Source organism: Ascaphus truei, chromosome 18 (assembly GCF_040206685.1).
Source record: "Ascaphus truei isolate aAscTru1 chromosome 18, aAscTru1.hap1, whole genome shotgun sequence".
Taxonomy (NCBI): domain Eukaryota; kingdom Metazoa; phylum Chordata; class Amphibia; order Anura; family Ascaphidae; genus Ascaphus; species Ascaphus truei.
In genome coordinates, this window is record NC_134500.1 from 29223219 (window position 1) to 29294575 (window position 71357).

A 71357-nucleotide genomic window follows, 5' to 3' on the forward strand; every position below is an offset into this window, starting at 1 on the left:
ATGCCAAATGGGCTTAATGCAGAATTTGAGATTATCCCATTTCTTATCTAATGCACGGTCTGCTCGGGCCCCTTATCTCTGTATATCCTTTCTGCGACCTCTCCCACTGACATTAGCTATATGTCAGGTGCCTTTTATTATCAATATTGGGTCACTTACTAAATGAACAAAGGTTTTTTTATATATTTATATATATTTTATGTATATTTATATTTGTATTACTTTTGATACATATAAGTGTATATTTTAATCAATCTTAATATGTTACTAATTCACTCTTATATTCTTCTCCCCTCTCTCTCCCTCTTTTTTGCTCTGTGAGTACATAAGAACCAATTAGTTATGGCTCCCTATAAATATCTAGAATATTATCATGATTAGATCCTGAATTTTATTTACTTATATATTTTATTTACTTAGATGTTGTTTTAAATGCCTATTTGTATTAACACTGCGCCGTTTTTGAACACTGAGTTATGTACCTATTTATTGGAGAACCAGTGTATCTTTTAAATTTTCAATTATATAATTGTTATATTAAATTGGTTAATTGCTTATTTGTTCAATTGTTTAGTATATATAAACCCACAACTCATTTGAGAATTATTCATTGCTCCTGAGGAAGTTGTCTAGTACGACGAAACGCGTAGAGCCACTTTCATTGCTGCAGCTGCTCTTTCTACTGAAGGCTTCAGAGTTGCTGAGTTCCCCCACCGTTTGCCTCCAAGACCGGATGCCGTCACCCCAACAGCGGATGTGACGTCAGACGCCATCTCCCACCCGGTCTGTTGTGAGTCTAAGGAGAAGATCCCCGGTGAGCTGCTCCACACTGAACCAGCACTCCATTTGCCTCAAGTAAAGCCTTATGTGAACTATGATTATGTACACAATGTGAGTACAATTCCTAAAATTTGTTGTTTGTTTATATAAATTTTATGCACGATCGACACTATGGTCTGCCTTTCTTTTGCATGTCTCTGATCCACTCACATCTACTGACGTCTGAGCTGAGGTGCTGATTTCTTATGCTGTAAACCTGGGCTGTTGTTCCTGAAGATCCTGACACCTTTCTACCTGCTGTGTAGATCAATGCTTTTTACCTTTTGACCTGCTGTAAGTAGGCATTGCTATAGAGCCAAGACATACATGTTTTATCCAGATTGAAAAGAACTTATTACACTATTGTATGCATTTATTTTTTATTTTTCATGGTGTATCCCTGCTATCTTCGCTCCCTTCCCATCCCGGACAAGCTACTATTGAAAGGAATCTGTACACATTCCTGGAAGGTTGAGAATTTGATCAGTGATCACCTTGACACATTTTATTTTGAATTTTAATTTTGTGCACTATTTTATCACAGATTGGGTGTGGTTAGCGCCGGTAACAAATCACTTTAAGTTCACAAAGTTCATGACAGTACATTTAGAAAAAGACTGAACAAGTATGGTTTGTTTGGAAGGGTTGCCAGGAGAAAGCCTCTTCTCTCTAAAAAGAACATGGCAGCATGGCTTAGGTTTGCAAAGTTGCATCTGAACAAACCACAAGACTTCTGGAACAATGTCCTTTTGACAGACGAGACCAAAGTGGAGATGTTTGGCCATAATGCACAGCGCCACGTTTGGCAAAAACCAAACACAGCATATCAGCATAAACACCTCATACCAACTATCAAGCACGGTGGTGGAGGGGTGATGATTTGGGCTTGTTTTGCAGCCACAGGACCTGGGAACTTTGCAGTCATTGAGTCGACCATGAACTCCTCTGTATACCATAGTATTCTAGAGTCAAATGTGAGGCCATCTGCCCGACAGCTAATGCTTGGCCGAAATTGGGTCATGCAACAGGACAATGATCCCAAGCACACCAGCAAATCTACAACAGAATGGCTGAAAAAGAAAAGAATCAAGGTGTTGCAATGGCCCAGTCAAAGTCCAGACCTCAACCCGATTGAAATGCTGTGGCTGGACCTTAAGAGAGCTGTGCATAAACAAATGCCCACAAACCTCAATGAACTGAAGCAACATTGTAAAGAAGAGTGGTCCAAAATTCCTCCACAACGATGTGAGAGACTGATAGTCATACAGAAAATGATTACATCAAGTTATTGCTGCTAAAGGTGGTTCTGAAAGCTATTGAATCATAAGGTGTACTTAGTTTTTCACACATGGCTTCTCCATTTTGGCTTTATTTTTGTTAAATAAATCATGACATGGTGTAATATGTCATGTGTTGTTGTTCATCTGAGGTTGTATTTACCTAATTTTAAGACCTGCTAAGGAACAGATGATTGTTATTATGTCCTGATATGTAAAACCATGAAATTCAAAGAGGGTGTACTTTCTTTTTTACACAACTGTGTGTGTGTGTATATATATACACCCTTATATACCATGCTGTATATACACCCCCTTATATATCATGCTGTATATACTGTACACATCCCCTTATATACCATGCTGTATAGTTACATAGTAGATGAGGTTGAAAAAAGACTTGGGTCCATCAAGTTCAACCTATGCTAAATTTAGACAACATACTTTATCCTATATCTATACTAACTTATTGATCCAGAGAAAGGAAAACAAAAAACCCCAGTGTCATATCATCCAATGATATCTCATAAGGGGAACATAAATGCCTTCCTGGCTCCAAGAATTGGCAATCTGATTAATCCCTGGATCAACATCCTTCCCATGTTACTTTTTTGGTATATCCCTGTATACCTTTCCCATCTAAAAAGATGTCCAACAGTCTCCATGGGTAATAAATTCCACATTTTAACTGCCCTTACTGTAAAGAAACCTTTCCTTTGTTGCTGGTGAAATCTCATTTCCTCCAACCTTAAGGGATGGCCCCGAGTCCTTTGTACTGCCCGTGGGATGAATAGTTCTTTTGAAAGCTCCCTGTACTGTCCCCGAATATATTTGTATATGGTTATCATATCCCCTCTTAGACGTCTCTTTTCTAATGTAAATAAATCTAATTTAGCTAGCCTCTCCTCATAAGTTAGATTGTTCATCCCCTTTATTAATTTGGTGGCTCTTCTCTGCACTCTCTCTAGTTCCATAATGTCTTTTCTTAGGATTGGTGCCCAAAATTGTACTCCATATTCAAGGTGTGGTCTTAGGGATACACATCCCTCTTATATACCATGCTATATATACATCCCCTTATATACCATTTTATATATATATACACACCTACATACCCTTATATACCATGCTGTATATCCACATCTCCATCTATGGATTCTATATGGACTTTTATGATTTTGGTAATTGCCATCACTTCATACTGACTCAGTCTTTTGGCAAGGTGCTACTTCATTCACTTGTTGAATTTATGAAGTCAATCGTTGCCTTTTGACTACATCTATCTAACAGTTATTATTATTAATCATCTGTGCAACCTGGTGTTGATTTAGTGTTTACTGCTACGAGGCATATACCGCATGCACCGATGGTATATTCACCGCTTCTAACAGCTTAGAGTTAATCGCTCTACTGATGACATCACCTACCCTCCACCTCATTTATAGGGGCTTCAGGCACACACCATACACTGGCATTGCAACTCAGCACACTTTGTTTCATTTTGCTGTATATCCACAAACCCTTATATACCATACTGTATGTATACAAATCACCTTATATAGTATGCTATATACACATCCCCTTATACTGTATACCATGCTGTATATGTATCCTTTTATATACCATGCTATATATCCACATCCCTTCACACACTCACACACACACACACACACACACACTTATATACCATTTATATACACACGTGTGTGTGTGTGTATATATATATATATATAAATTGTTAGTCCAAATAAAAAAGGTATCACCTAATACTGAAGAACTTATTTATTCTGCACTATCACAACTGGACTAAGACGGCTATTTCCGTTATATATATATATATATATATATATATATAACGGAAATAGCCGTCTTAGTCCAGTTGTGATAGTGCAGAATAAATAAGTTCTTCAGTATTAGGTGATACCTTTTTTATTTGGACTAACAATTTATGTCATAGGACAAGCTTTCCAGAGTTTTCCTCTCTTCCTCAGGTAGAGTATTGCTTGACCTGGGGAAGAGAGGAGAACTCTGGAAAGCTTGTCCTATGACATAAATTGTTAGTCCAAATAAAAAAGGTACCACCTAATACTGAAGAATTAATTTATTCTGCACAATATATATATATATATATAGTGCAGAATAAATATATATATATATATATATATATATATACAGTGTTCGACAAACCTATACATTTGCTCGCCCCGGGCGAGTGGATTTCACATCGTGGCGAGCTCCTATTGGCCCAAGCAGCACACGTTTGGTACTAGGTGGCGAGTAGATTTTTTGGTGATTTGTCGACCACTGTATAATATATATAAAAACAACATTACTATTCTCTCGTCCGGTAAAGAAAGACTGCACTCGGTTCAGTAATTATGAAAAACTGTATTGGGCATCTGAATAAAAAAGATAAGTCACCCAATCCGACGTTTCGGTCCTGGAATAGGACCTTTCTCAAGGGGGTGCATGTATATATATATATACATGTAAACCCCTTATATACTGTACAATTGCCGTGTTACTCCAGTGGCGATAGTGCAGAGTAAATGAGTACTTCAGTATTGGGGGGCAACTTTTTTTATTGGGACTAACAATAGATATTAGAACCAGACACGTTTCCCAGAGTCCTTCCCTCTCTTCCTCAGGTCATGAGATACTTATTTACTAAGATCCAGGGGTTTATAACAAAGGTGTAATAAAACAAGATAAGTATCCCAGGCAGGAGATGTGGGCAATACATGGATGGAAGGGATGCTGTGAAATGTAGGACCACCGTAGGACTTTACTACTGTGAAGCGCTATGTACATTTTATGGCGCTATACAAATAAAGACATACATACATACATACATACATACATACATATATCCATCTATCCAGCAGCAGTGTGTGTGTGTTAACTGAAAGCAAATTAGCTTAGTGATTAGTACTTGTTATTATATTAATGTGTATACCAAAGTACAGTTAAATATAATGAAAGGAAAAAAAATACTGATAATATTTATGGGTTAAAGGGTCAGTCCCACGTACGAGCAAAGTGACCTAATGACGGGGATGTGTTTAATGGGTTAAAGGGTCAGTCCCACGTAGGGGCAAAGTGACCTAATGACAGGGATGTGTTTAATGGGTTAATGGGTCAGTCCCACGTAGGCGCAAAGTGACCTAGTGACAGGGACGTGTTGAATGTGTACCTACCTTCACGTGACATTTGAAGACTTCTGTGTGCCATTCACATTTCCCCCTGCAGAGGGCACCTGGGGGCAGTTTGGGTTCTCACCCTCTCCCCTCCACGCCTCGGCTGATTCACCCCCCCCCCCCTGTTGTGACATCATGGAAAAAAAAAAAAAACTCCAGTGAAATAAATATGACAGGGGACAGTGTGTCTGGGGAACCTGGCGTGTGACACAGGAGATCGGGGACCCCAATCCAGCTCAGATCGGAAGGGCACCCTATTTCCATTCCCGTCCTTGTTACATGCACAAATATATTTCTATCCATAAATAATATGCGATTCCTTAAGATAAAATCTATAAATCAGTGAAGAAAAGGCAAATATGTAACCGTATAAATAGGTAATTTTTATGGAAATTAGAATAATATATCACTATTAAGAAAAGTTGTATGTATAATTTGAGAGACAGACAATTTGGGATGAAACTGCAATACTATATACCAGTGTTTTTCAACAAGGGATCCATCCAATGCATCTTATCTCAGACGCACTATTAGAGAGGGTTGGGGTTCCTTACAATGCATCTGATCTCAGACGCGCTATTAGAGAGGGTTGGGGTTCCTTACAATGCATCTGATCTCAGACGCGCTATTAGAGAGGGTTGGGGTTCCTTACAATGCATCTGATCTCAGACACGCTATTAGAGAGGGTTGGGGTTCCTTACAATGTATCTGATCTCAGACGCACTATTAGAGAGGGTTGGGGTTCCTTACAATGCATCTGATCTCAGACGCGCTATTAGAGAGGGTTGGGGTTCCTCTGTATTTAAAAGATCCCAAAATTAAAAAAAAGAAACAAAAAGTATTTTTTCCCCTTATGTATGGCTTTTGAACCTGATGCCCCCCTGCAAAAAGCCTTAATACTTTTGATCTTTTTTGCATTATTACTTTATTTGGGGCCAGACTGTTCCAAGTTTTAAACGACAGAGGAACAACAAACACCCCCCCCCCCCCTGATTTTACCCCATAACTGGAGGGGGGGGGGAATAACCCCGAACTGTTTAAACCCCACATTACAACACCTCCCTTTAACCCGTTCACCGCCGGCGCACTACAAAGGCAATGAAAAGTGGGTCTGCGGGGCGTCCCGGCGGTAATAGGGTCCCGCTATACTGATATAGGGTCCGAAGCACCAGTGTCGCGCCTACATAAAACAATTTGTGATGGTGTAAGTGCCGCCCCTAGGAAGGGAGGGATGATGTACAGGAGGGGTGTAGGATAACACCTTCCTGGGAAAGAGGGTTTTAGGAAAGAAAAGAAGGGGGGAAGCTTTGTGAATTGCCTAACAATAAAACCTAATCCTACAGAGATCCCCTCCTCCTCCTCATGTTGCTGCTGGGTGCTTTTAATTTGGGAGTGCTGTCCCTGTACACTGCACACTGGGGATTGTCACACCCCTGTGCTCAGCACCTCCAGGCTGTTTGCTAAAGGTAATACAGCTGCTGTGGATCAGATGTAGGAACTCAGCTGCTGTGGGAACTTTGTGTATGAGAGAGAGATAAAACCACCCTTTTCTCCCCCCCAGACTTCCACCAGCTCCCACCCTCAGGACCCCACAGGCGTGGAAACCCCACAGAGCAGTGCCTATCCTGCATGGGCTGTCCTCCTCTCTTGTATGGGATCAGCCTTGTTTTTTTTTTTTTTTCTTCCTCCAAACGGAAATAGGGGTTTTTTTTTGGGATTGAATTCCTGAAGCTGTGACTCTTTCCTCATCACAAGGGGAGTTTTTGCATCTTTTTTTCTGCAATCAGCAAAATTGTAGGGTTTTTTTTGTAGCCCCCCCCCCCCCCCCCCCCATTCCCAAAAATCCTTAGTTTCTTTTTGGTCGCAGGGTAAACAGACTGGGAATATTTACCCTAAAATTCCTCTTATTTTTGCAGCTGTGTTTTGTTTTTAGGATCATGGATATCTTGGCTGGAGATTTATATGGCATTGGCACTTTTTATATAGGATTTTAACCTGGTTTTTTTTCCTGTGTTCACACTGGACGGAGACATAATAAAGTGCATTTGTATGCACTTTCACAGTTTGGGATATCTGGACTGCGGACGGAGTCTGCTAGGCTTGGGGTGAGTATTACACATTGGGGTGTTACTTGGGGCTGTGTTTAGGGCCGTCCTGTAAACACAGACTGGGGGAGTTTCATCAGACATTCACTTTGTATCTGTTTGTGTAAATGACATTCTTTGGCAATGTATGTACTGTTAAACAGCATGTGAATATATCTAGCATGTGAATATATCTATTCTATAGTGTATGTATATCCTATATATATGTGTGTGTGTGTATATATATTTCTGCAGTGTGTGTGTCTCTGTATATACTATATTATATATACATTATATATACATTTTTTCTGAGGTGTATGTATATATATATATATATACATATATATATATATATATATACACATATATATATATATATATATATATATATATATATATATATATACATATACACACTACATTGTGTGTATATATAATATACTTTTTATCCACTTATAACACTATCTTTACACTTAAATAGTGTGTTTAAATGTACAGAAAAATATTTATTTATATTAATATTTCTATATGTAATGCACACACATATAGGATAAGTATCTGTTGCCTAAATGTAACATAGGTTGAACCTAATGGACGTATGCCGTTCCAACCTCCTGTACTATATATAATGTTTTCAGAAATTGTTGAACGGTGAAACTTCAGCGTAACGCTCCGCGGCGCTTAATCGGCCTCGCGGGCAGGGATGGGGTTAATAAAACGCGGGCGCTGGGAATTGATACCGTCAGGAATGAAGGGAGGGGGGGGGGGGTGAAATTAAAGCGACAGTGTGCTTCTAAATAACCCCCTCCCCCATATATCATCCTACTTCCTGTATCCGGAACACAGGGGCGAGGGTACGCAGGACGTTTAGGGGGGACCCCCAGAATGGGGGGGCGGGGGGGGCATGACAGTCTGCTGGGGGAGAGCCCTATAGTTCCCCACAGCTGGTTCTGGGGGCAAACACAGACACTCTATAAAGTGCGTGTGTATCTTTTATTATCCGGACGGACAATGGGTATTATAGGACGAGCTTTCGAGAAACAATATCTACTGTCCGTCCGGATAATACAGGTAACCCTTATTAGTGATGTGTATATGTAGCGCACTTTCCCCCACCCCGTGGGAGATTTGGGGCTGCGGTGTGTGTGGTGCGGTGCGATAGCTGAGCCTCCGCTGCTGGGAACCTGGGGTATACCCGAGTCGATTATCGGTGGCGCCTCCACCTGCGCGGGATCCCGCTACGTGGAATGACCCCGTTACCGGATCCCCATGCAACAAAACACACTGGTGTAAGTAGAACAGTTTTACTGCACAGAATAATGTCACACTCCAAAACATACAACCCTCGCGGGCCGTACCCCTTCACCGTGCTTCCCTTTGCACCGTGTCCTAACCTTCGCTGGGTTTACCCCCGCTCGCGCCCCCCCCCCCCCCAAAAGTACTAGGTGCCCCATGGCACTCAACCACCCTAGTGTCACTCACCCTCCCACATGTGGTACAGCGCTGCCCACTAAAGTGTTTGTTGGTGCACTTGTTGGTGTGGTACCTGCCGGGTGCGTCCACACCCGGGCGCGCAGTGATGAATATGGGATCCACGGGTCCGAAGCAATGATCCGCGACGCGTTGGGTGTGTCCCGCGTGGATTGTACCACCATGTACAGTGTCTCTTGGATTAGATGGGTGATCTGGTCCCAGATCACCTAAGGCCAGCGCAGCCGCGTCCTGGCTAGATCCCTATAACTATAGAAGCTAATGGGGCAGTGTCCCTGTCTAAGGGGCCTGTCCCTGCAGCAGCCACAATCTAGTGGATCTCAGGGCTTACCTTGGGCCTAAGGGGGTTAAGCTAGGCCTACCACAGCTCCCGTGGACACTACCTCTCTGCTTTAGCTCCCAACGTAGACTGGCATGTTCCTGAGCGCGTAAAAATATCTTCCTTCTTACAGGAGATCCTCCCAACCCTATTGGCTGTTGCACCCCACCTGACTATCAGCCCCATGGCATCATGGGGCTTGTAGTCCCTATGGAGCCCTCTCTGGCTATTGGCCGCTGCTATGCGCCATACTGCTCATGCGCTGATGCACACGGAATCGAAAACAAGATGGCGGCGCCCTTTACTGGGAGCCGACGAGAGCCTTTGGCGAGGCGTTCGCCTCTTCCAGTAGCTGTGCGCCGCCCGCATTTCCCACAGCAGCGACCGGCACCTGCCTGACACCCCCACATCACAATCGGGGTAAGAGGAGGGAAATACAGAGAACCTGGGGGATCAGAGGGGACAGGTTTACATCCTCCCCCTGGTGAAAACCCCAACGGCCCCGCTTGGGAACAACGTAAAACATACAGAAACTATATAATAAAAATGCAGTATCCTGGATACAAAGCTTACATATTGCAATGCTCTACATTAAATTGTACATCTCTGTGAACATTTACTATTAAGGATTTGATCTTGTTGTGAGACCACTGCTGAGCCTCATAGTGGGGTGCCCCAATTTGATCATAGGCCATCCGATTGGGAGGATGCCTAACTTTTTGGCTCTGTCGGAGTGGTTCTTCTGCTACTCCCTCTGGGGAGTAATACACACAGTCCTGAGGTCCAGCCTCTCCCATTGAGGGTATAAATGTCTCTGAATAGTCTCTCTGTGGTATGAAGCACGGGCTTCTAGGATCCAGAGGTTGGCTCATTGGAGCCACCCTAGGGGGCGTTGTTCGTTGGGGCCCTTTACCTGTAGCTCCTCCGGGAGGTGCTCTGTAACTTTGGAGTCCCCTTTGAGAGGGTCCCTCCATAGGATCCTCTACTGTCTGGGGGGCGGTTTCTTTACCGTCCTGGTGGTTTCATGGTCAACTTCTAACAGTTCCGGCTGACCGTCCAGAAGTGTCGCCGTTATCTCTGGCTCGTCGTCTCCCATCTGCGGGATGGGGAGAAGGTGGTTTCAGTGTCAGACCTTTACCCGGCCCTCCGCGTCTCTTATGCTGTAGACCGGGAGGCACGACATCTGTGACTCTACCTCAAACACACCGTCACGCCAACGGTTGGCTAGTTTTTGCTTCCCGGGGATTCCGAGGTTGCGGAGAAGCACAGCGTCTCCAGGGCAGATTTCCCGGTGTCGGACCTTGTGGTCGTACCTCCTCTTGTTATTGGCGTTTAAGTGGGCGGCAGCCTTCTCCGCTAGCTTGTAGGCTTGCTGCAGGTTCTCTTGAAGCCTTTGCACATAGCGAAAGTGCGTCATATTGGGTACCTCATCGGTTGATACCTTCAGACGCACATCTACTGGAAGCCAAGCTTCTCGCCCAAACATGAGGAAGTATGGCGTGTACCCTGTGGACTCCTGGCGGATGCAATTATATGCATGCAGCAGAGTCTCTACATGCTTACTCCACTCCGTCTTCTGCGCTCCTTTCAGAGTCCCAAGCATGTCCAGGAGGGTCCGATTGTACCGCTCCGGTAGTGCATCTCCCTCCGGGTGGTACGGTGTCATCCGGGTCTTGGTGATGTTGAGGATGTTGTGTAAGTCCAGGCCTTGATCTGAGTGGAGGCGGTTAGGCAGGCCATAATGCACGAAGTATCACTCCCATAGGATCTTCGCCACTGTCATAGCATTCTGGTCTTTGGTGGGGAAGTCTTGAGCGTACCGTGTATAATGGTCCGTGATGACCAACACGTTGCCGATTCCTCAAGCGTCTGGTACAATGCACAAGAAATCCATGCTCACCAAGTCCATGGGGCCCAAGCTCTTCAAGTGAGCCATGGGTGCGGCTCTGGTAGGAAGTGTCTTGCGCTGGATGCACCTTGAGCACCGACGACAGTGCTGCTCCACTAACTCACGCATCTTTGGCCAGAAGAATCGGTCTCGGACCAACTCAAAGGTCTTTTCCACACCTAGATGGCCATGGTCGTCATGCAGTGACTTCAGAACCATATATTGCAGGTTCCTGGGCAGGACCAATTGCCGTCTATCCGGGTGGTTATGGTACTGCACCACCCGATAGAGTAGACCATTGTCCAGTTCGAGTCAGTCTGCTTCTCGCATGAGAATCGCGACCATGTTGCTAGGGACACGCTTTAGAATTTCAGGCTTACGTTGCAGGACGGCTTTGCAGATGATGCCAGCCACTGGATCCCGAGTTTGATAGTTCACCATATCCCTCCCCGCAATGACCTTGTCGGGGGTGATGTTCATTCTCTCCGGGGCACAGTAGGCTGCAGGAATAGCCATGGATTGGCATCCCAAGGAATCCGCAACCCTCGGTTCCGAGAAGGCCACTTTATCGTCCACAATGGCGGCTGTGGCACACATGGCTCGCATCCCTGATCCAGGGATCTCCTCCCAGAGGTCATCTTCAGGAGTGGCATTCAGTCCCGGCCTTCGGGACAAGGCGTCAGCTCCAATGTTCAGGGGCCCCGGTTTGTACTTCAGGGTGACCTTGTAGTTCAATAGAGCCGCCAGCCATCTGTGGCCGGTGGCGTCCAGCTTGGCGGATGTTAATATGTATGTTAACGGATTTATGGTCTGTCCAAACCTCGAAGATTACACCATACAGGTAGTCATGGAATTTGTCCACGACTGCCCACTTGAGGGCAAGGAACTCCAACTTGTGTACGGGGTAATTCTGCTCACTGGGAGTCAGACTGCAGCTGACGTAAGCCACTGGTCGAAGCCCTTCCAGCTATTTATGGTGCAGGACTGCCCCATGGCCATTGAAACTCGCGTCCACATGAAGGATATATGGCTGTTCAGGATCGGCGTACACCAGAACAGGTGCCTCCGTTAAGCTCTTCTTCAATCCCCTGAAAGCCTTCTCACATTCGGGCGTCCATTTGTCACCGAACGGCTGTCTGGCAGAGGTGGCTTTCCGCCCTGTTTCCCCGGGGTATATTTTGAGGGGTTGTTGAGGGCTTTTGCCTTATGTGAATACCCCTCCACAAAGCGGCGATAGTAGCAACAGAAGCCGAGGAAGGAGCGTAGCTCCATGACGTTGTCAGGTGGTGGCCAGTTCACCACAGCTTCCACTTTGGCTTGGTCCGTAGCGATACCATCGGAAGACACAATGTGCCCCACGTAGGTCACCAAGGTGTGACAGAACCGGCACTTGTCCAGGGATAGTTTCAGGCCTTTTCGCCCCACACGGTCCAGCACCTTCAGCAGCCGTTCTTGATGTTCCTCCAAGGTCTTACCAAAGATGATGATATCGTCCAGGTAGACCAAGCATTCTCGAGGGTTCATGTCACCAAGGGTTTTCTTCATGAGGTGCTGAAAGGTAGCGGGAGCTCCACAAATGCCTTGGGGCATGCAAATAAATTGATAGAAGCCCAGGGGACAGATGAAGGCGGTCTTCTCCTTGTCTTCTGCACTCATCGGTACCTGGTAGTACCCTGATCGCAAATCTAGAACACTGAACCACTGGCTCCCATTCAGCGCGTTGAGTATTTCCTCTGTTCTTGGAAGAGTGTACTGATCGGGTGCGGTGTGGTTGTTCAGTGTCCGGTAGTCGACACAATCTTACCGACCTAATTTTCTTTCTCACCCCCACGATGGGCGAGGCGTAGGGACTCCGGTATTTGGTCACAATCCCCGCTGTTTCCATCTCTTGTAAGACGTCCCTTACATCGTCCACATCCCGAGGGGCGATGTGACGAGAACGTTCTCGGAAGGGGGTGGCGTCACTTAGTCGGATGGTGTGTTGGACGTTTCGGCTGCAGCCCACGTCCATCTTACTTGTGGAGAATACGGCCCGGCGCTCTTCCAGTTTGGCCATTAGTCGATCTTTCCACTTGGCCGGCAGGGCTGAGTCGCCGAAGTTGAAGGTCAGCCCGGCTGACTGCTCGGATGCCGCAGCTGCATTCACCTGAGCTTGTAGCCTCGCTGGGCGTCCTTCTCGGGCATACCCTCCAGGTAGAAGAGGTGATCGGCTTCATCTCGGTAGGGGTAGCAGCACATGCCTAGTCTCGTGCATGTGCAATTGAAAACAAGATGGCGACACCCTTTACCGGGAGCCGCCGGGATCCTGTGGCGAGGCGCTCGCCTCTTCAAGCAACCGTGCGCCGCCCGCATTTCCCACAGCAGCGACCGGCACCTGAGATATATATATATATATATATATATATATATATATATATATATATATATATAATATATATATATATCAACTGTAAATATTACTGTAGGTTCATTTGCATGTCTTAGGCAGGTCTGCAACCCTGTCTTTCCCCATTATCACCCAGCACACAGCACTTCCACTGCAGCAAGGGATCTATATATATATATAATATTTGTAATTTGATTTTGTATAATTTATGGAGCGTTTTGAGCTGTGGCCAGAAAAGCTAAAAGCAACAGCAGAAACCCCACAAGGTCACTACACATCCGAAATCCCGACAAACCCCAGATGTCATCATTTCGGACCCGGTTTCATTGCCGGTCCCACTGGGTCAGCGCCGGCATTTCTGTCACCTCTTCTAATTTTTTTATTTCCATAGTTTTATTTTTTTAGTTTTGCATGTTTTGGCCAAAGTATGGTCAGCATACCCACCATGCCTATATGTGTGTATGTATACCGTGCGCGAGTTAGGGGAGGAGTTATAGGAAAGGGTTAGGGGGAGGAGCTATAGGTTAGGGGGAGGAGTTATAGAGAGCAGTTAGCGGGAGGGGTTATCATTGGGAGCTGTTATGGGTGAGAGTTGTATTGTAGGAGCAGTTAGGGGGAGGGGCTGTAGGAGCAGTTGGGGGAGGGGCGGTAGGAGCAGTTAGTGGCGGTAGGAGCAGTTAGGGGGAGGGGCGGTAGGAGCAGTTGGGGGAGGGGCGGTAGGAGCAGTTAGGGGGAGGGGCGGTAGGAGCAGTTAGTGGCGGTAGGAGCAGTTGGGGGTAGAGGCGGTAGGAGCAGTTAGGGGGAGGGGCTGTAGGAGCAGTTGGGGGGAGGGGCTGTAGGAGCAGTTGGGGGGAGGGGCTGTAGGAGCAGTTAGTGGCGGTAGGAGCAGTTAGGGGGAGGGGCGGTAGGAGCAGTTAGTGGCGGTAGGAGCAGTTGGGGGGAGGGGCGGTAGGAGCAGTTAGTGGCGGTAGGAGCAGTTAGGGGGAGGGGCGGTAGGAGCAGTTAGGGGGAGGGGCGGTAGGAGCAGTTGGGGGAGGGGCGGTAGGAGCAGTTAGTGGCGGTAGGAGCAGTTAGGGGGAGGGGCGGTAGGAGCAGTTGGGGGAGGGGCTGTAGGGTGTCATTATAGGAACAGTTAGGGGGAGGGGCGGTAGGAATAGTTAGGGGGAGGGGCGGTAGGAGCAGTTAGTGGCGGTAGGAGCAGTTAGGGGGAGGGGCGGTAGGAGCAGTTAGTGGCGGTAGGAGCAGTTAGGGGGAGGGGCGGTAGGAGCAGTTAGTGGCGGTAGGAGCAGTTAGGGGGAGGGGCGGTAGGAGCAGTTAGTGGCGGTAGGAGCAGTTAGGGGGAGGGGCAGTAGGAGCAGTTAGGGGGAGGGGCGGTAGGAGCAGTTAGTGGCGGTAGGAGCAGTTAGGGGGAGGGGCGGTAGGAGCAGTTAGTGGCGGTAGGAGCAGTTAGGGGGAGGGGCAGTAGGAGCAGTTAGGGGGAGGGGCGGTAGGAGCAGTTAGTGGCGGTAGGAGCAGTTAAGGGGAGGGGCGGTAGGAGCAGTTGGGGGGAGGGGCTGTAGGGTGTCGTTATAGGAACAGTTAGGGGGAGGGGCGGTAGGAGCAGTTGGGGGGAGGGGCTGTAGGGTGTCGTTATAGGAACAGTTAGGGGGAGGGGCGGTAGGAGCAGTTGGGGGGAGGGGCTGTAGGGTGTCGTTATAGGAACAGTTAGGGGGAGGGGCGGTAGGAGCAGTTGGGGGGAGGGGCTGTAGGGTGTCGTTATAGGAACAGTTAGGGGGAGGGGTTCAATCCATCCAGCTCAGGGTCCCGGTTACCTGCTAACGTGTAATGATTGAGGCTGCCCCCATCGTGCAGGAGACGGCGCGAGCGAAAACAAACACGAGGACGCCAATGTATCTATGTATAGTGCACAAGCGCGACGGGGCGACCGGCGCTTCACGCGACCAGCAACTTTGAATTTCCCGCACGACGGCCGTTTCACGCGAGCGCCTCGCCCAATGAGGGCGAACCAGCTCCGTGACGTCACGGCCGCGCCCCCCCGACACGCCTCCCAGTCGCCTCTGTCTACATGACAGGAAATCTCTCCCGCTGCAGGCGAGTGTCGTGCGGCGCGGAATCAGGCGCTTCCAATATGGCCGAAGCCCAATACTCACAAGTGTAACAGAAGCATCAGGCACCAATTAAGGCAAAAAATGTGTTATGTTGGTAATGTTAGTCGCTAGTTTCCTTCCGCACGATACCTGGTAACTCGTACTATCCCCATGTACCTGCCGGGGGAGGAAAACAGCTGTGCCCGAAACGCATCGGGTTGCCTCGGTTACTGGGCGCTTGGTATCATCATCTCTGTGACATCACCAGGAAGTGAGAATGGCGGTAAGGGGGTGGGTTAGATGAGATATACATACTGTGTGTATATATATATATATATATATCTTGTTTTTGATATGTGATGTGTCTCCTCCTTGTTGTTTAAGCCTGTCGCTCTCGCGGCTCCCCCGCCATGGCGCTGAAAGGCCGCGCCCTGTACAGCTTCCAGAGCGAGAACAAGGAAGAGATTGACATCTTGGAGAACGAGACGTTGGATCTATTCAGCGACGTGTCCTTGGATGGGTGGTTACAGGGCAGGAACAGCCGGGGTCAAACCGGCCTCTTCCCGGCCTCCTACGTGGAGATCTTGCGCCCGTTTTCCGGCCTTGCTCACCACGCGGACTACCCCAGCCCCCCCGCCGGGCACCCGTCGTGCTACGCGGACCCAACGCAGCACGGCAGTGACGATGACGAGGACGATGATGACTGGGACGATTGGGACGATGTGTCGACGGTGGTGGACGAGCCAACTGGTTCCAACGGGGTCGCCAACAGCCAACCCCAGCACCATCATTACCCGAGGGCCGAGCACGGCTACAGGCCACGGCCGCCGTTGGAGCGCCAGGACAGCATGGCCAGTGGGAAGAGGGGGAGTGTGGTGGGCAGGAACCTGAACCGGTTCTCCAGCTTTGTGAGGTCGGGGGTGGAGGCTTTTATATTGGGGGACGTTCCCCAGATGGCCCGCGTTGCGGAGAAGCACGTTATAGAGATGGGGGCGAAGGGACCGCTGTGGCAGCAGAGCCCAGACCCCTTTATCTGCTCCGTGGAGGAGCCCACCAAGCAAACCAAGTTTAAAGGAATCAAAAGTTACATCTCGTACAGGTGAGTGGTCAGGGGGTCTCAGCCGGGTGTGTGTGTGTGATTAGAGCACTGTGTGTGTGTGTGTGTCTGTATGATCAGAGCACTGTGTGTGTGTGTGTGTGTGTGTGTGTGTGTGTGTGTGATCAGAGTACTGTGTGTGTGTGTGTGTGATCAGAGCACTGTGTGTGTGTGTGTGTGTCTGTATGATCAGAGCACTGTGTGTGTGTGTGTGTGTGTGTGTGTGTGATCAGAGTACTGTGTGTGTGTGTGATCAGAGCACTGTGTGTGTGTGTGATCAGAGCACTGTGTGTGTGTGTGTGTGATCAGAGCACTGTGTGTGTGTGTGTCTGTATGATCAGAGCACTGTGTGTGTGTGTGTCTGTATGATCAGAGCACTGTGTGTGTGTGTGTCTGTATGATCAGAGCACTGTGTGTGTGTGTGTGTCTGTATGATCAGAGCACTGTGTGTGTGTGTCTGTATGATCAGAGCACTGTGTGTGTGTGTGTGTGTCTGTATGATCAGAGCACTGTGTGTGTGTGTGTCTGTATGATCAGAGCACTATGTGTGTGTGTCAGTGTATGATCAGAGCACTATGTGTGTGTGTCAGTGTATGATCAGGGCAGTGTGTGTGTGTGTGTGTGTGTCTGTATGATCAGAGCACTATGTGTGTGTGTCAGTGTATGATCAGGGCAGTGTGTGTGTGTGTGTGTGTGTGTGTGTGTGTGTGTGTGCAGTGGCATGTGTGTGTGCAGAGCAGTGTGTATTGGCATGTGTGTGTGCAGAGCAGTGTGTGTGTGTGTGTGATCAGAGCACTGTGTGTGTGTGTGTGTGTCTGTATGATCAGAGCACTATGTGTGTGTGTGTCTGTATGATCAGAGCACTGTGTGTGTGTGTGTCTGTATGATCAGAGCACTATGTGTGTGTGTCAGTGTATGATCAGGGCAGTGTGTGTGTGTGTGTGTGTGTATTGTCATGTGTGTGTGCAGAGCAGTGTGTATTGGCATGCGTGTGTGCAGAGCAGTGTGTATTGGCCTGCGTGTGTGCAGAGCAGTGTGTATTGGCCTGCGTGTGTGCAGAGCAGTGTGTATTGGCATGTGTGTGTTCAGAGCAGTGTGTATTGGAATGTGTGTGTGCAGAGCAGTGTGTATTTGCCTGCGTGTGTGCAGAGCATTGTATGACTTCGTATGTAGCAGTGTGTGTGTCTGCGTGCCAGTGTTTACAGAGCGCTGTGTATAATGCGGATGTGTCACACACGGGGCAGTGTATGGCTGTGTGTAATGTGGGTGTGTCACACACAGGGCAGTGTATGGTTGTGTGTAATGTGGGTGTGTCACACACGGAAAAACGTAAACTGTGCACCAAATTGATCATTAAAAACCAGTGAAAATACAAATATATATATATTAAATATAATAAATAAACAGTGTACAACCACGTGAAAGCAGGAATCAGTGTAACTAATGGTAACAAAGTATAACAGGACCTGCGTTCTAGGTGAAAGTATAACAGGACCTGTGTTCTAGGTGAAAGTATAACAGGACCTGTGTTCTAGGTGAAAGTATAACAGGACCTGTGTTCTAGGTGAAAGTATAACAGGACCTGCGTTCTAGGTGAAAGTATAACAGGACCTGCGTTCTAGGTGAAAGTATAACAGGACCTGTGTTCTAGGTGAAAGTATAACAGGACCTGTGTTCTAGGTGAAAGTATAACAGGACCTGCGTTCTAGGTGAAAGTATAACAGGACCTGCGTTCTAGGTGAAAGTATAACAGGACCTGTGTTCTAGGTGAAAGTATAACAGGACCTGTGTTCTAGGTGAAAGTATAACAGGACCTGTGTTCTAGGTGAAAGTATATAGAGATGGCTCACGTCTCCATGAACCGGGAAACAGATAAAGAGGACAAGCGCACGACTCCCACGGCAGCAATTACAGTATAATGTGACAAACAATGGGAGGGCGAGTATCGAGCGCACAAGGCGTAGAGCTTTTAAGCTTTTCATGTAACGTTGTGTTACCGCAACGGATCTGCACACACTCCTGATGGATAACAATGGCGGCGGCGCCAGCCTGGGCCTCCGATGCTGTATGGCACCCGGGGGGATTAGTCCACGGCAGGAACCTGGTCTGGGCACCGCCGGCTGGTGTAGGTCTTGTACAGAGCCCGCGATGTGGCAGAGTCAAAATCCTCGGTGTCTGACGTCACGGATCCTAAGGCCTGGGTCCCGGGGCTTCCTACGGCCCGCACGGGCACGCGGCAGCGGACCACCAGCCCCTTTCCTCCAGTGTGGGGGTCCCCGCTGGCTCCTTCCAACTTGCTGTGACGCGTCAGCCGGCCGATGCTGCAAGCTCCTGGTGATTTGCAGCTCTGACGCGTCACGTGGTGCGGCAGTCAGCCAATGAGGGGAGGGAAGGAGCTACGGAAGGGAGGCGGCTTGGGAGGGGAGCAGGGAAGGCGCTGCGGGGAAAAATGTGTGAGTGTGTGTGTATGTGTGTGTGTATGTGTGTGTGTGTGTATGTGTGTGTGTGTATGTGTGTGTGTGTGTGTATGTGTGTGTGTGTATGTGTGTGTGTTGTGTGTGGGGGTGGTGGTGGGGGGGTGGACGGCACCACGATCTCAGACCTGGCAAAGTTTTACCACGCCCCCCGCCCCACTCCGGCTCCCTACAGACCGCATATCGCGGTCAATTGCCTGTCAACGCGCCGCCTGTCTGCAGTGCGGGCGCGCTGACTGAGGGGGGGGGCCTTAGCCTAATGGTGGTAACTCTATAATCGATACTAATTCCCTGATGAAGATGTATCTGCGAAACGCGTTGGATTAGTATTGATTAGAGTTACAAGACTCTCTCTGCTATACCGCTACGAACGGTTGCTGGTGGTGGTATTAAGGCTTCCGGACCCTTCACCACTAGGTTGCTATTGCGACACACTGGAGTCATCATTGGTCGTCGTCCATGGCGACTCAGCGCTGTTTTTCTTGCGAGAGGACTCTAATCCCTACATTGGTAGCGCGCCACCATAAGGATCCGTGACGTCAGACGCCGAGGATTTTGACTCTGCCACATCGCGGGCTCTGTACAAGACCTACACCAGCCGGCGGTGCCCATACCAGGTTCCTGCCGTGGACGAATCCCCCCCGGGTGCCATACAGCATCGGAGGCCCAGGCTGGCGCCGCCGCCATTGTTATCCATCAGGAGTGTGTGCAGATCCGTTGCGGTAACACAATGTTACATGAAAAGCTTAAAAGCTCTACGCCTTGTGCGCTCGATACTCGCCCTTCCATTGTTTGTCACATTATACGGTAATTGCTGCCGTGGGAGTCGTGCGCTTGTCCTCTTTATTTTTTATTTGTGTCACACACGGGGCAGTGTATGGCTGTGTGTAATGTGGGTGTGTCACACACAGGGCAGTGTATGGCTGTGTGTAATGTGGGTGTATCACACACGGGGCAGTGTATGGTTGTGTGTAATGTGGGTGTGTCACACACGGGGCAGTGTATGGCTGTATGTAATGTGGGTGTATCACACACGGGGCAGTGTATGGTTGTGTGTAATGTGGGTGTGTCACACACGGGGCAGTGTATGGTTGTGTGTAATGTAGGTGTGTCACACACGGGGCAGTGTATGGTTGTGCGTAATGTGGGTGTGTCACACACGAGGTAGTGTATGGTTGTGCGTAATGTATGTTTGTCACACACGGGGCAGTGTATGGCTGTGTGTAATGTGTGTGTGTGTCACACACGGGGCAGTGTATGGTTGTGTGTAATGTAGGTGTGTCACACACGGGGCAGTGTATGGCTGTGTGTAATGTGGGTGTGTCACACACGGGGCAGTGTATGGCTGTGTGTAATGTGGTTGTGTCACACACGGGGCAATGTATGGCTGTGTGTAATGTGGGTGTGTCACACACGGGGCAGTGTATGGTTGTGTGTAATGTGGGTGTGTCACACACAGGGCAGTGTATGGTTGTGTGTAATGTGGGTGTGTCACACACGGGGCAGTGTATGGCTGTGTGTAATGTGGGTGTGTCACACACAGGGCAGTGTATGGTTGTGTGTAATGTGGGTGTGTCACACACGGGGCAGTGTATGGTTGTGTGTAATGTGGGTGTGTCACACACGGGGCAGTGTATGGTTGTGCGTAATGTGGGTGTGTCACACACAGGGTAGTGTATGGTTGTGCGTAATGTATGTTTGTCACACACAGGGCAGTGTATGGATGTGTGTAATGTGGGTGTGTCACACACGGGGCAGTGTATGGCTGTGTGTAATGTGTGTGTGTGTCACACACGGGGCAGTGTATGGTTGTGTGTAATGTGGGTGTGTCACACACAGGGCAGTGTATGGCTGTGTGTAATGTGGGTGTGTCACACACGGGGCAGTGTATGGTTGTGTGTAATGTGGGTGTGTCACACACGGGGCAGTGTATGGTTGTGTGTAATGTAGGTGTGTCACACACGGGGCAGTGTATGGCTGTGTGTAATGTGGGTGTGTCACACACGGGGCAGTGTATGGCTGTGTGTAATGTGGGTGTGTCACACACGGGGCAGTGTATGGTTGTGTGTAATGTGGGTGTCACACACTGGGCAGTGTATGGTTGTGTGTAATGTGGGTGTGTCACACACGGGGCAGTGTATGGCTGTGTGTAATGTGGGTGTGTCACACACGGGGCAGTGTATGGTTGTGTGTAATGTGGGTGTGTCACACACGGGGCAGTGTATGGTTGTGTGTAATGTGGGTGTGTCACACACGGGGCAGTGTATGGTTGTGTGTAATGTGGGTGTGTCACTCATGGGGCAGTGAATGGTTGTGTGTAATGTGGGTGTATGGTTGTGTAATGTAGGTGTGTCACACACGGGGCAGTGTATGGCTGTGTGTAATGTGGGTGTGTCACACACGGGGCAGTGTATGGCTGTGTGTAATGTGGTTGTGTCACACACGGGGCAATGTATGGCTGTGTGTAATGTGGGTGTGTCACACACGGGGCAGTGTATGGTTGTGTGTAATGTGGGTGTGTCACACACAGGGCAGTGTATGGTTGTGTGTAATGTGGGTGTGTCACACACGGGGCAGTGTATGGTTGTGTGTAATGTGGGTGTGTCACACACGGGGCAGTGTATGGCTGTGTGTAATGTGGGTGTGTCACACACAGGGCAGTGTATGGTTGTGTGTAATGTGGGTGTGTCACACACGGGGCAGTGTATGGCTGTGTGTAATGTGGGTGTATCACACACGGGGCAGTGTATGGTTGTGTGTAATGTGGGTGTGTCACACACGGGGCAGTGTATGGTTGTGTGTAATGTGGGTGTGTCACACACGGGGCAGTGTATGGCTGTGTGTAATGTGTGTGTGTCACACACAGGGCAGTGTATGGCTGTGTGTAATGTGTGTGTGTCACACACAGGGCAGTGTATGGTTGTGTGTAATGTGGGTGTGTCACACGGGGCAGTGTATGGTTGTGTGTAATGTGGGTGTGTCACACACGGGGCAGTGTATGGCTGTGTGTAATGTGTGTGTGTGTGTCACACACGGGGCAGTGTATGGTTGTGTGTAATGTGGGTGTCACACACGGGGCAGTGTATGGCTGTGTGTAATGTGGGTGTGTCACACACGGGGCAGTGTATGGCTGTGTGTAATGTGGGTGTATCACACACGGGGCAATGTATGGTTGTGTGTAATGTGGGTGTGTCACACACGGGGCAGTGTATGGTTGTGTGTAATGTGGGTGTGTCACACACGGGGCAGTGTATGGTTGTGTGTAATGTGGGTGTGTCACACACAGGGCAGTGTATGGCTGTGTGTAATGTGGGTGTATCACACACGGGGCAGTGTATGGTCGTGTGTAATGTGGGTGTGTCACACACGGGGCAGTGTATGGTTGTGTGTAATGTAGGTGTGTCACACACGGGGCAGTGTATGGCTGTGTGTAATGTGGGTGTGTCACACACGGGGCAGTGTATGGCTGTGTGTAATGTGGGTGTGTCACACACGGGGCAGTGTATGGTTGTGCGTAATGTATGTTTGTCACACACAGGGCAGTGTATGGTTGTGTGTAATGTGGGTGTGTCACACAGGGCAGTGTATGGTTGTGTGTAATGTGGGTGTGTCACACACGGGGCAGTGTATGGTTATGTGTAATGTGGGTGTGTCACACACGGGGCAGTGTATGGTTGTGTGTAATGTGGGTGTGTCACACACGGGGCAGTGTATGGCTGTGTAATGTGGGTGTGTCACACACGGGGCAGTGTATGGCTGTGTGTAATGTGGTTGTGTCACACACGGGGCAGTGTATGGCTGTGTGTAATGTGGGTGTGTCACACACGGGGCAGTGTATGGCTGTGTGTAATGTGGGTGTGTCACACACGGGGCAGTGTATGGCTGTGTGTAATGTGGTTGTGTCACACACAGGGCAGTGTATGGCTGTGTGTAATGTGGTTGTGTCACACACGAGGCAATGTATGGCTGTGTGTAATGTGGGTGTGTCACACACGGGGCAGTGTATGGTTGTGTGTAATGTGGGTGTATGGTTGTGTAATGTAGATGTGTCACACACGGGGCAGTGTATGGCTGTGTGTAATGTGGGTGTGTCACACACAGGGCAGTGTATGGCTGTGTGTAATGTGGTTGTGTCACACACGGGGCAATGTATGGCTGTGTGTAATGTGGGTGTGTCACACACGGGGCAGTGTATGGTTGTGTGTAATGTGGGTGTGTCACACACAGGGCAGTGTATGGTTGTGTGTAATGTGGGTGTGTCACACACGGGGCAGTGTATGGTTGTGTGTAATGTGGGTGTGTCACACACGGGGCAGTGTATGGCTGTGTGTAATGTGGGTGTGTCAAACACAGGGCAGTGTATGGTTGTGTGTAATGTGGGTGTGTCACACACAGGGCAGTGTATGGTTGTGTGTAATATGGGTGTGTCACACAGGGCAGTGTATGGTTGCATGTAATGTGGGTGTGTCACACACGGGGCAGTGTATGGTTGTACATAATGTATGTTTGTCACACACGGCAGTGTATGGTTGTGTGTAATGTGGGTGTGTTACACACGGGGCAGTGTATGGCTGTGTGTAATGTGGGTGTATCCCACACGGGGCTGTGTGTAATGCGGGTGTGTCACACACGTGGGCAGAGCAATGTGCTACCAGCGTTATTCGTGTAACAAAAGTTGGTGTCATTTTAACACACAGACCACCGACCCCTCGTGCATCCATGTCACCCCGCAGGGGGAGGGACACACTCCATGTGTTGTATGTACCATTGTGTCACCCTCTTTACTGTGTCCCTCCCACCTTAAGGTGACAGACTCCTACTGTAAGTTGTTTCTGTCCATGTCACTCGACCGTGAGGCTGACTTACTCAATACTTCACCTCTCTCCCCGTCTCACTCTCTGACTGACCCCTTCTCTCTCTCACTGATCCCTTCTCTTTCTCACTGACCCCTTCTCTCTCTCACTGACCCCTTCTCTCTCTCACTGACCCCTTCTCTCTCTCACTGACCCCTTCTATCTGTCTCTTAGACTGACCCCTTCTCTCTCTCTCTCTCTGATCCCTTCTTTCTCTCTCTGACCCCTTCTCTCGCTCACTGACCCCTTCTCTCGCTCACTGACCCCTTCTCTCGCTCACTGACCCCCTCTCTCTCACTGACCCATTCTCTCTCACTGACCCATTCTCTCTCTCTCTCACTGACCCATTCTCTCTCTCTCTCACTGACCCCTTCTCTCTCTCTCTCACTGACCCCTTCTCTCTCTCTCTCACTGACCCCTTCTCTCTCTCTCTCACTGACCCCTTCTCTCTCTCTCTCACTGACCCCTTCTCTCTCTCTCTCACTGACCCCTTCTCTCTCTCTCACTGACCCCTTCTCTCTCTCTCTCACTGACCCCTTCTCTCTCTCTCTCACTGACCCCTTCTCTCTCTCTCTCACTGACCCCTTCTCTCTCTCTCTCACTGACCCCTTCTCTCTCTCTCTCACTGACCCCTTCTCTCTCTCTCACTGACCCCTTCTCTCTCTCACTGACCCCTTCTCTCTCTCACTGACCCCTTCTCTCTCTCACTGACCCCTTCTCTCTCTCACTGACCCCTTCTCTCGCTCACTGACCCCTTCTCTCGCTCACTGACCCCTTCTCTCGCTCACTGACCCCTTCTCTCTCTCACTGACCCCTTCTCTCTCTCACTGACCCCTTCTCTCTGTCTCTTAGACTGACCCCTGGCCACACCAACTCTCCAGTCTACCGCCGGTACAAACACTTCGACTGGCTTTACAACCGCCTGCTGCACAAGTTCACGGTGATCTCCGTGCCGCACCTGCCGGAGAAGCAGGCCACCGGCCGCTTCGAGGAGGACTTCATCCAGAAGCGGAAGCGTCGCCTGGTCCTGTGGATGGACCACATGACCAGCCACCCCGTCCTCTCCCGGTACGACGGCTTCCAGCACTTCCTGGGCTGCTGCGACGACAAGCAGTGGAAGGCGGGCAAGCGGCGAGCCGAGAAGGACGAGCTGGTGGGCGCCAGCTTCCTGCTCACCCTGCAGATCCCGGCCGAGCACCAGGACCTCCAGGACGTGGAGGAGCGCGTGGACGTCTTCAAGGCGTTCTCCAAGAAGATGGACGACAGCGTCCTGCAGCTGAGCGCGGTGGTGTCGGAGCTGGCACGGAAGCACCTGGGCGGCTTCCGCAAGGAGTTCCAGAAGCTGGGGGCCGCCCTGCAGGGGCTCAGCCACTCGTTCCAGCTGGACCCGCCCTACGGGTCGGAGCCGCTGGTGGGCGCCATATCTCACACGGGGCGCACCTACGAGGCGGTGGGGGAGATGTTTGCCGAGCAGCCCAAAAACGATCTGTTCCGGTTCTTGGATACGCTGTCTCTCTACCAGGGACTTCTGTCCAACTTCCCGGACATCATTCACCTGCAGAAAGGTACGCACTGCACCTATACACTACTGTCCCAGCGCTCCCTGCACCTATACACTACTGTCCCAGCGCTCCCTGCACCTATACACTACTGTCCCAGCGCTCCCTGCACCTCCGCACTACTGTCCCAGCGCTCTCTGCACCTATACACTACTGTCCCAGCGCTCCCTGCACCTATACACTACTGTCCCAGCGCTCGCTGCACCTATACACTACTGTCCCAGCGCTCCCTGCACCTATACACTACTGTCCCAGCGCTCGCTGCACCTATACACTACTGTCCCAGCGCTCGCTGCACCTATACACTACTGTCCCAGCGCTCCCTGCACCTATACACTACTGTCCCAGCGCTCCCTGCACCTATACACTACTGTCCCAGCGCTCTCTGCACCTCCGCACTACTGTCCCAGCGCTCCCTGCACCTCCGCACTACTGTCCCAGCGCTCCCTGCACCTCCGCACTACTGTCCCAGCGCTCCCTGCACCTCCGCACTACTGTCCCAGCGCTCCCTGCACCTATACACTACTGTCCCAGCGCTCTCTGCACCTCCGCACTACTATCCCAGCGCTCACTGCACCTCCGCACTACTGTCCCAGCGCTCCCTGCACCTATACACTACTGTCCCAGTGCTCTCTGCACCTATACACTACTGTCCCAGCGCTCCCTGCACCTATACACTACTGTCCCAGCGCTCTCTGCACCTCCGCACTACTGTCCCAGCGCTCGCTGCACCTATACACTACTGTCCCAGCGCTCGCTGCACCTATACACTACTGTCCCAGCGCTCGCTGCACCTATACACTACTGTCCCAGCGCTCGCTGCACCTATACACTACTGTCCCAGCGCTCCCTGCACCTATACACTACTGTCCCAGCGCTCCCTGCACCTATACACTACTGTCCCAGCGCTCTCTGCACCTCCGCACTACTGTCCCAGCGCTCCCTGCACCTCCGCACTACTGTCCCAGCGCTCCCTGCACCTCCGCACTACTGTCCCAGCGCTCCCTGCACCTCCGCACTACTGTCCCAGCGCTCCCTGCACCTATACACTACTGTCCCAGCGCTCTCTGCACCTCCGCACTACTATCCCAGCGCTCACTGCACCTCCGCACTACTGTCCCAGCGCTCCCTGCACCTATACACTACTGTCCCAGTGCTCTCTGCACCTATACACTACTGTCCCAGTGCTCTCTGCACCTATACACTACTGTCCCAGCGCTCCCTGCACCTATACACTACTGTCCCAGTGCTCTCTGCACCTATACACTACTGTCCCAGCGCTCCCTGCACCTATACACTACTGTCCCAGCGCTCTCTGCACCTCCGCACTACTGTCCCAGCGCTCCCTGCACCTATACACTACTGTCCCAGTGCTCTCTGCACCTATACACTACTGTCCCAGCGCTCCCTGCACCTATACACTACTGTCCCAGCGCTCTCTGCACCTCCGCACTACTGTCCCAGCGCTCCCTGCACCTATACACTACTGTCCCAGTGCTCTCTGCACCTATACACTACTGTCCCAGCGCTCCCTGCACCTATACACTACTGTCCCAGCGCTCGCTGCACCTCCGCACTACTGTCCCAGCGCTCTGCACCTCCGCACTACTATCCCAGCGCTCTCTGCACCTCCGCACTACTATCCCAGCGCTCCCTGCACCTCCGCACTACTGTCCCAGCGCTCTCTGCACCACTATCCCAGCGCTCTGCACCTCCGCACTACTATCCCAGCGCTCTCTGCACCTCTGCACTACTATCCCAGCGCTCCCTGCACCTCCGCACTACTGTCCCAGCGCTCTCTGCACCACTATCCCAGCGCTCCCTGCACCTCCGCACTACTATCCCAGCGCTCCCTGCACCTCCGCACTACTGTCCCAGCGCTCCCTGCACCTCCGCACTACTATCCCAGCGCTCCCTGCACCTCCGCACTACTGTCCCAGCGCTCCCTGCACCTCCGCACTACTGTCCCAGCGCTCTCTGCACCTCCGCACTACTATCCCAGTGCTCGCTGCACCTATACACTACTGTCCCAGAGCTCCCTGCACCTATACACTACTGTCCCAGTGCTCTCTGCACCTATACACTACTGTCCCAGCGCTCACTGCACCTATACACTACTGTCCCAGCGCTCTCTGCACCACTATCCCAGCGCTCTCTGCACCTCCGCACTACTATCCCAGCGCTCCCTGCACCTCCGCACTACTGTCCCAGCGCTCCCTGCACCTCCGCACTACTATCCCAGCGCTCCCTGCACCTCCGCACTACTGTCCCAGCGCTCCCTGCACCTCCGCACTACTGTCCCAGCGCTCTCTGCACCTCCGCACTACTATCCCAGTGCTCGCTGCACCTATACACTACTGTCCCAGAGCTCCCTGCACCTATACACTACTGTCCCAGTGCTCTCTGCACCTATACACTACTGTCCCAGCGCTCACTGCACCTATACACTACTGTCCCAGCGCTCCCTGCACCTCCGCACTACTGTCCCAGTGCTCTCTGCTCCTATACACTACTGTCCCAGCGCTCCCTGCACCTATACACTACTGTCCCAGCGCTCCCTGCACCTATACACTACTGTCCCAGCGCTCTCTGCACCTATACACTACTGTCCCAGCGCTCACTGCACCTATACACTACTGTCCCAGCGCTCCCTCCACCTATACACTACTGTCCCAGTGCTCTCTGCACCTATACACTACTGTCCCAGCGCTCACTGCACCTATACACTACTGTCCCAGCGCTCACTGCACCTATACACTACTGTCCCAGCACCTCCGCACTAACTGTCCCAGCGCTCTCTGCACCTATACACTACTGTCCCAGCGCTCCCTGCACCTCCGCACTACTGTCCCAGCGCTCTCTGCACCTCCGCACTACTGTCCCAGCGCTCCCTGCACCTATACACTACTGTCCCAGTGCTCTCTGCACCTATACACTACTGTCCCAGCGCTCGCTGCACCTATACACTACTGTCCCAGCGCTCCCTGCACCTATACACTACTGTCCCAGTGCTCTCTGCACCTATACACTACTGTCCCAGCGCTCCCTGCACCTATACACTACTGTCCCAGCGCTCCCTGCACCTATACACTACTGTCCCAGCGCTCCCTGCACCTATACACTACTGTCCCAGCGCTCTCTGCACCTATACACTACTGTCCCAGCGCTCACTGCACCTATACACTACTGTCCCAGCGCTCTCTGCACCTATACACTACTGTCCCAGCGCTCCCTGCACCTATACACTACTGTCCCAGCGCTCTCTGCACCTATACACTACTGTCCCAGCGCTCTCTGCACCTATACACTACTGTCCCAGCGCTCACTGCACCTATACACTACTGTCCCAGCGCTCACTGCACCTATACACTACTGTCCCAGCGCTCCCTGCACCTCCGCACTACTGTCCCTGCGCTCTCTGCACCTCCGCACTACTATCCCAGCGCTCTCTGCATCTCCGCACTACTATCCCAGCGCTCTCTGCACCTCCGCACTACTATCCCAGCGCTCTCTGCACCTCCGCACTACTGTCCCAGCGCTCTCTGCACCTCCGCACTACTATCCCAGCGCTCTCTGCACCTCCGCACTACTGTCCCAGCGCTCTCTGCACCTCCGCACTACTGTCCCAGCGCTCTCTGCACCTCCGCACTACTGTCCCAGCGCTCTCTGCACCTCCGCACTACTATCCCAGCGCTCTCTGCATCTCCGCACTACTGTCCCAACGCTCTCTACACCTCCGCACTACTGTCCCAGCGCTCTCTGCACCTCCGCACTACTATCCCAGCGCTCCCTGCACCTCCGCACTACTGTCCCAGCGCTCTCTGCACCTCCGCACTACTATCCCAGCGCTCTGCACCTCCGCACTACTATCCCAGCGCTCTCTGCACTACTATCCCAGCGCTCCCTGCACCTCCGCACTACTGTCCCAGCGCGCTCTGCACCTCCGCATTACTATCCCAGCGCTCCCTGCACCTCCGCACTACTATCGCAGCGCTCTGCACTACTATCCCAGCGCTCTCTGCACCTCCGCACTACTGTCCCTGCGCTCTCTGCACCTCCGCACTATTGTCCCAGCGCTCTCTGCACCTCCGCACTACTATCCCAGCGCTCTCTGCATCTCCGCACTACTATCCCAGCGCTCTCTCCACCTCTGCACTGCTATCCCAGCGCTCTTTGCATCTCCGCACTACTGTCCCAGCGCTCTCTGCACCTCCGCACTACTGTCCCAGCGCTCTCTGCACCTCCGCACTACTGTCCCAGCGCTCCCTGCACCTCCGCACTACTATCCCAGCACTCTCTGCACTACTGTCCCAGCGCTCTCTGCACCTCCGCACTACTGTCCCAGCGCTCCCTGCACCTCCGCACTACTATCCCAGCACTCTCTGCACTACTGTCCCTGCGCTCTCTGCACCTCTGCACTACTGTCCCAGCGCTCATTGCACCTCCGCACTACTGTCCCAGCGCTCTCTGCACCTCCGCACTACTGTCCCAGCGCTCTCTGCACCTCCGCACTACTGTCCCAGCGCTCTCTGCACCTCCGCACTACTATCCCAGCACTCTCTGCACCTCCGCACTACTGTCCCAGCGCTCTCTGCACCTCCGCACTACTGTCCCAGCGCTCATTGCACCTCCGCACTACTGTCCCAGCGCTCTCTGCACCTCCGCACTACTGTCCCAGCGCTCTCTGCACCTCCGCACTACTGTCCCAGCGCTCTCTGCACCTCCGCACTACTATCCCAGCGCTCTCTGCACCTCCGCACTACTGTCCCAGCGCTCCCTGCACCTCCGCACTACTGTCCCAGCGCTCCCTGCACCTCCGCACTACTATCCCAGCGCTCTCTGCACCTCCGCACTACTATCCCAGCGCTCTCTGCATCTCCGCACTACTGTCCCAGCGCTCTCTGCACCTCTGCACTACTGTCCCAGCGCTCTCTGCTCCTCCGCACTACTATCCCAGCGCTCTCTGCACCTCTGCACTACTGTCCCAGCGCTCTGCACCTCCGCACTACTGTCCCAGTGCTCTATGCACCTCTGCACTACTATCCCAGCGCTCTCTGCACCTCCGCACTACTGTCCCAGCACTCTCTGCACTACTGTCCCAGCGCTCTCTGCACCTCCGCACTACTGTCCCAGCGCTCTCTGCACCTCCGCACTACTATCCCAGCGCTCTCTGCACCTCCGCACTACTATCCCAGCGCTCTCTGCACCTCCGCACTACTATCCCAGCGCTCTCTGCACCTCCGCACTACTATCCCAGCGCTCACTGCACCTCCGCACTACTATCCCAGCGCTCTCTGCATCTCCGCACTACTGTCCCAGCGCTTTCTGCACCTCCGCACTACTATCCCAGCGCTCTCTGCACCTCCGCACTACTATCCCAGCGCTCTCTGCACCTCCGCACTACTATCCCAGCGCTCTCTGCACCTCCGCACTACTGTCCCAGCGCTCTCTGCACCTCCGCACTACTGTCCCAGCGCTCTCTGCACCTCCGCACTACTGTCCCAGCGCTCTCTGCACCTCCGCACTACTATCCCAGCGCTCGCTGCACCTATACACCACTATCCCAGCGCTCACTGCACTACTATCCCAGCGCTCTCTGCACCTCCGCACTACTGTCCCAGCGCTCTCTGCACCTCCGCACTACTATCCCAGCGCTCTCTGCACCTCCGCACTACTATCCCAGCGCTCTCTGCACCTCCGCACTACTATCCCAGCGCTCTCTGCACCTCCGCACTACTATCCCAGCGCTCACTGCACCTCCGCACTACTATCCCAGCGCTCTCTGCATCTCCGCACTACTGTCCCAGCGCTTTCTGCACCTCCGCACTACTATCCCAGCGCTCTCTGCACCTCCGCACTACTATCCCAGCGCTCTCTGCACCTCCGCACTACTGTCCCAGCGCTCTCTGCACCTCCGCACTACTGTCCCAGCGCTCTCTGCACCTCCGCACTACTGTCCCAGCGCTCTCTGCACCTCCGCACTACTGTCCCAGCGCTCTCTGCACCTCCGCACTTCTGTCCCAGCGCGCTCTGCACCTCCGCACTACTGTCCCAGCGCTCTCTGCACCTCCGCACTACTGTCCCAGCGCTCCCTGCATCTCCGCACTACTGTCCCAGCGCTCCCTGCATCTCCGCACTACTGTCCCAGCGCTCTCTGCACCTCCGCACTACTGTCCCAGCGCTCCCTGCATCTCCGCACTACTGTCCCAGCGCTCTCTGCACCTCCGCACTACTGTCCCAGCGCTCCCTGCACCTCCGCACTACTGTCCCAGCGCTCTCTGCACCTCCGCACTACTGTCCCAGCGCTCTCTGCACCTCCGCACTACTGTCCCAGCGCTCTCTGCACCTCCGCACTCCTATCCCAGCGCTCTCTGCACCACTATCCCAGCTCACTCTGCACCTCCGCACTACTGTCCCAGCGCGCTCTGCACCTCCGCACTACTGTCCCAGCGCTCTCTGCACCTCCGCACTCCTATCCCAGCGCTCTCTGCACCACTATTCCAGCGCTCTCTGCATCTCCGCACTACTGTCCCAGCGCTCTCTGCACCTCCGCACTACTGTCCCAGCGCTCTCTGCATCTCCGCACTACTATCCCAGCGCTCCCTGCACCTCCGCACTACTGTCCCAGTGCTCTCTGCACCTCCGCACTACTATCCCAGCGCTCTCTGCACCTCCGCACTACTGTCCCAGCGCTCTCTGCACCTCCGCACTACTATCCCAGCGCTCCCTGCACCTCCGCACTACTATCCCAGCGCTCTCTGCACCTCCGCACTACTATCCCAGCGCTCTTTGCACCTCCGCACTACTATCCCAGCGCTCTCTGCACCTCCGCACTACTGTCCCAGCGCTCTCTGCACCTCCGCACTACTATCCCAGCGCTCTGCACCTCCGCACTACTATCCCAGCGCTCTCTGCACTACTATCCCAGCGCTCCCTGCACCTCCGCACTACTGTCCCAGCGCTCTCTGCACTACTGTCCCAGCGCTCTCTGCACCTCCGCACTACTGTCCCAGCGCTCTCTGCACCTCCGCACTACTGTCCCAGCGCTCCCTGCACCTCCGCACTACTGTCCCAGCGCTCTCTGCACCTCCGCACTACTGTCCCAGCGCTCCCTGCACCTCCGCACTACTATCCCAGCGCTCTCTGCACCTCCGCACTACTATCCCAGCGCTCTTTGCACCTCCGCACTACTATCCCAGCGCTCTCTGCACCTCCGCACTACTGTCCCAGCGCTCTCTGCACCTCCGCACTACTATCCCAGCGCTCTGCACCTCCGCACTACTATCCCAGCGCTCTCTGCACTACTATCCCAGCGCTCCCTGCACCTCCGCACTACTATCCCAGCGCTCTCTGCACTACTATCCCAGCGCTCCCTGCACCTCCGCACTACTGTCCCAGCGCTCTCTGCACCTCTGCACTACTGTCCCAGCGCTCTCTGCACCTCCGCACTACTGTCCCAGCGCTCTCTGCACCTCCGCACTACTGTCCCAGCGCTCTCTGCACCTCCGCACTACTGTCCCAGCGCTCTCTGCACCTCCGCACTACTGTCCCAGCGCTCTCTGCACCTCCGCACTACTGTCCCAGCGCTCTCTGCACCTCCGCACTACTGTCCCAGCGCTCCCTGCACCTCCGCACTACTATCGCAGCGCTCCCTGCACCTCCGCACTACTGTCCCAGCGCTCTCTGCACCTCCGCACTACTATCCCAGCGCTCTTTGCATCTCCGCACTACTATCCCAGCGCTCTCTGCACCTCCGCACTACTATCCCAGCGCTCTCTGCACCTCCGCACTACTGTCCCAGCGCTCCCTGCACCTCCGCACTACTGTCCCAGCGCTCTCTGCACCTCCGCACTACTGTCCCAGCGCTCCCTGCACCTATACACTACTGTCCCAGCGCTCCCTGCACCTATACACTACTGTCCCAGCGCTCCCTGCACCTCCGCACTACTATCCCAGCGCTCCCTGCACCTCCGCACTACTGTCCCAGCGCTCTCTGCACCTCCGCACTACTGTCCCAGCGCTCTCTGCACCTCCGCACTACTATTCCAGCGCTCTCTGCACCTCCGCACTACTGTCCCAGCGCTCTCTGCACCTCCGCACTACTGTCCCAGCGCTCTCTGCACCTCCGCACTACTATCCCAGCGCTCTCTGCATCTCCGCACTACTGTCCCAACGCTCTCTACACCTCCGCACTACTATCCCAGCGCTCCCTGCACCTCCGCACTACTGTCCCAGCGCTCCCTGCACCTCCGCACTACTGTCCCAGCGCTCTCTGCACCTCCGCACTACTATCCCAGCGCTCTGCACCTCCGCACTACTATCCCAGCGCTCTCTGCACTACTATCCCAGCGCTCCCTGCACCTCCGCACTACTGTCCCAGCGCGCTCTGCACCTCCGCATTACTATCCCAGCGCTCTCTGCACCTCCGCACTACTATCGCAGCGCTCCCTGCACCTCCGCACTACTATCGCAGCGCTCTGCACTACTATCCCAGCGCTCTCTGCACCTCCGCACTACTGTCCCTGCGCTCTCTGCACCTCCGCACTACTATCGCAGCGCTCTGCACTACTATCCCAGCGCTCTCTGCACCTCCGCACTACTGTCCCTGCGCTCTCTGCACCTCCGCACTACTGTCCCAGCGCTCTCTGCACCTCCGCACTACTATCCCAGCGCTCTCTGCATCTCCGCACTACTATCCCAGCGCTCTCTCCACCTCTGCACTACTGTCCCAGCGCTCTTTGCATCTCCGCACTACTGTCCCAGCGCTCTCTGCACCTCTGCACTACTATCCCAGCGCTCTCTGCACCTCCGCACTACTGTCCCAGCGCTCTCTGCACCTCCGCACTACTGTCCCAGCGCTCCCTGCACCTCCGCACTACTATCCCAGCACTCTCTGCACTACTGTCCCAGCGCTCTCTGCACCTCTGCACTACTGTCCCAGCGCTCATTGCACCTCCGCACTACTGTCCCAGCGCTCTCTGCACCTCCGCACTACTGTCCCAGCGCTCTCTGCACCTCCGCACTACTGTCCCAGCGCTCTCTGCACCTCCGCACTACTATCCCAGCACTCCCTGCACCTCCGCACTACTGTCCCAGCGCTCTCTGCACCTCCGCACTACTGTCCCAGCGCTCATTGCACCTCCGCACTACTGTCCCAGCGCTCTCTGCACCTCCGCACTACTGTCCCAGCGCTCTCTGCACCTCCGCACTACTGTCCCAGCGCTCTCTGCACCTCCGCACTACTATCCCAGCGCTCTCTGCACCTCCGCACTACTATCCCAGCGCTCTCTGCATCTCCGCACTACTGTCCCAGCGCTCTCTGCACCTCTGCACTACTGTCCCAGCGCTCTCTGCTACTCCGCACTACTATCCCAGCGCTCTCTGCACCTCTGCACTACTGTCCCAGCGCTCTGCACCTCCGCACTACTGTCCCAGCGCTCTATGCACCTCCGCACTACTATCCCAGCGCTCTCTGCACCTCCGCACTACTGTCCCAGCACTCTCTGCACCTCCGCACTACTATCCCAGCGCTCACTGCACTACTATCCCAGCGCTCTGTGCACCTCCGCACTACTGTCCCAGCGCTCTCTGCACCTCCGCACTACTATCCCAGCGCTCTCTGCACCTCCGCACTACTATCCCAGCGCTCTCTGCACCTCCGCACTACTATCCCAGCGCTCACTGCACCTCCGCACTACTGTCCCAGCGCTCACTGCACCTCCGCACTACTATCCCAGCGCTCTCTGCATCTCCGCACTACTGTCCCAGCGCTTTCTGCACCTCCGCACTACTATCCCAGCGCTCTCTGCACCTCCGCACTACTATCCCAGCGCTCTCTGCACCTCCGCACTACTATCCCAGCGCTCTCTGCACCTCCGCACTACTGTCCCAGCGCTCTCTGCACCTCCGCACTACTGTCCCAGCGCTCTCTGCACCTCCGCACTACTGTCCCAGCGCTCTCTGCACCTCCGCACTACTGTCCCAGCGCGCTCTGCACCTCCGCACTACTGTCCCAGCGCTCTCTGCACCTCCGCACTACTGTCCCAGCGCTCTCTGCACTACTATCCCAGCTCACTCTGCACCTCCGCACTACTGTCCCAGCGCGCTCTGCACCTCCGCACTACTGTCCCAGCGCTCTCTGCACCTCCGCACTCCTATCCCAGCGCTCTCTGCACCACTATTCCAGCGCTCTCTGCACCTCTGCACTACTATTCCAGCGCTCTCTGCACCTCCGCACTACTATTCCAGCGCTCCCCCCACCTCCGTGCAGCTAGTCACAGTCCTGTGCACTACTGACACACTGACTGACACACATACACACTGTGACACACATATACACACGCACGCACACTGTGCCACACGCACGCACACTGTGACATACGCACGCACGCACACTGTGACACTGACACGCACGCACACTGTGACTCACATGCACACGCTGACACGCACGCACACTGACACACATATACACACTGTGACACACACACGCACGCACGCACACACTGACACGCACGCATGCACTGTGACACGCACTATGATGCACGCACACACAGACGCACACTGGCACACACTCGAACACTGACGCATACTGGCACACTCGCACACTGTGATGCACACTTGCACACTGACGCACACACTCACAAACTGACGCACACTTGTGCACAAACACACTGTGACACACTCGCACACACTGTGACGCACAGTGACATTGACCCCCAGTGCAACTGACAGGAAGCATTAATATTACATTGGCTCGGCTGCAGCCAGTGAGAACTGACGACGTTTAGAATCTGTGGGCGGGGCCAGGAGACCACGGGCTCACCTGTGTCACACGCACCTGTGTCACACGCACCCGTGACACTCGCACCCGTGACACTCGCACCCGTGACACTCGCACCCGTGACACTCGCACCCGTGACACTCGCACCCGTGACACTCGCACCGGTGACACTCGCACCTGTGACACTCGCACCTGTGACACTCGCACCTGGGGGAGGGGGAGCACCAACATCCCTCAGCGCAGCACAACGCGCGTGGGAGGTGCAGGAGAGTACATGTATGTTAAGACAAACTGAGACCGTGGTGTAACCCCCCTCTGCTGCTCCCCCTCCCCAGGGGCGTTTGCCAAGGTGAAGGACAGCCAGAGGATGAGCGACGAGGGGCGGATGGAGCAGGAGGAGGCCGACGGCATCCGGAAACGCTGCAGGGTGGTGGGGTTCGCTCTGCAGGCGGAGATCAACCACTTCCACGTCCGGAGGCTGCAGGACTTCAAGCAGACCATGCAGGACTACCTCCGGGAGCAGATCGTCTTCTACCACCGGGTGGGCCAGGAGCTGGAGAAGACCCTACATATGTACGACGACCTGTGACCTCCACCCAAAGGACCACAGCGGTTTGGGACAGTGGACCGTCCAGGTCACGGACCCCCCATCTCCTCCTGTACGGCCACGCTCACACCGTGGCGCCTCTAGGAGAGACGTGTTCTTATAACAGGTTCCTCCTGTATGATGGACTACGTGAGGGATGTAAGGAGATGTTCTTATAAGGGGGGTGTTCTTATGGGGGGGGGACCCCTGTTATAAGGTCAGGGCGGTGAGATGTTCTTATAAGTGGGTATTCTTATAATAAGGATTCCTCCCACAAGAAGAGGCACATCAGGGCGATGTTCTTATAGGGGGGTGTTCTTATAATAAGGGTTGCTCCCACAGGACGGGGCACGTTGGGGATGATAGGCGATGTTCTTATAAGGGGGGTGTTCTTATAAAAGGGGTTCCTACCATAAGACGGGTCACACCAAGGCTGGCAGGAGATCTTCTTAATAAGGGGGTGGTTCTTATAACAGGGGTTCCCCCCGTCATAGGAAGGACAGATTGGGGTCTGCGTGGCGATGTTACTAGAAGAAGGGTGTTCTTATAACGGGGTGAGGCACGCCAGGGCTGTGAGGAAATGTTCGTACGATGGGTCGGGGGGCTTATAAGGGGTCCCACGTGATTCAGGGATAGAGGGGGGGGGGGATTTATCAGCGGGTGTGTATAGCGGTAGATGTATATTTTTTGATGAGGTGCTGCTGTGTTAGAAAAGCAATATTAATAAATGGGAAGCTTTATCTTTTATCCCCGCCGGAGGAGATTTTGGGCCGGATGCAGTGCGGGGGATTGGGGGGGGGGGGATGCAGTGCGGGGGATTGGGTGGGGGGGGGGAGGATGCAGTGCGGGGGATTGGGGAATGTATGTGCTGTGTGTGTGTGTGCTGTGTGTATGACACGCACAGGGTGGAGGCTGGTTCTGTGTTTGTATAGATGTGACACACACACTTGCCCTGGAGGGAGTGAAGTCACACAGGAGGAATGTTACCCAGTCACAGAGGCAAAGTACACTAATACACAACGGCACACGCTGCTACACACAGTGTGCGCTGGTGGTGATGTGTGCGGGATATAAAAGTGTGCGCTGGTGGTGATGTGTGTGGGATATAGTAGTGTGCGCTGGTGGTGATGTGTGCGGGATATAGGAGTGTGCGCTGGTGGGAATGTGTGTGGGATATAGGAGTGTGCGCTGGTGGGGATGTTTGTGGGATATAGATGTGTGTGGGATATAGCAGTGTGCGCTGGTGGTGATGTGTGTGGGATATAGCAGTGTGCGCTGGTGGTGATGTGTGTGGGATATAGCAGTGTGCGCTGGTGGGGATGTGTGTGGGATATAGCGGTGTGTGCTGGTGGGGATGTGTGTGGGATATAGTAGTGTGCGCTGGTGGTGATGTGTGTGGGATATAGGAGTGTGCGCTGGTGGTGATGTGTGTGGGATATAGCAGTGTGCGCTGGTGGGGATGTGTGTGGGATATAGCAGTGTGCGCTGGTGGTGATGTGTGTGGGATATAGCAGTGTGCGCTGGTGGGGATGTGTGTGGGATATAGCGGTGTGTGCTGGTGGTGATGTGTGTGGGATATAGTAGTGTGCGCTGGTGGTGATGTGTGTGGGATATAGCAGTGTGCGCTGGTGGTGATGTGTGTGGGATATAGTAGTGTGCGCTGGTGGTGATGTGTGTGGGATATAGTAGTGTGCGCTGGTGGTGATGTGTGTGGGATATAGCAGTGTGTGCTGGTGGTGATGTGTGTGGGATATAGTAGTGTGCGCTGGTGGTGATGTGTGTGGGATATAGCAGTGTGTGCTGGTGGTGATGTGTGTGGGATATAGTAGTGTGCGCTGGTGGGGATGTGTGTGGGATATAGCAGTGAGCGCTGGTGGTGATGTGTGTGGGATATAGGAGTGTGCGCTGGTGGTGATGTGTGTGGGATATAGCAGTGTGCGCTGGTGGTGATGTGTGTGGGATATAGTAGTGTGCGCTGGTGGGGATGTGTGTGGGATATAGCAGTGTGCGCTGGTGGGGATGTGTGTGGGATATAGTAGTGTGCGCTGGTGGGGATGTGTGTGGGATATAGCAGTGTGCGCTGGTGGGGATGTGTGTGGGATATAGTAGTGTACGCTGGTGGGGATGTGTGGGGGATATAGTAGTGTGCGCTGGTGGTGATGTGTGTGGGATATAGCAGTGTGCGCTGGTGGGGATGTGTGTGGGATATAACAGTGCGCTGGTGGTGATGTGTGTGGGATATAGCAGTGTGCGCTGGTGGGGATGTGTGTGGGATATAGTAGTGTGCGCTGGTGGTGATGTGTGTGGGATATAGCAGTGTGCGCTGGTGGGGATGTGTGTGGGATATAGTAGTGTGCGCTGGTGGGGATGTGTGTGGGATATAGCAGTGTGCGCTGGTGGTTATGTGTGTGGGATATAGCAGTGTGCGCTGGTGGTGATGTGTGTGGGATATAGTAGTGTGCGCTGGTGGGGATGTGTGTGGGATATAGTAGTGTGCGCTGGTGGGGATGTGTGTGGGATATAGCAGTGTGCGCTGGTGGGGATGTGTGTGGGATATAGCAGTGTGCGCTGGTGGTGATGTGTGTGGGATATAGTAGTGTGCACTGGTGGGGATGTGTGTGGGATATAGCAGTGTGCGCTGGTGGTGATGTGTGTGGGATATAACAGTGTGCGCTGGTGGGGATGTGTGTAGGATATAGTAGTGTGCGCTGGTGGTGATGTGTGTGGGATATAGCAGTGTGCGCTGGTGGTGATGTGTGTGGGATATAGGAGTGTGCGCTGGTGGGGATGTGTGTGGGATATAGGAGTGTGCGCTGGTGGGGATGTGTGTGGGATATAGAAGTGTGCGCTGGTGGTGATGTGTGTGGGATATAGCAGTGTGTGCTGGTGGTGATGTGTGTGGGATATAGTAGTGTGCGCTGGTGGTGATGTGTGTGGGATATAGGAGTGTGCGCTGGTGGGGATGTGTGTGGGATATAGTAGTGTGCGCTGGTGGTGATGTGTGTGGGATATAGGAGTGTGCGCTGGTGGTGATGTGTGCGGGATATAGGAGTGTGCGCTGGTGGGGATGTGTGTGGGATATAGCAGTGTGCGCTGGTGGTGATGTGTGCGGGATATAAAAGTGTGCGCTGGTGGTGATGTATGCGGGATATAGGAGTGTGCGCTGGTGGTGATGTGTGCGCTGGTGGTGATGTGTGTGGGATATAGCAGTGTGCGCTGGTGGGGATGTGTGTGGGATATAGAAGTGTGCGCTGGTGGGGATGTGTGTGGGATATAGCAGTGTGCGCTGGTGGGGATGTGTGTGGGATATAGCAGTGTGCGCTGGTGGGGATGTGTGTGGGATATAGCAGTGTGCGCTGGTGGTGATGTGTGCGCTGGTGGTGATGTGTGTGGGATATAGTAGTGTGCGCTGGTGGGGATGTGTGTGGGATATAGCAGTGTGCGCTGGTGGGGATGTGTGCGGGATATAAAAGTGTGCGCTGGTGGTGATGTGTGTGGGATATAGCAGTGTGCGCTGGTGGTGATGTGTGTGGGATATAGGAGTGTGCATTGGTGGGGATGTGTGCGGGATATAGTAGTGTGTGCTGGTGGTGATGTGTGTGGGATATAGCAGTGGTGATGTGTGTGGGATATAGCAGTGTGCGCTGGTGGGGATGTGTGTGGGATATAGTAGTGTGCGCTGGTGGGGATGTGTGTGGGATATAGCAGTGTGCGCTGGTGGGGATGTGTGTGGGATATAGTAGTGTGCGCTGGTGGGGATGTGTGTGGGATATAGTAGTGTGCGCTGGTGGGGATGTGTGTGGGATATAGTAGTGTGCGCTGGTGGTGATGTGTGTGGGATATATCAGTGTGCGCTGGTGGGGATGTGTGTGGGATATAGTAGTGTGCGCTGGTGGGGATGTGTGTGGGATATAGCAGTGTGCGCTGGTGGGGATGTGTGTGGGATATAGCAGTGTGCGCTGGTGGGGATGTGTGTGGGATATAGGAGTGTGCGCTGGTGGGGATGTGTGTGGGATATAGTAGTGTGCGCTGGTGGGGATGTGTGTGGGATATAGCAGTGTGCGCTGGTGGGGATGTGTGTGGGATATAGTAGTGTGCGCTGGTGGTGATGTGTGTGGGATATAGTAGTGTGGGATATAGCAGTGTGCGCTGGTGGGGATGTGTGTGGGATATAGCAGTGTGCGCTGGTGGGGATGTGTGTGGGATATATCAGTGTGCGCTGGTGGGGATGTGTGTGGGATATAGGAGTGTGCGCTGGTGGGGATGTGTGGGATATAGCGGTGTGCGCTGGTGGGGATGTGTGCGGGATATAGGAGTGTGCGCTGGTGGGGATGTGTGTGGGATATAGTAGTGTGCGCTGGTGGTGATGTGTGTGGGATATAGCAGTGTGCGCTGGTGGGGATGTGTGTGGGATATAGCAGTGTGTGCTGGTGGGGATGTGTGTGGGATATAGTAGTGTGCGCTGGTGGGGATGTGTGTGGGATATAGCAGTGTGCGCTGGTGGGGATGTGTGTGGGATATAGTAGTGTGCGCTGGTGGGGATGTGTGTGGGATATAGCAGTGTGCGCTGGTGGGGATGTGTGTGGGATATAGCAGTGTGCGCTGGTGGGGATGTGTGTGGGATATAGTAGTGTGCGCTGGTGGGGATGTGTGTGGGATATAGCAGTGTGCGCTGGTGGGGATGTGTGTGGGATATAGCAGTGTGCGCTGGTGGGGATGTGTGTGGGATATAGTAGTGTGCGCTGGTGGTGATGTGTGTGGGATATAGTAGTGTGCGCTGGTGGGGATGTGTGTGGGATATAGCAGTGTGCGCTGGTGGGGATGTGTGTGGGATATAGCAGTGTGCGCTGGTGGTGATGTGTGTGGGATATAGCAGTGTGCGCTGGTGGTGATGTGTGTGGGATATAGCAGTGTGCGCTGGTGGGGATGTGTGTGGGATATAGCAGTGTGCGCTGGTGGGGATGTGTGTGGGATATAGCAGTGTGCGCTGGTGGTGATGTGTGTGGGATATAGCAGTGTGCGCTGGTGGGGATGTGTGTGGGATATAGCAGTGTGCGCTGGTGGTGATGTGTGTGGGATATAGTAGTGTGCGCTGGTGGGGATGTGTGCGGGATATAGGAGTGTGCGCTGGTGGGGATGTGTGTGGGATATAGCAGTGTGCGCTGGTGGGGATGTGTGTGGGATATAGCAGTGTGCGCTGGTGGTGATGTGTGTGGGATATAGCAGTGTGCGCTGGTGGGGATGTGTGTGGGATATAGCAGTGTGCGCTGGTGGGGATGTGTGTGGGATATAGGAGTGTGCGCTGGTGGGGATGTGTGTGGGATATAGCAGTGTGCGCTGGTGGCGATGTGTGTGGGATATAGTGGTGTGCGCTGGTGGTGATGTGTGTGGGATATAGCAGTGTGTGCTGGTGGGGATGTGTGTGGGATATAGCAGTGTGCGCTGGTGGTGATGTGTGTGGGATATAGCAGTGTGCGCTGGTGGGGATGTGTGGGATATAGCAGTGTGCGCTGGTGGGGATGTGTGTGGGATATAGCAGTGTGCGCTGGTGGGGATGTGTGTGGGATATAGCAGTGTGCGCTGGTGGGGATGTGTGTGGGATATAGCAGTGTGTGCTGGTGGGGATGTGTGTGGGATATAGCAGTGTGCGCTGGTGGGGATGTGTGTGGGGGATGTGTGTGGGATATAGCAGTGTGCGCTGGTGGGGATGTGTGTGGGATATATCAGTGTGCGCTGGTGGGGATGTGTGTGGGATATAGGAGTGTGCGCTGGTGGGGATGTGTGTGGGATATAGCAGTGTGTGCTGGTGGTGATGTGTGTGGGATATATCAGTGTGCGCTGGTGGGGATGTGTGTGGGATATAGGAGTGTGCGCTGGTGGTGATGTGTGTGGGATATAGCAGTGTGCGCTGTTGGGGATGTGTGTGGGATATAGCAGTGTGCGCTGGTGGTGATGTGTGTGGGATATAGCAGTGTGCGCTGGTGGGGATGTGTGTGGGATATAGCAGTGTGCGCTGGTGGGGATGTGTGTGGGATATAGTAGTGTGTGCTGGTGGTGATGTGTGTGGGATATAGTAGTGTGCGCTGGTGGGGATGTGCGTGGTGATGTAGTAGTGTGCGCTGGTGGTGATGTGTGTGGGATATAGCAGTGGTGATGTGTGTGGGATATAGCAGTGTGCGCTGGTGGTGATGTGTGTGGGATATAGCAGTGTGCGCTGGTGGGGATGTGTGTGGGATATAGCAGTGTGCGCTGGTGGTGATGTGTGTGGGATATAGTAGTGTGCACTGGTGGTTATGTGTGTGGGATATAGCAGTGTGCGCTGGTGGGGATGTGTGTGGGATATAGCAGTGTGCGCTGGTGGGGATGTGTGTGGGATATAGTAGTGTGCGCTGGTGGTGATGTGTGTGGGATATAGCAGTGTGCGCTGGTGGTTATGTGTGTGGGATATAGCAGTGTGCGCTGGTGGTGATGTGTGTGGGATATAGTAGTGTGCGCTGGTGGTGATGTGTGTGGGATATAGTAGTGTGCGCTGGTGGGGATGTGTGTGGGATATAGCAGTGTGCGCTGGTGGTGATGTGTGTGGGATATAGCAGTGGTGATGTGTGTGGGATATAGGAGTGTGCGCTGGTGGGGATGTGTGTGGGATATAGCAGTGTGCGCTGGTGGTGATGTGTGTGGGATATAGCAGTGTGTGCTGGTGGGGATGTGTGTGGGATATAGCAGTGTGCGCTGGTGGGGATGTGTGCGGGATATAGCGGTGTGCGCTGGTGGTGATGGGTGTGGGATATAGTAGTGTGCACTGGTGGTGATGTGTGTGGGATATAGCAGTGTGCGCTGGTGGTGATGGGTGTGGGATATAGTAGTGTGCACTGGTGGTGATGTGTGTGGGATATAGTAGTGTGCGCTGGTGGGGATGTGTGTGGGATATAGCAGTGTGCGCTGGTGGGGATGTGTGTGGGATATAGTAGTGTGCGCTGGTGGGGATGTGTGTGGGATATAGCAGTGTGCGCTGGTGGTGATGTGTGTGGGATATAGTAGTGTGCGCTGGTGGTGATGTGTGTGGGATATAGTAGTGTGCGCTGGTGGTGATGTGTGTGGGATATAGCCGTGTGCGCTGGTGGTGATGTGTGTGGGATATAGTAGTGTGTGCTGGTGGGGATGTGTGTGGGATATAGCAGTGTGCGCTGGTGGTGATGTGTGTGGGATATAGTAGTGTGCGCTGGTGGTGATGTGTGTGGGATATAGTAGTGTGTGCTGGTGGGGATGTGTGTGGGATATAGCAGTGTGCGCTGGTGGTGATGTGTGTGGGATATAGTAGTGTGCGCTGGTGGTGATGTGTGTGGGATATAGTAGTGTGTGCTGGTGTTGATGTGCGTGGTGATGTAGTAGTGTGCGCTGGTGTTGATGTGTGCGGGATATAGAGTCGTGTGTGCTGGTGGGGATGTGTGTGGGATATAGCAGTGTGCGCTGGTGGTGATGTGTGTGGGATATAGCAGTGTGCGCTGGTGGTGATGCGTGTGGGATATAGCAGTGTGCGCTGGTGGTGATGTGTGTGGGATGTAGCAGTGTGCGCTGGTGGGGATGTGTGTGGGATATAGTAGTGGGGATGTGTGTGGGATATAGCAGTGTGCGCTGGTGGGGATGTGTGTGGGATATAGTAGTGTGCGCTGGTGGTGATGTGTGTGGGATATAGGAGTGTGCGCTGGTGGTGATGTGTGCGAGAAACAGTAGTGTGCGCTGGTGGTGATGTGTGTGGGATATAGCAGTGTGCGCTGGTGGTGATGTGTGTGGGATATAGCAGTGTGCGCTGGTGGTGATGTGTGCGGGATATAGCAGTGTGCGCTGGTGGTGATGCGTGTGGGATATAGCAGTGTGCGCTGGTGGTGATGTGTGTGGGATATAGCAGTGTGCGCTGGTGGGGATGTGTGTGGGATATAGCAGTGTGCGCTGGTGGTGATGTGTGTGGGATATAGGAGTGTGCGCTGGTGGTGATGTGTGTGGGATATAGCAGTGTGCGCTGGTGATGTGTGTGGGATATAGCAGTGTGCGCTGGTGGTGATGTGTGTGGGATATAGTAGTGTGTGCTGGTGGTGATGTGTGTGGGATATAGCAGTGTGCGCTGGTGGTGATGTGTGTGGGATATAGCAGTGGTGATGTGTGTGGGATATAGCAGTGTGCGCTGGTGGTGATGTGTGTGGGATATAGTAGTGTGCGCTGGTGTTGATGTGTGTGGGATATAGTAGTGTGTGCTGGTGGGGATGTGTGTGGGATATAGCAGTGGTGATGTGTGTGGAATATAGTAGTGTGCGCTGGTGTTGATGTGTGTGGGATATAGTAGTGTGCGCTGGTGTTGATGTGTGTGGGATATAGTAGTGTGCGCTGGTGGTGATATGTGTGGGATATAGTAGTGTGTGCTGGTGGTGATGTGTGTGGGATATAGCAGTGGTGATGTGTGTGGGAGATAGAAGTGTGCGCTGGTGGTGATGTGTGTGGGATATAGCCGTGTGCGCTGGTGGTGATGTGTGTGGGATATAGTAGTGTGCGCTGGTGGGGATGTGTGTGGGATATAACAGTGGGGATGTGTGTGGGATATAGTAGTGTGTGCTGGTGTTGATGTGCGTGGTGATGTAGTAGTGTGCGCTGGTGGGGATGTGTGTGGGATATAGTAGTGTGCGCTGGTGTTGATGTGTGCGGGATATAGAGTCGTGTGTGCTGGTGGTGATGTGTGCGAGATACAGTAGTGTGCGCTGGTGGTGATGTGTGTGGGATATAGTAGTGTGTGCTGGTGGGGATGTGTGCGGGATATAGCAGTGTGCGCTGGTGGGGATGTGTGTGGGATATAGCGGTGTGCGCTGGTGGGGATGTGTGTGGGATATAGCAGTGTGCGCTGGTGGGGATGTGTGTGGGATATAGGAGTGTGCGCTGGTGGTGATGTGTGCGAGATACAGTAGTGTGCGCTGGTGGTGATGTGTGTGGGATATAGTAGTGTGCGCTGGTGGTGATGTGTGTGGGATATAGTAGTGTGCGCTGGTGGGGATGTGTGTGGGATATAGGAGTGTGCGCTGGTGGTGATGTGTGCGAGATACAGTAGTGTGCGCTGGTGGTGATGTGTGTGGGATATAGTAGTGTGTGCTGGTGGTGATGTGTGTGGTGATGTAGTAGTGTGCGCTGGTGGGGATGTGTGTGGGATATAGTAGTGTGCGCTGGTGGTGATGTGTGTGGGATATAGTAGTGTGCGCTGGTGGTGATGTGTATGGGATATAGTAGTGTGCGCTGGTTGTGATGTGTGTGGGATATAGCAGTGGTGATGTGTGTGGGATATAGAAGTGTGCTGGTAGTGATGTGTGCGGTATATAGAAGTGTGCGCTGGTGGTGATGTGTGTGGGATATAGCAGTGTGCGCTGGTGGTGATGTGTGTGGGATATAGTAGTGTGTGCTGGTGGGGATGTGTATGGGATATAGTAGTGTGTGCTGGTGGGGATGTGTGTGGGATATAGTAGTGTGCGCTGGTGGTGATGTGTGTGGGATATAGTAGTGCGCTGGTGGGGATGTGTGTGGGATATTGCAGTGTGCGCTGGTGGGGATGTGTGTGGGATGTGTGTGGGATATAGGAGTGTGTGCTGGTGGGGATGTGTGTGGGATATAGCAGTGTGCGCTGCTGGGGATGTGTGTGGGATATAGGAGTGTGCGCTGGTGGGGATGTGTGTGGGATATAGTAGTGTGCGCTGGTGGGGATGTGTGTGGGATATAGTAGTGTGCGCTGCTGGGGATGTGTGTGGGATATAGGAGTGTGCGCTGGTGGGGATGTGTGTGGGATATAGCGGTGTGCGCTGGTGGGGATGTGTGTGGGATATAGCGGTGTGTGCTGGTGGGGATGTGTGTGGGATATAGCAGTGTGCGCTGGTGGTGATGTGTGTGGGATATAGCAGTGTGCGCTGGTGGGGATGTGTGTGGGATATAGCAGTGTGCGCTGGTGGGGATGTGTGTGGGATATAGCAGTGTGCGCTGGTGGGGATGTGTGTGGGATATAGCAGTGTGCGCTGGTGGGGATGTGTGTGGGATATAGCAGTGTGCGCTGGTGGTGATGTGTGTGGGATATAGCAGTGTGCGCTGGTGGTGATGTGTGTGGGATATAGCAGTGTGCGCTGGTGGTGATGTGTGTGGGATATAGCAGTGTGCGCTGGTGGGGATGTGTGTGGGATATAGCAGTGTGCGCTGGTGGTGATGTGTGTGGGATATAGTAGTGTGCGCTGGTGGGGATATGTGTGGGATATAGATTAGTGTGCGCTGGTGGGCATATGTGTGGGATATAGCAGTGTGCGCTGGTGGGGATGTGTGTGGGATATAGGAGTGTGCGCTGGTGGGGATGTGTGTGGGATATAGCGGTGTGCGCTGGTGGGGATGTGTGCGGGATATAGGTGTGTGCGCTGGTGGGGATGTGTGCGGGATCTAGGAGTGTGCGCTGGTGGGGATGTGTGCGGGATCTAGGAGTGTGCGCTGGTGGGGATGTGTGTGGGATATAGTAGTGTGAGCTGGTGGGGATGTGTGTGGGATATAGCAGTGTGCGCTGGTGGGGATGTGTGTGGGATATAGCAGTGTGCGCTGGTGGGGATGTGTGCGGGATATAGCAGTGTGCGCTGGTGGGGATGTGTGTGGGATATAGTAGTGTGCGCTGGTGATGATGTGTGTGGGATATAGGAGTGTGCGCTGGTGGTGATGTGTGCGAGATACAGTAGTGTGCGCTGGTGGTGATGTGTGTGGGATATAGTAGTGTGCGCTGGTGGTGATGTGTGTGGGATATAACAGTGTGCGCTGGTGGGGATGTGTGTGGGATATAGTAGTGTGTGCTGGTGGGGATGTGTGTGGGATATAGCAGTGTGCGCTGGTGGGGATGTGTGTGGGATATAGCAGTGTGCGCTGGTGGGGATGTGTGTGGGATATATCAGTGTGCGCTGGTGGTGATGTGTGTGGGATATAACAGTGTGCGCTGGTGGGGATGTGTGTGGGATATAGTAGTGTGTGCTGGTGGTGATGTGTGTGGGATATAACAGTGTGCGCTGGTGGGGATGTGTGTGGGATATAGCAGTGTGCGCTGGTGGTGATGTGTGTGGGATATAGCAGTGTGCGCTGGTGGTGATGTGTGTGGGATATATCAGTGTGCGCTGGTGGTGATGTGTGTGGGATATAGTAGTGTGCGCTGGTGGGGATGTGTGTGGGATATAGCAGTGTGCGCTGGTGGTGATGTGTGTGGGATATAGTAGTGTGCGCTGGTGGTGATGTGTGTGGGATATAGTAGTGTGCGCTGGTGGTGATGTGTGTGGGATATAGCCGTGTGCGCTGGTGGTGATGTGTGTGGGATATAGTAGTGTGTGCTGGTGGGGATGTGTGTGGGATATAGCAGTGTGCGCTGGTGGTGATGTGTGTGGGATATAGTAGTGTGCGCTGGTGGTGATGTGTGTGGGATATAGTAGTGTGTGCTGGTGGGGATGTGTGTGAGATATAGCAGTGTGCGCTGGTGGGGATGTGTGTGGGATATAGTAGTGTGCGCTGGTGGGGATGTGTGTGGGATATAGGAGTGTGCGCTGGTGGTGATGTGTGTGGGATATAGTAGTGTGCGCTGGTGGTGATGTGTGTGGGATATAGTAGTGTGTGCTGGTGTTGATGTGCGTGGTGATGTAGTAGTGTGCGCTGGTGTTGATGTGTGCGGGATATAGAGTCGTGTGTGCTGGTGGGGATGTGTGTGGGATATAGCAGTGTGCGCTGGTGGTGATGCGTGTGGGATATAGCAGTGTGCGCTGGTGGTGATGTGTGTGGGATGTAGCAGTGTGCGCTGGTGGGGATGTGTGTGGGATATAGTAGTGGGGATGTGTGTGGGATATAGCAGTGTGCACTGGTGGGGATGTGTGTGGGATATAGTAGTGTGCGCTGGTGGTGATGTGTGTGGGATATAGGAGTGTGCGCTGGTGGTGATGTGTGCGAGAAACAGTAGTGTGCGCTGGTGGTGATGTGTGTGGGATATAGCAGTGTGCGCTGGTGGTGATGTGTGTGGGATATAGCAGTGTGCGCTGGTGGTGATGTGTGCGGGATATAGCAGTGTGCGCTGGTGGTGATGCGTGTGGGATATAGCAGTGTGCGCTGGTGGTGATGTGTGTGGGATATAGCAGTGTGCGCTGGTGGGGATGTGTGCGCTGGTGGGGATGTGTGTGGGATATAGCAGTGTGCGCTGGTGGGGATGTGTGTGGGATATAGTAGTGTGCGCTGGTGGGGATGTGTGTGGGATATAGAAGTGTGCGCTGGTGGGGATGTGTGTGGGATATATTAGTGTGCGCTGGTGGGGATGTGTGTGTGGGATATAGGAGTGTGCGCTGGTGGTGATGTGTGTGGTGATGTAGTAGTGTGCGCTGGTGGGGATGTGCGTGGTGATGTAGTAGTGTGCGCTGGTGGTGGTGTGTGTGGGATATAGTAGTGTGCGCTGGTTGTGATGTGTGTGGGATATAGCAGTGGTGATGTGTGTGGGATATAGAAGTGTGCTGGTAGTGATGTGTGCGGTATATAGAAGTGTGCGCTGGTGGTGATGTGTGTGGGATATAGGAGTGTGCGCTGGTGGGGATGTGTGCGGGATATAGTAGTGTGCGCTGGTGGTGATGTGTGTGGGATATAGTAGTGTGTGCTGGTGGGGATGTGTATGGGATATAGTAGTGTGTGCTGGTGGGGATGTGTGTGGGATATAGTAGTGTGCGCTGGTGGTGATGTGTGTGGGATATAGTAGTGCGCTGGTGGGGATGTGTGTGGGATATAGCGGTGAGCGCTGGTGGGGATGTGTGTGGATATAGCAGTGTGCGCTGGTGGGGATGTGTGTGGGATATAGGAGTGTGTGCTGGTGGGGATGTGTGTGGGATATAGCAGTGTGCGCTGCTGGGGATGTGTGTGGGATATAGGAGTGTGCGCTGGTGGGGATGTGTGTGGGATATAGTAGTGTGCGCTGGTGGGGATGTGTGTGGGATATAGCAGTGTGCGCTGGTGGGGATGTGTGTGGGATATAGCAGTGTGCGCTGGTGGGGATGTGTGTGGGATATAGTAGTGTGCGCTGGTGGGGATGTGTGTGGGATATAGCAGTGTGCGCTGGTGGGGATGTGTGTGGGATATAGCAGTGTGCGCTGGTGGGGATGTGTGTGGGATATAGCAGTGTGCGCTGGTGGGGATGTGTGTGGGATATAGTAGTGTGCGCTGGTGGTGATGTGTGTGGGATATAGCAGTGTGCGCTGGTGGGGATGTGTGTGGGATATAGGAGTGTGTGCTGGTGGTGATGTGTGTGGGATATAGTAGTGTGCGCTGGTGGGGATGTGTGTGGGATATAGGAGTGTGTGCTGGTGGGGATGTGTGTGGGATATAGCAGTGTGCGCTGCTGGGGATGTGTGTGGGATATAGGAGTGTGCGCTGGTGGGGATGTGTGTGGGATATAGTAGTGTGCGCTGGTGGGGATGTGTGTGGGATATAGCAGTGTGCGCTGGTGGGGATGTGTGTGGGATATAGCAGTGTGCGCTGGTGGGGATGTGTGTGGGATATAGTAGTGTGCGCTGGTGGGGATGTGTGTGGGATATAGCAGTGTGCGCTGGTGGGGATGTGTGTGGGATATAGCAGTGTGCGCTGGTGGGGATGTGTGTGGGATATAGCAGTGTGCGCTGGTGGGGATGTGTGTGGGATATAGTAGTGTGCGCTGGTGGTGATGTGTGTGGGATATAGCAGTGTGCGCTGGTGGGGATGTGTGTGGGATATAGGAGTGTGTGCTGGTGGTGATGTGTGTGGGATATAGCAGTGTGCGCTGGTGGGGATGTGTGTGGGATATAGCAGTGTGCGCTGGTGGGGATGTGTGTGGGATATAGCAGTGTGCGCTGGTGGGGATGTGTGTGGGATATAGTAGTGTGCGCTGATGGGGATGTGTGTGGGATATAGCGGTGTGCGCTGGTGGGGATGTGTGTGGGATATAGCAGTGTGCGCTGGTGGGGATGTGTGTGGGATATAGCAGTGTGCGCTGGTGGGGATGTGTGTGGGATATAGAAGTGTGCGCTGGTGGTGATGTGTGTGGGATATAGCAGTGTGCGTTGGTGGGGATGTGTGCGGGATATAGCAGTGTGTGCTGGTGGGGATGTGTGTGGGATATAGGAGTGTGCGCTGGTGGGGATGTGTGTGTGATATAGGAGTGTGCGCTGGTGGGGATGTGTGTGGGATATAGTAGTGTGCGCTGGTGGGGATGTGTGTGGGATATAGCAGTGTGCGCTGGTGGGGATGTGTGTGGGATATAGGAGTGTGCGCTGGTCAGGATGTGTGTGGGATATAGGAGTGTGCGCTGGTGGGGATGTGTGTGGGATATAGCGGTGTGCGCTGGTGGGGATGTGTGCGGGATATAGGTGTGTGCGCTGGTGGGGATGTGTGCGGGATCTAGGAGTGTGCGCTGGTGGGGATGTGTGCGGGATCTAGGAGTGTGCGCTGGTGGGGATGTGTGTGGGATATAGCAGTGTGCGCTGGTGGGGATGTGTGTGGGATATAGTAGTGTGCGCTGGTGATGTGTGTGGGATATAGGAGTGTGCGCTGGTGGTGATGTGTGCGAGATACAGTAGTGTGCGCTGGTGGTGATGTGTGTGGGATATAGTAGTGTGCGCTGGTGGTGATGTGTGTGGGATATAGCAGTGTGCGCTGGTGGGGATGTGTGTGGGATATAGCAGTGTGCGCTGGTGGGGATGTGTGCGGGATATAGCAGTGTGCGCTGGTGGGGATGTGTGCGGGATATAGCAGTGTGCGCTGGTGGGGATGTGTGCGCTGGTGGGGATGTGTGTGGGATATAGTAGTGTGTGCTGGTGGTGATGTGTGTGGGATATAGCAGTGTGCGCTGGTGGGGATGTGTGTGGGATATAGTAGTGTGCGCTGGTGGGGATGTGTGTGGGATATAGAAGTGTGCGCTGGTGGGGATGTGTGTGGGATATATTAGTGTGCGCTGGTGGGGATGTGTGTGGGATATAGGAGTGTGCGCTGGTGGTGATGTGTGTGGTGATGTAGTAGTGTGCGCTGGTGGGGATGTGCGTGGTGATGTAGTAGTGTGCGCTGGTGGTGGTGTGTGTGGGATATAGTAGTGTGCGCTGGTGGTGATGTGTGTGGGATATAGCAGTGTGTGCTGGTGGGGATGTGTGCGGGATCTAGCAGTGTGCGCTGGTGGGGATGTGTGTGGGATATATTAGTGTGCGCTGGTGGGGATGTGTGTGGGATATAGCAGTGGTGATGTGTGTGGGATATAGCAGTGTGCGCTGGTGGGGATGTGTGTGGGATATTGCAGTGTGCGCTGGTGGGGATGTGTGTGGGATGTGTGTGGGATATAGGAGTGTGTGCTGGTGGGGATGTGTGTGGGATATAGCAGTGTGCGCTGCTGGGGATGTGTGTGGGATATAGGAGTGTGCGCTGGTGGGGATGTGTGTGGGATATAGGAGTGTGCGCTGGTGGGGATGTGTGTGGGATATAGCGGTGTGCGCTGGTGGGGATGTGTGCGGGATATAGTAGTGTGCGCTGGTGGGGATGTGTGTGGGATATAGTAGTGTGCGCTGGTGGGGATGTGTGTGGGATATAGCAGTATGCGCTGGTGGGGATGTGTGTGGGATATAGCAGTGTGCGCTGGTGGGGATGTGTGTGGGATATAGCAGTGTGCGCTGGTGGGGATGTGTGTGGGATATAGTAGTGTGTGCTGGTGGGGATGTGTGTGGGATATAGTAGTGTGCGCTGGTGGGGATGTGTGTGGGATATAGCAGTGTGTGCTGGTGGGGATGTGTGTGGGATATACAGTGTGCGCTGGTGGGGATGTGTGTGGGATATAGTAGTGTGCGCTGGTGGGGATGTGTGTGGGATATTGCAGTGTGCGCTGGTGGGGATGTGTGTGGGATGTGTGTGGGATATAGGAGTGTGTGCTGGTGGGGATGTGTGTGGGATATAGCAGTGTGCGCTGCTGGGGATGTGTGTGGGATATAGGAGTGTGCGCTGGTGGGGATGTGTGTGGGATATAGGAGTGTGCGCTGGTGGGGATGTGTGTGGGATATAGCAGTGTGCGCTGGTGGTGATGTGTGTGGGATATAGCAGTGTGCGCTGGTGGTGATGTGTGTGGGATATAGCAGTGTGCGCTGGTGGGGATGTGTGTGGGATATAGCAGTGTGCGCTGGTGGGGATGTGTGTGGGATATAGCAGTGTGCGCTGGTGGGGATGTGCGTGGGATATAGCAGTGTGCGCTGGTGGTGATGTGTGTGGGATATAGCAGTGTGCGCTGGTGGGGATGTGTGTGGGATATAGTAGTGTGTGCTGGTGGTGATGTGTGTGGGATATAGCAGTGTGCGCTGGTGGGGATGTGTGTGGGATATATCAGTGTGCGCTGGTGGGGATGTGTGTGGGATATAGCAGTGTGCGCTGGTGGGGATGTGTGTGGGATATAGAAGTGTGCGCTGGTGGGGATGTGTGTGGGATATAGAAGTGTGCGCTGGTGGGGATGTGTGTGGGATATAGTAGTGTGCGCTGGTGGGGATGTGTGCGGGATATAGCAGTGTGCGCTGGTGGGGATGTGTGTGGGATATAGGAGTGTGCGCTGGTGGGGATGTGTGCGGGATATAGCAGTGTGCGCTGGTGGGGATGTGTGTGGGATATAGCAGTGTGCGCTGGTGGGGATGTGTGTGGGATATAGGAGTGTGCGCTGGTGGGGATGTGTGTGGGATATAGCAGTGTGCGCTGGTGGGGATGTGTGTGGGATATAGTAGTGTGCGCTGGTGGGGATGTGTGTGGGATATAACAGTGTGCGCTGGTGGTGATGTGTGTGATATATAGCAGTGTGCGCTGGTGGGGATGTGTGTGGGATATAGGAGTGTGTGCTGGTCAGGATGTGTGTGGGATATAGAAGTGTGCGCTGGTCAGGATGTGTGTGGGATATAGGAGTGTGCGCTGGTGGGGATGTGTGTGGGATATAGCGGTGTGCGCTGGTGGGGATGTGTGCGGGATATAGGAGTGTGCGCTGGTGGGGATGTGTGCGGGATCTAGGAGTGTGCGCTGGTGGTGATGTGTGTGGGATATAGGAGTGTGCGCTGGTGGGGATGTGTGTGGGATATAGCAGTGTGCGCTGGTGGGGATGTGTGCGGGATCTAGGAGTGTGCGCTGGTGGGGATGTGTGTGGGATATAGCAGTGTGCGCTGGTGATGATGTGTGTGGGATATAGGAGTGTGCGCTGGTGGTGATGTGTGCGAGATACAGTAGTGTGCGCTGGTGGTGATGTGTGTGGGATATAGTAGTGTGCGCTGGTGGGGATGTGTGTGGGATATAGGAGTGTGCGCTGGTCAGGATGTGTGTGGGATATAGAAGTGTGCGCTGGTAGTGATGTGTGCGGTATATAGAAGTGTGCGCTGGTGATGATGTGTGTGGGATATAGGAGTGTGCGCTGGTGGGGATGTGTGTGGGATATAGTAGTGTGCGCTGGTGGTGATGTGTGCGAGATACAGCAGTGTGCGCTGGTGGTGATGTGTGCGGGATATAGCAGTGTGCGCTGGTGGTGATGTGTGTGGGATATAGTAGTGTGCGCTGGTGGGGATGTGTGTGGGATATAGGAGTGTGCGCTGGTCAGGATGTGTGTGGGATATAGAAGTGTGCGCTGGTCAGGATGTGTGTGGGATATAGGAGTGTGCGCTGGTGGGGATGTGTGTGGGATATAGCGGTGTGCGCTGGTGGGGATGTGTGCGGGATATAGGAGTGTGCGCTGGTGGGGATGTGTGCGGGATCTAGGAGTGTGCGCTGGTGGGGATGTGTGCGGGATCTAGGAGTGTGCGCTGGTGGGGATGTGTGCGGGATATAGCAGTGTGCGCTGGTGGTGATGTGTGCGAGATACAGTAGTGTGCGCTGGTGGTGATGTGTGTGGGATATAGTAGTGTGCGCTGGTGGTGATGTGTGTGGGATATAGTAGTGTGCGCTGGTGGGGATATGTGTGGGATATAGCAGTGTGCGCTGGTGGGGATGTGTGTGGGATATAGTAGTGTGTGCTGGTGGTGATGTGTGTGGGATATAGCAGTGTGCGCTGGTGGGGATGTGTGTGGGATATATCAGTGTGCGCTGGTGGGGATGTGTGTGGGATATAGCAGTGTGCGCTGGTGGGGATGTGTGTGGGATATAGAAGTGTGCGCTGGTGGGGATGTGTGTGGGATATAGTAGTGTGTGCTGGTGGGGATGTGTGTGGGATATAGTAGTGTGCGCTGGTGGGGATGTGTGTGGGATATAGTAGTGTGCGCTGGTGGGGATGTGTGTGGGATATAGAAGTGTGCGCTGGTGGGGATGTGTGTGGGATATAGTAGTGTGCGCTGGTGGGGATGTGTGCGGGATATAGCAGTGTGCGCTGGTGGGGATGTGTGTGGGATATAGGAGTGTGCGCTGGTGGGGATGTGTGCGGGATATAGCAGTGTGCGCTGGTGATGATGTGTGTGGGATATAGTAGTGTGCGCTGGTGGTGATGTGTGTGGGATATAGTAGTGTGCGCTGGTCAGGATGTGTGTGGGATATAGAAGTGTGCGCTGGTGGGGATGTGTGTGGGATATAGTAGTGTGCGCTGGTGGTGATGTGTGTGGGATATAGCAGTGTGCGCTGGTGGGGATGTGTGTGGGATATAGTAGTGTGCGCTGGTGGTGATGTGTGTGGGATATAGTAGTGTGCGCTGGTGGTGATGTGTGTGGGATATAGTAGTGTGCGCTGGTCAGGATGTGTGTGGGATATAGAAGTGTGCGCTGGTGGGGATGTGTGTGGGATATAGCAGTGTGCGCTGGTGGGGATGTGTGTGGGATATAGTAGTGTGCGCTGGTGGTGATGTGTGTGGGATATAGTAGTGTGCGCTGGTGGGGATGTGTGTGGGGTATAGCAGTGTGCGCTGGTGGTGATGTGTGTGGGATATAGTAGTGTGCGCTGGTGGGGATGTGTGTGGGATATAGCAGTGTGCGCTGGTGGGGATGTGTGTGGGATATAGCAGTGTGCGCTGGTGGTGATGTGTGTGGGATATAGCAGTGTGCGCTGGTGGGGATGTGTGTGGGATATAGTAGTGTGCGCTGGTGGGGATGTGTGCAGGATATAGCAGTGTGCGCTGGTGGGGATGTGTGTGGGATATAGGAGTGTGCGCTGGTGGGGATGTGTGTGGGATATAGCAGTGTGCGCTGGTGGGGATGTGTGTGGGATATAGCAGTGTGCGCTGGTGGGGATGTGTGCGGGATATAGCAGTGTGCGCTGGTGGGGATGTGTGTGGGATATAGCGGTGTGCGCTGGTGGGGATGTGTGCGGGATATAGGAGTGTGCGCTGGTGGGGATGTGTGCGGGATCTAGGAGTGTGCGCTGGTGATGATGTGTGTGGGATATAGGAGTGTGCGCTGGTGGTGATGTGTGCGAGATACAGTAGTGTGCGCTGGTGGTGATGTGTGTGGGATATAGTAGTGTGCGCTGGTGGTGATGTGTGTGGGATATAGTAGTGTGCGCTGGTGGGGATATGTGTGGGATATAGCAGTGTGCGCTGGTGGGGATGTGTGTGGGATATAGCAGTGTGCGCTGGTGGGGATGTGTGTGGGATATAGCAGTGTGCGCTGGTGGGGATGTGTGTGGGATATAGTAGTGTGCGCTGGTGGTGATGTGTGTGGGATATAGCAGTGTGTGGGATATAGTAGTGTGCGCTGGTGGTGATGTGTGTGGGATATAGTAGTGTGCGCTGGTGGGGATGTGTGTGGGATATAGGAGTGTGCGCTGGTGGGGATGTGTGTGGGATATAGTAGTGTGCGCTGGTGGGGATGTGTGTGGGATATATTAGTGTGCGCTGGTGGTGATGTGTGTGGGATAAAGCAGTGTGCGCTGGTGGGGATGTGTGTGGGATATAGTAGTGTGCGCTGGTGGGGATGTGTGTGGGATATAGCAGTGTGCGCTGGTGGGGATGTGTGTGGGATATAGTAGTGTGCGCTGGTGGGGATGTGTGTGGGATATAGCAGTGTGCGCTGGTGGGGATGTGTGTGGGATATAGTAGTGTGCGCTGGTGGGGATGTGTGTGGGATATATTAGTGTGCGCTGGTGGTGATGTGTGTGGGATAAAGCAGTGTGCGCTGGTGGGGATGTGTGTGGGATATAGATGTGTGTGGGATATAGCAGTGTGCGCTGGTGGGGATGTGTGTGGGATATAGCAGTGTGCGCTGGTGGGGATGTGTGTGGGATATAGTAGTGTGCGCTGGTGGGGATGTGTGTGGGATATATTAGTGTGCGCTGGTGGTGATGTGTGTGGGATATAGGAGTGTGTGCTGGTGGGGATGTGTGTGGGATATAGCAGTGTGCGCTGGTGGTGATGTGTGTGGGATATAGTAGTGTGCGCTGGTGGTGATGTGTGTGGGATATAGCAGTGTGCGCTGGTGGGGATGTGTGTGGGATATAGCAGTGTGCGCTGGTGGGGATGTGTGTGGGATATAGGAGTGTGTGCTGGTGGGGATGTGTGTGGGATATAGCAGTGTGCGCTGGTGGTGATGTGTGTGGGATATAGTAGTGTGCGCTGGTGGTGATGTGTGTGGGATATAGCAGTGTGCGCTGGTGGGGATGTGTGTGGGATATAGCAGTGTGCGCTGGTGGGGATGTGTGTGGGATATAGCAGTGTGCGCTGGTGGTGATGTGTGTGGGATATAGCAGTGTGCGCTGGTGGTGATGTGTGTGGGATATAGCAGTGTGCGCTGGTGGTGATGTGTGTGGGATATAGTAGTGTGCGCTGGTGGTGATGTGTGTGGGATATAGCAGTGTGCGCTGGTGGGGATGTGTGTGGGATATAGCAGTGTGTGCTGGTGGTGATGTGTGTGGGATATAGCAGTGTGCGCTGGTGGGGATGTGTGTGGGATATAGCAGTGTGCGCTGGTGGGGATGTGTGTGGGATATAGCAGTGTGCGCTGGTGGGGATGTGTGTGGGATATATTAGTGTGCGCTGGTGGGGATGTGTGTGGGATATAGCAGTGTGCGCTGGTGGGGATGTGTGTGGGATATAGCAGTGTGTGCTGGTGGTGGGGATGTGTGTGGGATATAGTAGTGTGCGCTGGTGGGGATGTGTGTGGGATATAGCAGTGTGTGCTGGTGGTGGGGATGTGTGTGGGATATAGCAGTGTGCGCTGGTGGGGATGTGTGTGGGATATAGGAGTGTGCGCTGGTGCGGATGTGTGAGGGATATAACAGTGCGCTGGTGGGGATGTGTGTGGGATATAGTAGTGTGCGCTGGTGGGGATGTGTGTGGGATATATTAGTGTGCGCTGGTGGGGATGTGTGCGGGATATAGCAGTGTGCGCTGGTGGGGATGTGTGTGGGATATAGCAGTGTGCGCTGGTGGGGATGTGGGCGGGATATAGCAGTGTGCGCTGGTGGTGATGTGTGTGGGATATAGTAGTGTGCGCTGGTGGTGATGTGTGTGGGATATAGGAGTGTGTGCTGGTGGGGATGTGTGTGGGATATAGCAGTGTGCGCTGGTGGTGATGTGTGTGGGATATAGTAGTGTGCGCTGGTGGTGATGTGTGTGGGATATAGCAGTGTGCGCTGGTGGGGATGTGTGTGGGATATAGCAGTGTGCGCTGGTGGGGATGTGTGTGGGATATAGTAGTGTGCGCTGGTGGGGATGTGTGTGGGATATAGCAGTGTGCGCTGGTGGGGATGTGTGTGGGATATAGCAGTGTGTGCTGGTGGGGATGTGTGTGGGATATAGCAGTGTGCGCTGGTGGGGATGTGTGTGGGATATAGGAGTGTGCGCTGGTGGGGATGTGTGTGGGATATAGCAGTGTGCGCTGGTGGGGATGTGTGTGGGATATAGGAGTGTGCGCTGGTGGGGATGTGTGTGGGATATAGCAGTGTGCGCTGGTGGTGATGTGTGTGGGATATAGCAGTGTGCGCTGGTGGTGATGTGTGTGGGATATAGCAGTGTGCGCTGGTGGGGATGTGTGTGAGATATAGCAGTGTGCGCTGGTGGGGATGTGTGTGAGATATAGTAGTGTGCGCTGGTGGGGATGTGTGTGGGATATAGTAGTGTGCGCTGGTGGGGATGTGTGTGGGATATAGGAGTGTGCGCTGGTGGGGATGTGTGTGGGATATAGGAGTGTGCGCTGGTGGTGATGTGTGTGGGATATAGCAGTGTGCGCTGGTGGTGATGTGTGTGGGATATAGCAGTGTGCGCTGGTGGGGATGTGTGTGAGATATAGTAGTGTGCGCTGGTGGGGATGTGTGTGGGATATAGTAGTGTGCGCTGGTGGGGATGTGTGTGGGATATAGGAGTGTGCGCTGGTGGGGATGTGTGTGGGATATAGGAGTGTGCGCTGGTGGTGATGTGTGTGGGATATAGCAGTGTGCGCTGGTGGGGATGTGTGTGGGATATAGCAGTGTGCGCTGGTGGGGATGTGTGTGTGGGATATAGCAGTGTGCGCTGGTGGGGATGTGTGTGGGATATAGCAGTGTGCGCTGGTGGGGATGTGTGTGGGATATAGCAGTGTGCGCTGGTGGGGATGTGTGTGGGATATAGCAGTGTGCGCTGGTGGGGATGTGTGTGGGATATAGTAGTGTGCACTGGTGGGGATGTGTGTGGGATATAGCAGTGTGCGCTGGTGGGGATGTGTGTGGGATATAGCAGTGTGCGCTGGTGGGGATGTGTGTGGGATATAGGAGTGTGCGCTAGTGGTGATGTGTGTGGGATATAGTAGTGTGTGCTGGTGGGGATGTGTGTGGGATATAGGAGTGTGCGCTGGTGGGGATGTGTGTGGGATGTGTGTGGGATATAGTAGTGTGCGCTGGTGGTGATGTGTGTGGGATATAGCAGTGTGTGGGATATAGCGGTGTGCGCTGGTGGGGATGTGTGTGGGATATAGCAGTGTGTGCTGGTGGGGATGTGTGTGGGATATAGCAGTGTGCGCTGGTGGGGATGTGTGCGGGATATAGCAGTGTGCGCTGGTGGGGATGTGTGCGGGATATAGTAGTGTGCGCTGGTGGGGATGTGTGTGGGATATAGTAGTGTGCGCTGGTGGGGATGTGTGTGGGATATAGTAGTGTGCGCTGGTGGTGATGTGTGTGGGATATAGCAGTGTGTGCTGGTGGGGATGTGTGCGGGATATAGTAGTGTGCGCTGGTGGGGATGTGTGTGGGATATAGCAGTGTGCGCTGGTGGGGATGTGTGTGGGATATAGGAGTGTGCGCTGGTGGGGATGTGTGTGGGATATAGCAGTGTGCGCTGGTGGGGATGTGTGTGGGATATAGCAGTGTGCGCTGGTGGGGATGTGTGTGGGATATAGTAGTGTGCGCTGGTGGGGATGTGTGTGGGATATAGCAGTGTGCGCTGGTGGGGATGTGTGTGGGATATAGTAGTGGGGATGTGTGTGGGATATAGGAGTGTGCGCTGGTGGTGATGTGTGTGGGATATAGTAGTGTGCGCTGGTGGGGATGTGTGCGGGATATAGTAGTGTGCGCTGGTGGGGATGTGTGTGGGATATAGTAGTGTGCGCTGGTGGGGATGTGTGCGGGATATAGTAGTGTGCGCTGGTGGGGATGTGTGTGGGACATAGTAGTGTGCGCTGGTGGGGATGTGTGTGGGATATAGGAGTGTGCGCTGGTGGGGATGTGTGTGGGATATAGAAGTGTGTGCTGGTGGGGATGTGTGTGGGATATAGCAGTGTGCGCTGGTGGGGATGTGTGCGGGATATAGTAGTGTGCGCTGGTGGGGATGTGTGCGGGATATAGGAGTGTGCGCTAGTGGGGATGTGTGTGGGATATAGTAGTGTGCGCTGGTGGGGATGTGTGTGGGATATATTAGTGTGCGCTGGTGGTGATGTGTGTGGGATAAAGCAGTGTGCGCTGGTGGGGATGTGTGTGGGATATAGTAGTGTGCGCTGGTGGGGATGTGTGTGGGATATAGAAGTGTGCGCTGGTGGTGATGTGTGTGGGATATAGTAGTGTGCGCTGGTGGGGATGTGTGTGGGATATAGCAGTGTGCGCTGGTGGGGATGTGTGTGGGATATAGCATTGTGCGCTGGTGGGGATGTGTGTGGGATATAGCAGTGTGCGCTGGTGGTGATGTGTGTGGGATATAGTAGTGTGCGCTGGTGGGGATGTGTGTGGGATATAGCAGTGTGCGCTGGTGGTGATGTGTGTGGGATATAGCAGTGTGCGCTGGTGGTGATGTGTGTGGGATATAGTAGTGTGCGCTGGTGGTGATGTGTGTGGGATAAAGCAGTGTGCGCTGGTGGGGATGTGTGTGGGATATAGCAGTGTGCGCTGGTGGTGATGTGTGTGGGATATAGTAGTGTGCGCTGGTGGGGATGTGTGTGGGATATAGTAGTGTGCGCTGGTGGGGATGTGTGTGGGATATAGCTGTGTGCGCTGGTGGGGATGTGTGTGGGATATAGCAGTGTGCGCTGGTGGGGATGTGTGTGGGATATAGTAGTGTGCGCTGGTGGGGATGTGTGTGGGATATAGCAGTGTGCGCTGGTGGTGATGTGTGTGGGATATAGTAGTGTGCGCTGGTGGTGATGTGTGTGGGATATAGCAGTGTGCGCTGGTGGTGATGTGTGTGGGATATAGCAGTGAGCGCTGGTGGTGATGTGTGCGCTGGTGGTGATGTGTGTGGGATATAGCAGTGAGCGCTGGTGGGGATGTGTGTGTGGGATATAGTAGTGTGCGCTGGTGGGGATGTGTGTGGGATATAGCAGTGTGCGCTGGTGGTGATGTGTGTGGGATATAGCAGTGAGCGCTGGTGGTGATGTGTGCGCTGGTGGGGATGTGTGTGGGATATAGCAGTGAGCGCTGGTGGGGATGTGTGTGGGATATAGGAGTGTGCGCTGGTGGGGATGTGTGTGGGATATAGGAGTGTGCGCTGGTGGGGATGTGTGTGGGATATAGGAGTGTGCGCTGGTGGGGATGTGTGTGGGATATAGGAGTGTGCGCTGGTGGTGATGTGTGTGGGATATAGGAGTGTGCGCTGGTGGTGATGTGTGTGGGATATAGGAGTGTGCGCTGGTGGTGATGTGTGTGGGATATAGGAGTGTGCGCTGGTGGGGATGTGTGCGGGATATAGGAGTGTGCGCTGGTGGGGATGTATGCGGGATATAGTAGTGTGCGCTGGTGGGGATGTATGCGGGATATAGTAGTGTGCGCTGGTGGGGATGTGTGTGGGATATAGTAGTGTGCGCTGGTGGGGATGTGTGTGGGATATAGTAGTGTGCGCTGGTGGGGATGTGTGTGTGGGATATAGTAGTGTGCGCTGGTGGTGATGTGTGTGGGATATAGTAGTGTGCGCTGGTGGGGATGTGTGTGGGATATAGGAGTGTGCGCTGGTGGGGATGTATGCGGGATATAGTAGTGTGCGCTGGTGGTGATGTGTGTGGGATATAGTAGTGTGTGCTGGTGGTGATGTGTGTGGGATATAGTAGTGTGCGCTGGTGGGGATGTGTGTGGGATATAGTAGTGTGCGCTGGTGGGGATGTGTGTGGGATATAGCAGTGTGCGCTGGTGGGGATGTGTGTGGGATATAGCAGTATGCGCTGGTGGTGATGTGTGTGGGATATAGCAGTGTGCGCTGGTGGTGATGTGTATGGGATATAGCAGTGTGCGCTGGTGGTGATGTGTGTGGGATATAGCAGTGTGCGCTGGTGGGGATGTGTGTGGGATATAGTAGTGTGTGCTGGTGGTGATGTATGCGGGATATAGAAGTGTGCGCTGGTGGGGATGTGTGTGGGATATAGAAGTGTGCGCTGGTGGGGATGTGTGTGGGATATAGGAGTGTGCGCTGGTGGTGATGTGTGTGGGATATAGCAGTGTGTGCTGGTGGTGATGTATGCGGGATATAGTAGTGTGCGCTGGTGGTGATGTATGCGGGATATAGTAGTGTGCGCTGGTGGGGATGTATGCGGGATATAGTAGTGTGCGCTGGTGGGGATGTGTGTGGGATATAGTAGTGTGCGCTGGTGGTGATGTGTGTGGGATATAGTAGTGTGCGCTGGTGGGGATGTGTGTGGGATATAGCAGTGTGCGCTGGTGGGGATGTGTGTGGGATATAGTAGTGTGCACTGGTGGTGATGTGTGTGGGATATAGTAGTGTGCGCTGGTGGGGATGTGTGTGGGATATAGTAGTGTGCGCTGGTGGTGATGTGTGTGGGATATAGTAGTGTGCGCTGGTGGTGATGTGTGTGGGATATAGTAGTGTGCGCTGGTGGGGATGTGTGTGGGATATAGTAGTGTGCGCTGGTGGTGATGTGTGTGGGATATAGTAGTGTGCACTGGTGGTGATGTGTGTGGGATATAGTAGTGTGCGCTGGTGGGGATGTGTGTGGGATATAGTAGTGTGCGCTGGTGGGGATGTGTGTGGGATATAGTAGTGTGCGCTGGTGGTAATGTGTGTGGGATATAGCGGTGTGCGCTGGTGGGGATGTGTGTGGGATATAGCAGTGTGCGCTGGTGGTGATGTGTGTGGGATATAGCAGTGTGCGCTGGTGGGGATGTGTGTGGGATATAGCAGTGTGTGCTGGTGGGGATGTATGCGGGATATAGTAGTGTGCGCTAGTGGTGATGTGTGTGGGATATAGCAGTGTGTGCTGGTGGGGATGTGTGTGGGATATAGCAGTGTGCGCTGGTGGTGATGTGTGTGGGATATAGCGGTGTGCGCTGGTGGGGATGTGTGTGGGATATAGCAGTGTGCGCTGGTGGGGATGTGTGTGGGATATAGCAGTGTGCGCTGGTGGGGATGTGTGTGGGATATAGTAGTGTGCGCTGGTGGGGATGTGTGTGGGATATAGCAGTGTGCGCTGGTGGGGATGTGTGCGGGATATAGCAGTGTGCGCTGGTGGGGATGTGTGTGGGATATAGCAGTGTGCGCTGGTGGGGATGTGTGTGGGATATAGCAGTGTGCGCTGGTGGTGATGTATGCGGGATATAGTAGTGTGCGCTGGTGGGGATGTGTGTGGGATATAGTAGTGTGCGCTGGTGGGGATGTATGCGGGATATAGTAGTGTGCGCTGGTGGGGATGTGTGTGGGATATAGTAGTGTGCGCTGGTGGGGATGTGTGTGGGATATAGCAGTGTGCGCTGGTGGGGATGTGTGTGGGATATATTAGTGTGCGCTGGTGGGGATGTGTGTGGGATATAGTAGTGTGCGCTGGTGGGGATGTGTGTGGGATATAGTAGTGTGCGCTGGTGGGGATGTGTGTGGTATATAGCAGTGTGCGCTGGTGGGGATGTGTGTGGGATATAGTAGTGTGCGCTGGTGGGGATGTGTGTGGGATATAGTAGTGTGCGCTGGTGGGGATGTGTGTGTGGGATATAGTAGTGTGCGCTGGTGGTGATGTGTGTGGGATATAGTAGTGTGCGCTGGTGGGGATGTGTGTGGGATATAGGAGTGTGCGCTGGTGGGGATGTATGCGGGATATAGTAGTGTGCGCTGGTGGTGATGTGTGTGGGATATAGTAGTGTGTGCTGGTGGTGATGTGTGTGGGATATAGTAGTGTGCGCTGGTGGGGATGTGTGTGGGATATAGTAGTGTGCGCTGGTGGGGATGTGTGTGGGATATAGCAGTGTGCGCTGGTGGGGATGTGTGTGGGATATAGCAGTATGCGCTGGTGGTGATGTGTGTGGGATATAGCAGTGTGCGCTGGTGGTGATGTGTATGGGATATAGCAGTGTGCGCTGGTGGTGATGTGTGTGGGATATAGCAGTGTGCGCTGGTGGGGATGTGTGTGGGATATAGTAGTGTGTGCTGGTGGTGATGTATGCGGGATATAGAAGTGTGCGCTGGTGGGGATGTGTGTGGGATATAGAAGTGTGCGCTGGTGGGGATGTGTGTGGGATATAGGAGTGTGCGCTGGTGGTGATGTGTGTGGGATATAGCAGTGTGTGCTGGTGGTGATGTATGCGGGATATAGTAGTGTGCGCTGGTGGTGATGTATGCGGGATATAGTAGTGTGCGCTGGTGGGGATGTATGCGGGATATAGTAGTGTGCGCTGGTGGGGATGTGTGTGGGATATAGTAGTGTGCGCTGGTGGTGATGTGTGTGGGATATAGTAGTGTGCGCTGGTGGGGATGTGTGTGGGATATAGCAGTGTGCGCTGGTGGGGATGTGTGTGGGATATAGTAGTGTGCACTGGTGGTGATGTGTGTGGGATATAGTAGTGTGCGCTGGTGGGGATGTGTGTGGGATATAGTAGTGTGCGCTGGTGGTGATGTGTGTGGGATATAGTAGTGTGCGCTGGTGGTGATGTGTGTGGGATATAGTAGTGTGCGCTGGTGGGGATGTGTGTGGGATATAGTAGTGTGCGCTGGTGGTGATGTGTGTGGGATATAGTAGTGTGCACTGGTGGTGATGTGTGTGGGATATAGTAGTGTGCGCTGGTGGGGATGTGTGTGGGATATAGTAGTGTGCGCTGGTGGGGATGTGTGTGGGATATAGTAGTGTGCGCTGGTGGTAATGTGTGTGGGATATAGCAGTGTGCGCTGGTGGGGATGTGTGTGGGATATAGCAGTGTGCGCTGGTGGTGATGTGTGTGGGATATAGCAGTGTGCGCTGGTGGGGATGTGTGTGGGATATAGCAGTGTGTGCTGGTGGGGATGTATGCGGGATATAGTAGTGTGCGCTAGTGGTGATGTGTGTGGGATATAGCAGTGTGTGCTGGTGGGGATGTGTGTGGGATATAGCAGTGTGCGCTGGTGGTGATGTGTGTGGGATATAGCGGTGTGCGCTGGTGGGGATGTGTGTGGGATATAGCAGTGTGCGCTGGTGGGGATGTGTGTGGGATATAGCAGTGTGCGCTGGTGGGGATGTGTGTGGGATATAGTAGTGTGCGCTGGTGGGGATGTGTGTGGGATATAGCAGTGTGCGCTGGTGGGGATGTGTGCGGGATATAGCAGTGTGCGCTGGTGGGGATGTGTGTGGGATATAGCAGTGTGCGCTGGTGGGGATGTGTGTGGGATATAGCAGTGTGCGCTGGTGGTGATGTATGCGGGATATAGTAGTGTGCGCTGGTGGGGATGTGTGTGGGATATAGTAGTGTGCGCTGGTGGGGATGTATGCGGGATATAGTAGTGTGCGCTGGTGGGGATGTGTGTGGGATATAGTAGTGTGCGCTGGTGGGGATGTGTGTGGGATATAGCAGTGTGCGCTGGTGGGGATGTGTGTGGGATATATTAGTGTGCGCTGGTGGGGATGTGTGTGGGATATAGTAGTGTGCGCTGGTGGGGATGTGTGTGGGATATAGTAGTGTGCGCTGGTGGGGATGTGTGTGGTATATAGCAGTGTGCGCTGGTGGTGATGTGTGTGGGATATAGTAGTGTGCGCTGGTGGGGATGTGTGTGGGATATAGGAGTGTGCGCTGGTGGGGATGTGTGTGGGATATAGCAGTGTGCGCTGGTGGTGATGTGTGTGGGATATAGCAGTGTGCGCTGGTGGTGATGTGTGTGGGATATAGCAGTGTGCGCTGGTGGGGATGTGTGTGGGATATAGTAGTGTGCGCTGGTGGGGATGTGTGTGGTATATAGCAGTGTGCGCTGGTGGTGATGTGTGTGGGATATAGTAGTGTGCGCTGGTGGGGATGTGTGTGGGATATAGCAGTGTGCGCTGGTGGTGATGTGTGTGGGATATAGTAGTGTGCGCTGGTGGTGATGTGTGTGGGATATAGCAGTGTGTGCTGGTGGGGATGTGTGTGGGATATAGGAGTGTGCGCTGGTGGTGATGTGTGTGGGATATAGCAGTGTGCGCTGGTGGGGATGTGTGTGGGATATAGCAGTGTGCGCTGGTGGGGATGTGTGTGGGATATAGTAGTGTGCGCTGGTGGGGATGTGTGTGGGATATAGCAGTGTGCGCTGGTGGGGATGTGTGCGGGATATAGCAGTGTGCGCTGGTGGGGATGTGTGCGGGATATAGTAGTGTGCGCTGGTGGGGATGTGTGCGGGATATAGCAGTGTGCGCTGGTGGGGATGTGTGCGGGATATAGCAGTGTGCGCTGGTGGGGATGTGTGTGGGATATAGCAGTGTGCGCTGGTGGGGATGTGTGTGGGATATAGCAGTGTGCGCTGGTGGGGATGTGTGTGGGATATAGCAGTGTGCGCTGGTGGTGATGTGTGTGGGATACAGCAGTGTGCGCTGGTGGGGATGTGTGTGGGATATAGGAGTGTGCGCTGGTGGGGATGTGTGTGGGATATAGCAGTGTGCGCTGGTGGGGATGTGTGCGGGATATAGCAGTGTGCGCTGGTGGGGATGTGTGTGGGATATAGCAGTGTGTGCTGGTGGGGATGTGTGTGGGATATAGCAGTGTGCGCTGGTGGGGATGTGTGTGGGATATAGCAGTGTGCGCTGGTGGTGATGTGTGTGGGATATAGCAGTGTGCGCTGGTGGTGATGTGTGTGGGATATAGTAGTGTGCACTGGTGGGGATGTGTGTGGGATATAGCAGTGTGCGCTGGTGGGGATGTGTGTGGGATATAGTAGTGTGCGCTGGTGGGGATGTGTGTGGGATATAGCAGTGTGTGCTGGTGGTGATGTGTGTGGGATATAGCAGTGTGCGCTGGTGGTGATGTGTGCGCTGGTGATGATGTGTGTGGGATATAGTAGTGTGCGCTGGTGGGGATGTGTGTGGGATATAGTAGTGTGCGCTGGTGGGGATGTGTGTGGGATATAGCAGTGTGCGCTGGTGGTGATGTGGGCGGGATATAGTAGTGTGCGCTGGTGGGGATGTGTGTGGGATATAGCAGTGTGCGCTGGTGGGGATGTGTGCGGGATATAGCAGTGTGCGCTGGTGGGGATGTGTGTGGGATATAGTAGTGTGCGCTGGTGGGGATGTGTGTGGGATATAGTAGTGTGCGCTGGTGGGGATGTGTGTGGGATATAGCAGTGTGTGCTGGTGGTGATGTGTGTGGGATATAGCAGTGTGCGCTGGTGGGGATGTGTGCGGGATATAGCAGTGTGCGCTGGTGGGGATGTGTGTGGGATATAGTAGTGTGCGCTGGTGGGGATGTGTGTGGGATATAGTAGTGTGCGCTGGTGGGGATGTGTGTGGGATATAGCAGTGTGTGCTGGTGGTGATGTGTGTGGGATATAGCAGTGTGCGCTGGTGGTGATGTGTGCGCTGGTGATGATGTGTGTGGGATATAGTAGTGTGCGCTGGTGGGGATGTGTGTGGGATATAGTAGTGTGCGCTGGTGGGGATGTGTGTGGGATATAGCAGTGTGTGCTGGTGGTGATGTGTGTGGGATATAGCAGTGTGCGCTGGTGGTGATGTGTGCGGGATATAGCAGTGTGCGCTGGTGGTGATGTGTGTGGGATATAGTAGTGTGCGCTGGTGGTGATGTGTGTGGGATATAGCAGTGTGCGCTGGTGGGGATGTGGGCGGGATATAGCAGTGTGCGCTGGTGGGGATGTGTGTGGGATATAGCAGTGTGCGCTGGTGGTGATGTGTGTGGGATATAGTAGTGTGCGCTGGTGGGGATGTGTGTGGGATATAGCAGTGTGCGCTGGTGGGGATGTGTGTGGGATATAGCAGTGTGCGCTGGTGGGGATGTGTGTGGGATATAGCAGTGTGCGCTGGTGGGGATGTGTGTGGGATATAGCAGTGTGCGCTGGTGGTGATGTGTGTGGGATATAGTAGTGTGCGCTGGTGGGGATGTGCGTGGGATATAGCAGTGTGCGCTGGTGGTGATGTGTGTGGGATATAGTAGTGTGCGCTGGTGGTGATGTGTGTGGGATATAGCAGTGTGCGCTGGTGGTGATGTGTGCGCTGTTGGTGATGTGTGTGGGATATAGTAGTGTGCACTGGTGGTGATGTGTGTGGGATATAGGAGTGTGCGCTGGTGGGGATGTGTGTGGGATATAGGAGTGTGCGCTGGTGGTGATGTGTGTGGGATATAGCAGTGTGGGATATAGTAGTGTGCGCTGGTGGTGATGTGTGTGGGATATAGAAGTGTGCGCTGGTGGGGATGTGTGTGGGATATAGTAGTGTGCGCTGGTGGGGATGTGTGTGGGATATAGCAGTGTGGGATATAGTAGTGTGCGCTGGTGGTGATGTGTGTGGGATATAGAAGTGTGCGCTGGTGGGGATGTGTGTGGGATATAGTAGTGTGCGCTGGTGGGGATGTGTGTGGGATATAGCAGTGTGCGCTGGTGGGGATGTGTGTGGGATATAGCAGTGTGCGCTGGTGGTGATGTGTGTGGGATATAGCAGTGTGCGCTGGTGGGGATGTGTGTGGGATATAGCAGTGTGTGCTGGTGGGGATGTGTGTGGGATATAGTAGTGTGCGCTGGTGGTGATGTGTGTGGGATATAGTAGTGTGCGCTGGTGGGGATGTGTGTGGGATATAGTAGTGTGCGCTGGTGGGGATGTGTGTGGGATATAGCAGTGCGCTGGTGGTGATGTGTGTGGGATATAGCAGTGTGCGCTGGTGGGGATGTGTGTGGGATATAGTAGTGTGCGCTGGTGGTGATGTGTGTGGGATATAGTAGTGTGCGCTGGTGGGGATGTGTGTGGGATATAGTAGTGTGCGCTGGTGGGGATGTGGGCGGGATATAGTAGTGTGCGCCTGTGGTGATGTGTGTGGGATATAGTAGTGTGCGCTGGTGGTGATGTGTGTGGGATATAGCAGTGCGCTGGTGGTGATGTGTGTGGGATATAGCAGTGTGCGCTGGTGGGGATGTGTGTGGGATATAGTAGTGTGCGCTGGTGGGGATGTGTGTGGGATATAGTAGTGTGCGCTGGTGGGGATGTGTGTGGGATATAGCAGTGTGTGCTGGTGGGGATGTGTGTGGGATATAGTAGTGTGCGCTGGTGGGGATGTGTGTGGGATATAGTAGTGTGTGCTGGTGGTGATGTGTGTGGGATATAGTAGTGTGCGCTGGTGGTGATGTGTGTGGGATATAGCAGTGCGCTGGTGGTGATGTGTGTGGGATATAGCAGTGTGCGCTGGTGGGGATGTGTGTGGGATATAGCAGTGTGCGCTGGTGGTGATGTGTGTGGGATATAGTAGTGTGTGCTGGTGGGGATGTGGGCGGGATATAGTAGTGTGCGCTGGTGGGGATGTGTGTGGGATATAGTAGTGTGCGCTGGTGGGGATGTGTGTGGGATATAGTAGTGTGCGCTGGTGGGGATGTGTGTGGGATATAGCAGTGTGCGCTGGTGGGGATGTGTGTGGGATATAGCAGTGTGCGCTGGTGGGGATGTGTGTGGGATATAGCAGTGTGCGCTGGTGGTGATGTGTGCGGGATATAGCAGTGTGCGCTGGTGGGGATGTGTGCGGGATATAGTAGTGTGCGCTGGTGGGGATGTGGGCGGGATATAGCAGTGTGCGCTGGTGGGGATGTGTGTGGGATATAGTAGTGTGCGCTGGTGGTGATGTGGGCGGGATATAGTAGTGTGTGCTGGTGGTGATGTGGGCGGGATATAGTAGTGTGTGCTGGTGGGGATGTGTGTGAGATATAGCAGTGTGCGCTGGTGGTGATGTGTGTGGGATATAGCAGTGTGCGCTGGTGGGGATGTGTGTGGGATATAGTAGTGTGCGCTGGTGGGGATGTGTGTGGGATATAGTAGTGTGCGCTGGTGGGGATGTGGGCGGGATATAGTAGTGTGCGCTGGTGGGGATGTGGGCGGGATATAGGAGTGTGCGCTGGTGGTGATGTGTGTGGGATATAGCAGTGTGCGCTGGTGGGGATGTGGGCGGGATATAGTAGTGTGCGCTGGTGGGGATGTGGGCGGGATATAGTAGTGTGCGCTGGTGGGGATGTGTGTGGGATATAGTAGTGTGCGCTGGTGGTGATGTGGGCGGGATATAGTAGTGTGTGCTGGTGGGGATGTGTGTGGGATATAGTAGTGTGCGCTGGTGGGGATGTGGGCGGGATATAGTAGTGTGCGCCTGTGGTGATGTGGGCGGGATATAGTAGTGTGCGCCTGTGGTGATGTGTGTGGGATATAGGAGTGTGCGCTGGTGGGGATGTGTGTGGGATATAGTAGTGTGCGCTGGTGGGGATGTGTGTGGGATATAGCAGTGTGCGCTGGTGGGGATGTGTGTGGGATATAGCAGTGTGCGCTGGTGGTGATGTGTGTGGGATATAGCAGTGTGCGCTGGTGGTGATGTGTGTGGGATATAGCAGTGTGCGCTGGTGGGGATGTGTGTGGGATATAGCAGTGTGCGCTGGTGGGGATGTGTGTGGGATATAGTAGTGTGCGCTGGTGGGGATGTGTGTGGGATATAGTAGTGTGCGCTGGTGGGGATGTGTGCGGGATATAGAGCAGTGTGCGCTGGTGGGGATGTGTGTGGGATATAGTAGTGTGCGCTGGTGGGGATGTGTGTGGGATATAGTAGTGTGCGCTGGTGGTGATGTGTGTGGGATATAGTAGTGTGCGCTGGTGGGGATGTGTGTGGGATATAGTAGTGTGCGCTGGTGGGGATGTGGGCGGGATATAG

General features: G+C 53.8%; 1 protein-coding gene across 4 annotated transcripts; it reads left to right on the top strand.

The window, feature by feature from the left end:
- The first annotated feature begins 6543 nt into the window (after window positions 1–6543).
- SNX33 (sorting nexin 33) lies at window positions 6544–37643 on the top strand. 4 transcript variants are annotated; one of them, XM_075575998.1, is made up of 4 exons: window positions 6544–7398; window positions 15933–16647; window positions 24824–25536; window positions 36646–37643. In XM_075575998.1, the coding sequence occupies exons 2-4, from the start codon at window positions 15959–15961 to the stop codon at window positions 36897–36899; spliced, it is 1656 nt and encodes a 551-aa protein (XP_075432113.1). In that variant the 5' UTR covers window positions 6544–7398; window positions 15933–15958; the 3' UTR covers window positions 36900–37643. The 4 variants fall into 4 exon arrangements, with proteins under 4 accessions (XP_075432113.1, XP_075432115.1, XP_075432114.1 ...); XM_075576000.1 differs by lacking the exon at window positions 6544–7398 and adding an exon at window positions 8216–8231; XM_075575999.1 differs by lacking the exon at window positions 6544–7398 and adding an exon at window positions 8307–8666.
- The last annotated feature ends 33714 nt before the right edge of the window (window positions 37644–71357 follow it).

Coding starts and splice junctions, on each gene's coding strand:
- SNX33 (XM_075575997.1), top strand. CDS start 15,720: ATGTACCTGCCGGGGGAGGAAAACAGCTGTGCCCGAAACGCATCGGGT. Junction 16,648..24,823: donor AAAAGTTACATCTCGTACAG/GTGAGTGGTCAG, acceptor TCTGTCTCTTAG/ACTGACCCCTGGCCACACCA. Junction 25,537..36,645: donor CATCATTCACCTGCAGAAAG/GTACGCACTGCA, acceptor CCCCCTCCCCAG/GGGCGTTTGCCAAGGTGAAG.